The following is a 72,089-nucleotide window of genomic DNA, read 5'->3' on the forward strand; positions in this document are numbered from 1 at the left end:
CTGCTCAGAACACCCCTTCCCTTGTGTCTGCATGGCTTGTTCTATACTAGATTCAGGTCTCTGCGCATTTGTGCAGCTACTGGAGAGAACTTTCCTACCCACCACATCTCAAAAGCACCATCAGATTCAGCCTCCCCACCTCACCATTACTGTCACTCCTTCTCCCTTCTCCCTGCTTCGCTCTCCTTTGCAACACTTGCCACCCCTTAAATGTATATACTCATTTATACTTTGTTTTCTGCCTCCCTTGCTGGTATGTAAGTTCCACGAGAGCAGAAATTTTGCTTGTTTAGTTTCTGCTGTATCCTCAGTTAGTGCATTTGTGCTTGGTACTTAGTAGTATCAAGTACTACTAAGACTAAGTAGTACCAAGTACTATTAAGACTAAGTAGTGTTCAAGAAATATCTGCTCAATTAATAAAAGAACATTATTCCCCACATAACATTATGCTGAATCTTAAGGGCCCTTATAAACTATCTAGTTTCACCCTTTTGTTTTAAGGAGTTTAAATCTACTAAAGGGAAATAACTTGCCCAAAAGCCCACAACTAGTAAGTCTAACAACATAGAAGGCAAAAGTGGAGAAAAAAATGATTCTTGCCAAAAATGGAAAGAGAAAGAGAGCACACACACTTTTACTGGCTAAAGAAGAGATTCTATGGTCCAAACATGTTTCAGATACAGCCAAACTAATATTTAGTATCTATAAAGTACTTTGCAAAATCACATCTTTTGCAAGCAGACAAACCAAACTTAGGAACGGCCCCAAGACGTTCAGTTCTCCATTCATCATTGTGGTGCAGTGGGAATATTCCAACTGCTGAGGTTTATCTAAAGAGCTATTATTATTTTGGTTCAAATCTCCCACCTGCAGGCAAACTTCATTCATCCTAGACGGAGAAGGGAAAAGGAGAAGGAAACAGGTATTTGTTGAACTAGGCACTATGCCAAGGGCTTTCAAGTATCTCAGTTAATTTTCATAACATCCCTGTGACCACTTTACAGATGAGAAAACTAAGTCTCAATGGGGTTAAGTGAAAGGCTCCAAATCCCACAGCTAATCAGTGGCAAAGCCAGGAGGCTCACTTTGGTAAGCCAACTCCAAAGCTCATGTTTTTTCACTACATTAGGCTGTTCTCTTTAATTTTCAAAAGACATTCAGTGAAGAAAACTCCCCCATGCTTGTTTTGACCTAGGATTTTTCTACTCACTGAAGGGCAAAGTGGGATGGATGTATAGTCAGCAACGTGTCTTGTTTAGGTTCCTCAGGTTTACATAAAGACAGGACTCCACCACTCATCACGCTGGTAAAGCATTCAGATTTGACAACAGAGTGCCTGCATTGGCTCTGAGGGAGAAAGCCATCAGTTTCCCCCAAAGCCACCCCTATATAAATATGCAATCCAAGTCAAAACAGTGTGCTTGCTATGCAAATGTGGCTTTGAAACACCTGTCCTAGCACTAGGGTGACCAACTGTGTTAGTCCTTTTTTGCACTGCTATAAAGAATTACCTGAGACTGGGTAATTTATAAAGAAAAGAGGCTTAATTGGCTGATGGTTCTGCAGGCTGTACAGGAAGCAGGGCTGGGGAGGCCTCGTGAAACTTACAATCATGGCAGAAGGTAAAGAGGAAGCAGGCATGTTTTACATAGCTGGAGAAGAGGAAGAGAGTGAAGGGAGAAGTTCTACACACTTTTAAACAACCAGATCTCGGGAGAACTCACTCACTATCACAAGAACAGCAAGGGGGAAGTCTTCCCCCTATGATCCAATCACCTCCCACCAAGCCCCTCTTCCAACACTGGGGATTACAATTTGACATGAGATTTGGGTGGGAACACAAATCCAAACCATATCACCAACTGTCCCAGTTTCCCTGGGACTAAGATGGGCAGGGTAGCAGGGTGTGAGGATGCAGAATTTTTAGCCTCAAAACTGGGAAAGTTCTGGGCAAACTGGAAAACACTGGTCACCCACCCAGCACCCGTACTTGCCACAAAGCTTCCTCTCTTAAGCCTACCTTCATGAAGAAATTCTGAGGCCACATTTGTCCTTATATAACATCAAACTCACTTTTGTTCAACTTTTGTTTCAAGTTCTATTGATTAAAATGTTATTTATAGAGGATAAATAAAAAAATATGCATTTCATTTATTTTTTATTTTAGATTTTAATCCTGGATTCATTGAAGCTCTAGAAATATGTACCAAGGAACCATAATCTTGTAGTCCTTTTTCAGAATTCCTTTAAATGACTGCACTTTGGTATTTTGCCTTTATATAATATGGAGACACCATAAGAGTACTATTGAATTAAATGGAGGAGGAGGGATGATGAGGACAATAGTCACTACATAATTTATTGTCCTTTTCAATATTCTAAAGAAATTTATTTCAGATCTAAGTGACAGGGATATTTCCATGTCCCTTGAGAAACTACATTTTCTATAGCTTTTATCTGTATGAAAATTGGTTCTGTATACCTGATCTTGTTTCCATTTTTACTTAAACCAGATGGAAGCTCAGAGCCAAATTTCTTGCTCAACATTAAAAAATGTGTCAGATTTAGACCAATGGAACAGAACAGAGCCCTCAGAAATAATGCCGCATATCTGCAACTATCTGATCCTTGACAAACCTGACAAAAACAAGCAATGGGGAAAGGATTCCCTGTTTAATAAATGGTGCTGGGAAAACTGGCTAGCCATATGTAGAAAGCTGAAACTGGATCCCTTCCTTACACCTTATACAAAAATTAATTCAAGATGGATTAAAGACTTACATGTTACACCTAAAACCATAAAAATCCTAGAAGAAAACCTAAGCATTACCATTCAGGACATAGGTATGGGCAAGGACTTCATGTCTAAAACACCAAAAGCCATGGCAACAAAAGCCAAAATTGACAAATGGGATCTAACTAAACTAAAGAGCTTCTGCACAGCAAAAGAAACCACCATCAGAGTGAACAGGCAACCTACAGAATGGGAGAAAATTTTTGCAACTTACTTATCTGACAAAGGGCTAATATCCAGAATCTACAATGAACTCCAACAAATTTACAAGAAAAAAACAAACAACCCCATCAAAAAGTGGGTGAAGGACATGAACAGACATTTCTCAAAAGAAGACATTTATGCAGCCAAAAAACACATGAAAAAATGCTCATCATCACTGGCCATCAGAGAAATGCAAATCAAAACCACAATGAGATACCATCTCACACCAGTTAGAATGGCGATCATTTAAAAAGTCAGGAAACAACAGGTGCTGGAGAGGATGTGGAGAAATAAGAACACTTTTACACTGTTGGTGGGACTGTAAACTAGTTCAACCATTGTGGAATTCAGTGTGGAGATTCCTCAGGGATCTAGAACTAGAAATACCATTTGACCCAGCCATCCCATTACTGGGTATATACCCAAAGGATTATAAATCATGCTGCTATAAAGACACATGCACACGTATGTTTATTGCGGCACTATTCACAATAGCAAAGACTTGGAACCAACCCAAATGTCCAACAATGATAGACTGGATTAAGAAAATGTGGCACATATACACCATGAAATACTATGCAGCCATAAAAAATGATGAGTTCATGTCCTTTGTAGGGACATGGATGAAGCTGGAAACTATCATTCTCAGCAAACTATTGCAAGGACTAAAAACCAAACACCATATGTTCTCACTCATAGGTGGAAATTGAACAATGAGAACACATGGACACAGGAAGAGGAACATCACACTCCGGGGACTGTTGTGGGGTGGGGGGAGGGGGGAGGGATAGCATTGGGAGATATACCTAATGCTAAATGACGAGTTAATGGGTGCAGCACACCAACATGTCACATGTATACATATATAACAAATCTGCACGTTGTGCACATGTACCCTAAAACTTAAAGTATAATAATAAAAAAAGAAATTAACAAACAAAAAAAAATTGTGTCAGACTCTTTTGTCTGTATATGTATATTTCAACTTTCTGCATGTTACAGATCTTAACTTTTATGTAATGTAATGAGGTGATAGTGAGAATATGGTCATATGTGCATTTCATTATAAGTTTCCATTTCTCCTTACAACAACCCAGTGAAGTGGGTGTTATTTTGGGGATTTAAAGTACCCATTGAAATCTGAGAGACAAAGGAAAATGTTTAGTTCATCACTGGAATGGAAATTTAAGACGAGTAGCTGAACAAACAGCAATGATTGGTCAAAAGTTTTCTGATTTATTCTGACATTTGTCAACACCTTCTATATGTTTCCTAGGGAAGATGGAGAATGCCCAGCTGAAAGGCTCATAGATACAATCCCCAATTCACTCTTTGAAAGGTCTCAGGTGAGGTGGAGAAACAGCCTCACTCCTGTTACTAATGGGGCCAAATACCCAGCCTTAGGCCAAATGGCTCGAGTTATTTCCGAGGCAGCCTGGTGTGGGACAGGTAATGGGTCTGGAGCAGAATCTTAGTCCCAATATTTGCTACCTCTGTGACCTTGTGGCCCTGGATGTGTCACCTGAACCATTTAAGTCTTCATTTTCTCACTGGTAAAGCAGGAATAATAATATCCACCTTAGAGAGTTATGAAGATGACTAATTGAAATCATGCAAATGAAAGCATCTCCCTATCCTCATCCCTACCACCCAGCACAGTGCCTGGTATGCAGTGAAAACTTAAAAAGAAAAAGTCTTAGCTGTTACTACAGAAAAGTTAATCCTCAGACTGACAGGGTTCACACTGTCCCTGGCAGTGACTAGAGATTTTATCACAAACCTCTGGCAATGCTGCTTCATATAACTTTGGCCACTTTTGCTCATTTGTTAAAGGATCCTACACAGGCCCAAAGCAAAGGCCCCACATTAAAGTGGTTATTATAGTGGGTCACTGGGGTTCTTTTTCCCTAGGCAACAATGAAACTGCATTAACAAGCATTCACCAGGGCAAACCATAGGCCATGAACATTAGAACGTTGCAAAAAATAACAAACTCTTAAAGAAATAAGCTGCTGCACAGGCCATCCTTCAGGGATCCTTGCTTTTTGCACATGCTAAGCTGGCCAGAGCCAACAACATGCTATAGTAGAAGCGTGCTGAGCAACACTATGTATTCATCCTTGGGATTCCCCAAGATCCAGCCTTTGAGAAGTTGCAGAGACCTGCTCAGATCATGTTAGCTAGTGACAGGCTGCCTTGTGCTGTCTCTCTCTGCTTCCGCTCACCTCCTCCCGATCTCTATTCAGCATCCTACCCCGACTGAATCTGACACTCTGTGAGCTTCCCCACCAACACATCCTCTCCAAATTTGGGTGTTGGAATGGGCAGAATAAACAGAGCTGATTACAAATTTAGCCCCATTCTTTGGATCACAGACTCAAACCACAAGAAGCAGAAAGGACAACAAGAATGACCCACAGGGTCAAGACTCCTGAGTCTCAAGCTGGAAGTGTCAAATGCTTCCGGGATGCTCCATGGGTTGGGAAATCAAAAAGGAAAGTGATTGTGCCAGTGGAAAGAATGGAAGAGAGTCTCACAATAATTTAATGCCAGGGCATGATTTGAATGCATGGAGTATTCAGAGCACAGATTCTCAGAACTAACTTTTAGAAGTTATCTCAGCCAACACTTATCTGATGTATGAATCAATTTAGAATTCACTAACAGAGAAATGAAATCCACCCGAGGCAGCCCATACTCTTTTGGAGATAACTATAATGTATAAACTGGTCTTAATTTGTCATGCAATGTCTATATAATTCCTCTCTTATTTTGAAGCTCTTTATGTGTTTAATGAGCATTTGCTCTGGTGTCAGGCATTGGGCAGAAACTGGGGGTGCATTGGAAAACTGGGGAACAAGAGACACATTTCTTGCACTCATGGAGCTTATTGTATAGTTTGAGAGACAGACATTAATCAAACATGACTGATGGGTATGGGCTAAGTACTGTGAAAGAAAGAGAAAAGATAGTTCAATGACACAGCTCCACCTAGGCTGCAGGATAGGTGGCAGGGAAGTGGTTTGTTGGAAATGCTCCTCTGAAGAAGTCATAACAAGCTGAGAGCTGAAGGATGAACAGGAATTAACTCTTGGATGGTGTTAGGGGCCAATGATGTTCCAGAGAGAACAAGCTCAAGGCAAGAGGGATCCCAATGGATGCAAGGAACCAAAAGAAACCCAGAGTGACTCCAACCTAAAGTGAGTGGGCAAGAGGCATGCAAAGGATTTTTTCCTTATTCTAAAAGTAGTGGGAACAACTAAAGAAGTGTGTGTGTGTGTGTGTGTGTGTGTGTGTGTTGGACCCTATATATGTACCTTCAGATTCTATTCTCCTCAACCCTCTCCCAAACCCTTGGCTGCCTACTCCCGGAGCGCCCTGGATGATGCAGCCTCAGGAGCTGCTGCCTCACCCTAGCCCCACCTGCATGCACATAGGCCACCAATGTGGGCTCCAGCATGGCCCTGGGTGCCCAGACCCAACCTTGCCATCCCATGGAGGCTGTGCCTCTTCCTGCCACTAGAGTTTCGTCCTATCAGCTGTCAGAGGGATTGGGATCTGACTTCCTTAGGGAATGCATCCATAGGAAATGGGAAAGACTCAACAAATGGGTTCTTCCACCCTGTTCTTCCTCCCTTTAGTGGAGTATCAGAGGCTTAGTGGTTCCTCACGGCCTGTCTGGTAATATACTATTGACCAAGCCACCAACCATGTGTGTCTCTTTGTGGAGCTGTATCTGGCATCATAATCACACCATCACTTGATATTTTTTCCCTTTGTCCCATAACTTAATTCTCTTCTACCTGGCTCTTTGTCCCCAGACCTCTAACAAAGCATTATCTTTTGAGCTTTGCCCTTATGTTCTGAAGAAACTGTATGTAGAAGACCATATATGTAGGGGTGTGTGTGTGTGTGTGTCTGTGTGTGTGTGTGTGTGTATGTGGATCTGTGGCTGTGGATGTGGATGTGTTTGCACTGACAGTGTTTGCTAAGGGAAGAAGCATGGGGAACCACGATAATGAAGTCACATTTGTGTTTGGTAAAGGTCACCATGCACATGGTGAATGCAATGGCTGCTGTGGGCAGTCGTGATCATCCAGGAGAGAGGGGATTACAACTTGGCCTCCCTGTTGCCCTTTTTAGCACTTTAGGTGTCCTAAGACAGCCATCACTCCTTCTAGAGGCTTCTCTTCTTTGGGTTAAATACTTAGGCTCCTTCACTTTACAACTGCTATGAGTTTTCTCAGCATCTTGTTTGCTCTCATCTGGATGTAGTTTAGCTTGTCAATATTCCTCTTAAAACCTGTTGCCTAGAACTAAGTGTAATATTCCAGGTGTCCTTTGATCAGCTAGAGAAAAAACAATTGCCATTTTCTTTTTTTCCAGACAGCAGACTTCCACTAACATGGCCTGGTATCGAGCCACTTTTCCATATCAGCTGAGCTTTGAGTCTTCGATTCTCACCACTAGGCCTGTGGTCAGGGAGCACCTTGCTCTTGCTCTGCTTGTATCCTACTTACTATTATTTTTGTTGCTGTTGTTTTAACTGACACATTGAGCCATGCATTCCTTCCAGTGAAACTCCATCCTATTGTTTTTGACCCATCACCCTAGCCTGTTGCAAATTTGGAAGGAGATACAGTGTAGTGGTTAAGAGCATGGACTCTTCAGAAATAAGGCAGTCCTGGCTTGAATCCTGGCTCCCTCTCTTATTAGGTTGTGATCTGCGGATATTGTTTAATTTCTCCAAGCCTAAATTTACTCATTGAGGAAATTGATGTAAAAAGAGTACTGCTCTATTATTCTGTTTCTATCGAATAATAACAAACGTTCTGTCCAAATTTCAATAGCTTAAAGGTAACACAAGGGATTGTTGCATAAAGCTTTAAGGTTTAAGCAGCACATATTTATTTTACACTCATAGGTCTGCAGATTGGGGTGGGATTCTGGTGTTCTAGGCTGAACTCAGGCTTCGAGGTGCATTCAGGTCTGCTCTACCTGAAGATCCATGCTGATACCAAGGGTAAATGGCTACAACTACCTGGGGCTTGCTCTTCTTATAGAGATCATGGTAGTGAAAGAAGCCAAGTCAAATGCCCAGAACTCACATAAGCTGCTCCTGCAAAGTTGGCTGACAGTCCATTGCTTTCTAATTTCCCTTCACTGCCTTTAATGGGGCTATTGTGAAGAATACTTCAGTCATGTCAATGAAGGTCTTAGCACAGGGCCTGGCTCAAAGCAACTATGCAGCAAATGTCAGCAGTTGCCACTGTTAGTCCCAAACCTGTCATCCAACATACTAATGATCTTTCACATATTTGAGTCATTCATAGCCACATCTGTCCTCTTTAACAAGACAAATTCTTTGCAATTGACATGATTCATCACAGCCTAATGCAGAAAAAGGGTTAGATCTCTAATTCTGCCAGGAGTGATGAGTGATGAAAAACAACTACATAACCCAAATAGGCAAAGCCTAAATTAGGTAACTATGCCTCACTTAGGCTTCTGTGGTATTGGAGACCATTTCTTATAGGAGTGGGATGTGTGTATAGGGAAAGGAGTGAACTTTTGAAAGTTTAAGAGTAATTCAAGAGAATTTTGCCATTAATAGATTTTTTTAAAAAGCTTGCCAAACATCACCTAGATAATCTTTTTCTGACTGGAACAAAGGAGAAGGCTGGAAAACAAGCAGGGAAGAAAAAGGGATTTATCTCTAGACTAAAGTGAGCTTTCTCTCACCAGCTTATTTTTGAGGGATTCTCTGGATGTAAGCTCTCCTAGATGGCTCCGTAGAAATGTTTGTGACAGGAGAGCACTTTTTCAACACAACCTTACACTCTTGTATTTATATACAAAAAGCAATGCATAAACATATGAAAAAGTATGCTCTGTCATTAGTCATCAAGAAAATGTAAATTAAGACCCCAATGAGATACTGCTACACACCCACCAGAATGGTCAAAATAAGAAAAGGTTGACAATACCAAATAAAGACGAGGATGTGAAGCAACTGGAATTTTCAAACAGATAGCTGTGGGGGTGCAAATTCACACAGCCACTTTAGAAAACTGTTTGAAGTAACTCTTAAATCCAAACATACAAATACCCTATAATTTAGCAATTCTACTTTGAAGTATACATCTCACTAAAACACTTACATGTGTGTACCAAATAACATGTGCAAGAATTTTCCAAAAAGCATTATTCATAGTAACCCCAAACTTAGGTTTTTCCCATTTAGGAAAAGCCTAAATATCTATCAAAGTAGAGTGGTATTGGATACTATGCTCAGTACCTAGTGACGGGAATCATTCATACCCCAACCTCAGTATCATACAATATACCCAGGTAACAAACCTGCACATGTACCCTCTGAATCTAAAGTAAAAAAAAAGTAGAATAAATGAATAAAGTATGTGATATACCATGTATTATACTATGTATAAATAAAATTAAGAAACCACTACTACATGCAAAAACATAGGGACATTTCAAAAATACAATACGGAGCCAAATAAATTAGATGTAAAAGGCTGCATTGTATATTATTCTATTTATATAAAGCTTAAAAACAGGTAAGACAATTACTTGTGTTAAGAGGGATAGTAATAACCTATGGAGATGAGAGATGGATAAGGATTGTTAGAAGGGCATAAGGACATTCTATTTCTTGACCTAGATGGTAGCTGTGTAATTAAAGTGCACTGAATAGTGTCTACCCAGAATCTTGGAATGTGGGCTTATTTGGAAGAAAAGTCTTTGCAAATGTAATCAAGATGAGGTCATCCTGGATTAGGACAAGCCCTAAATCCAATGATGAATGTCTTAATAAGAGACAGAAAAGAAAAAGGCACAGGGAGATACAGAAAGGAGAAGTTCATGTGAAAACTCAAGTGAAAACTGAAGCAGAGACTAAAGTTATGCTTCCACAAGCCAAGGAACACCAGAAGCCACCAGAGAAGCTGGAAGTGGCAAGAAAGGGTTTTTCTCTTAGGCCTTCAGAAGTAGGCTAGCCCAGCCAAGATCTAGAGATTTTGGACTTCTGGTCTCCAGAATGTGAGATAATAAATTTCTGTTGTTTTAAGCCACTCCCTGTTTGAGGTAATTTGTTACAGCAGCTCTAGGAAACCAGTATAGGTTTTGGTCCTGGAAAATGGGGTATTGATGTAACAAAAACCTAAAAAATGTGAAAGTGGCCTTGGAATTGGCTAAAAGGCAGAAGCTAGAAGAATTTTGAGGCAACTGATAGGAAAGATGTAGTTTAACCTACACAGATGGTTGACAGAGATACAGACTTTAAAGGTCATTCTGGTGAGGAGTTAGAAAGAAGAGAAGGGCAGGAAAGAGAATGGTTCTATCATCTTAGAGAATACATATTTCATCAAAAATAGAATATTAAAAGAAATACAAATGGTAAAGGCACTTCTGGTGAGATCTCAGAAGGAAATGTGGAATGTGTTTTTGAAAACTGGTGGAAAAGCTCTGTCTGTTATAAAATGGGAAAACCTTGGCTGAATTTAGTTCTAACACTGAGTGTAAGGAAGAATGTCTAAGCCATGAACTTAAATATTTAGCTGAGGAGATTTCCAAGCAAAGTATGGAAGGTGCAGCCTGGCTTTTGCTTGCTGCTGCTTGTAGTAAAACACTAGAGGAAAGAGACAAACTGAGGAAAGAACTGCTAATCAACAAATAACTAGCACTTGATAATTTTAGAGATTCTTGGCCTATCCAGATTGCAAAAGATGCTAAAATTGGGAAACTAATACAGTGGTTTTGCTCACTTTGTGGTTATACATCAAGCTGGCACTTACAAGTTACATAATTTTTTATGTTATACTTAAAAGTTTTTTTCAAGCATTAAAGCTCATGGTTGAAAAACTAGAAAATATATATGCAAGAACAAGAAAATAAAAAAATTGTCCATATTTGCAATATTCAGAAACAACCCCTGTTAAAATTTTATTATATATGCATCTAGATTTTCTTCCATCTTTTAATATTTCCACGTGTATTTTCACCAAAATGGGATCTTATTATGCATTCTGATTTATAGGCTACTTTTTTCTCTTAACAATGTATTTGTTAACAGTTAGCTTTCTAATAAGTATACTCCTATAAGAGTATTCTTAAGATCTAGAAAACAGTAAGTGCTTTACAGGTTTACACAAGTTTCACAGTAGCACATTTTATTCTTTTTATTTTATTTGCATGTTCCTTTTAAAAGTTGTCAAGAAGTACATAAGTTAATAAATAAAGTCTTACTTATCAGCAGTAATTTGTTTAAATTTGCATTTACTTGATTAGAAGCAAGGTTAAAAACATATAAAAACATGTTTTTATATTTTATTGACCATTTATATTTCTTCTATGAATTGCCTATTTTTAGCCTTTGCCCCTTTGTTTCAATTGTAGTGTTTATTTTTTTCTTATAGGCGCGTAGTGGTTCTTTACATATTGAATATATTAATCTCTTGTTTGTTTCGTATGTTACAAATACTTTTCTCAGTTTTGCCATTTGCTTTTCAATTCTGTTTATGATAACTTTGATGCATAATTTCATATTTATGTAGTTACATATCCAAATGTGTTTTTCATGGTTTTTGCCTTCAGTTTATGGCTAAAAAGACCTCCCACATACCCAGATTATATAAATAGTTAACTAAGATTTATTTCTTCCAGTGCTTTTGTGGCGTATTTTATCTTTTCAATTTTTTATCTTCCCAGGATTTGTTTTATTGGTGAGAGGTAAAAGATTCTTGATTTTTTAAATCAAAATTACATTAGCTTCATTTAGTGGATAAACCATCATTTCACATTAAAAAACACTTTTTCACTACTAAAAAGAGATATATCCTTGCATTTAGGGTTGTCTTATTTCATTGTTCTATCTATTCTGATAAAATTTCTGCATATTTATTTGAATGTAACTTCACAATTTAATATTTAGTGTACATTTCCCTTCAATTTCTTCTTTTTTAATATTTTTTGCTATTCATGTTCATCTATTCCTACAGATAAATTTTAGAAGTTACAAAAATGAAACGATTTGCACCTCAATTTGCAACTCCATTAAATGTGTAGATTAATTTTCAGAACTGCCATCTTTACAATAAGTATAGGGTATTCAGGCAGAGAAACGGAGAAACAGTAAGAAACACAACTGTGTGACTAAAGAAAAGTATTCCTGTAGAATTCTGTAGAAGCAGAGATACAGATAACCCTGGATCACTAGGTTGTAGCCAAACTGCATTTAGATTATCTTGGAAGCAGTACAAAGAATTTTTAAGGAAAATTAGTCTCACAAACATACATGTCCTAATGAAACTGGCGAGGTACAGGAAGCCAGATACTGACGGGGGCTCCTGGAATAGTTTGGAGGCAAAAGAAATAAAAGATTACAGAAGTCAGGACCTGGTGCCTTTTCAGGCGTAGGGGACAAGACAGAGGAGGTTCTTATGATGTTGCTGTGGTGTCAGGATCAACAGACAGGGAGAAGCTGCTGCCAGCAACAGAGAGAAGGAAGTCAGGAAGTAACTCCCAAAAGGCAAGAGAGACAACCAGCTCAGGTTTAAACAGGCTAAGATGAAGACATGGCATGACTTCTAAGTGGAAATGTTCAGAAGGAGGTTGTAGGTTTGGAGCTTTCTGAGGGGTAGGAGAACAGCAAGCACAGAATTCGGCACCCAGGGGACCCCTCAATAACTGTTTGTGGCGTTGGACTAAGTGGTAGGTTCAATGGGTGTCAGAGCTGAAAACCATGTTGCAGAAGAACAAAGATTCAAGAAGTATGCTTTAAACCTTGTTGAATACTACATTTACAGGACAGAAAGAAAACTAGAGTTAGAGAAAGAAACAAATAAAAAATAAAGGTATGACTTGAATTTTTATACAGTCAGCAAGAAAGAACATGAATTTAAATAGTGTTGTCACAGGGATGGAAAGCCTGGTCACTGGAACATGTGGAGTGCCCACCCGAGTTTGTAGCAAGCCCATGGCCTTGTGGTTTATCAGTGTTGTAACAGGCTGTGTGGACGGACTTAGAAATGCAGAATGTGATGAGCAATTTAAGGGATTTTCAAGGTTAATTTTGGTTCTACATCATTTTCACCCCCCCAGCAATGACTTCTAGACTGTAATCCTTTCATGAGTTATGACTTCATGCTAACTTGGTCTTTTCACATGGTTTTTATCATGTCATGTTATTACACTCAAGTTGCTGCAAGCCCCTTATCTAAGCCAAAGCCAATAAATTCTCTAGGTAGAAATCTAGGTGAAAATGTCTAGGTAGAAATCTCATATGGATGGCATAGCTACAAAGGATGCTACTGGGCTCACACTCAGACCTGTGGCCCCTAGTCCTTGGTATCACTACTAACGGGAGACTAGTAAAGTGGCTAAAAGAATGGACTCTAGTCAAACTCTCTGTGTTCAGATTTTATCTCTACCACCTTCCATCTGTGTGACTTGGGCAAGACACTTAATCTCATGAACTTCAGCAGTCCCATCTGCAAAATGGGGCTAAGCATATTTCCTATCCCGTGGGATTGTACTTAAGTAATTGTTAAACGCGTTTGATATATGTGAAGAGTTTAGAACTGTGCCTGGCCACTCGTAAATTCTCATTAAATATTAGCTATTAGCTTGGTGCAAAAATAGTTGCAGGTTTGGCCATTTAAAGTAATGGCAAAAAACTGCAATTACTTTTGTATCAACCTACATTAATTAGTATCCATATACTTTTCCAGCTAACAAAGTAGTTAAATAATTTATCCAAATATATACAGATAGTAAGTGGCTGAACCTAGACTCATAAATATCTTGATGAGTTCAATATTTTTTCTATTACTTTATACTTGTTCAATCATGTGTATACTCAAAGTAATGAGCTATGTCCAATTTGGGCAACAATATAGTTTGACCAAAAAAATATGCTTAATTCAAATTAATTTACTTTCATTTTTGGGGAGTGTTTGGTAGGGCATGTTTGATATATTTACATGCACACAAATAAATATATTATGTATGACACATGCCATTGATCATACCACTAACGATTGTACTAGAACCCTTTGGAAGAATGAAAAGTCACTGAAACCAGACCAGTGGTGACACAGGCCCTCTTGCTTTGAGAAACCCTGTCACCACACACTTCTGAGTTTGAAAAATGAAACCAGTAATGAGGACCATGTATTGGGAGCCTGTGGGTGGTATGCTATACTATGATAAGCTCTTTGTAGATATTATCTCTAAAATAAGTCTCAGTATTTCTATTACATAGATGAGAAAACAGGGCTTAGAGAGGTTACATAACTTGTCTAAGGAATGGAGTAAGTACCCAAACCCAGGTCTGCCTAACACCAAAATCCTTGTTCTCCCCCACCTCCACCATGCAGCTCCAATCAAAGTTAATGGGAATTAAAGAAGAATTAAAATGGTCGGATGTATACATGATGAACCACTATGAAAGCCACTGTTGCGAACTTTAACAGCTGGAGAGTCACTAGCTCAACATTGGTTAAGAGAAGGCTTTTACAATGATTATGTTTTTCCCTTGTTTTTCATGTTGTTCCAAAAAAAAAAAGAACAAAGGGTCAGTCCAAGTTCACGGCAGGTAAATTTAGAAAAAGAAAAAAAAAAAGAAAATTGTTTTGCCCCCAGCATGGAGCCCCACTATAGAATTTCATATCACGAAACACTGCAGATCAAATATCAGGGCTGCAGTTTTTAAAGGCATTTTGGTTAATTTAATGATCAACAATAATGCTAGCTGTTGACTGGGCTAAGATTAGAGTAACCATATCCCATGCCTCAGGGCTTCAGCTGACTTCCACAGAGGCCAGAGAGGAGAGTTTTCTTTCTCTCCTGCTTTCACCATCTGCCACATAACCTTCTGGACAGAGGTCCTGCATGTCCTTCCACTGTCCCGTGAGGCTCTAGGTCTCCAGCACAACCAGCATGTCACTGACAACTCATCTGACTAAAGCAGCAAATGTCAGTCCCCACAGAAAAAGCTAATCCAGTCACTGAAGGGTTACCCAGTCCAATCCCCCACCACAAAGTGAAAACAGAGCAGGGTCTTTGTTTATTGATTTGCCTAGGACCCTCTGACTGACAAAGGAAGAAAAAAATAACCCAGCGCAAAATAAATGTTCGATTTTTTTATGTAAACAAGATCAAGACCAACTTGGCTGTACAAAGCAATTCTTTGCATGTAAAGCAAAAAATAGGTCCCCTGAGGAGGAAGGAACCCAAGCCCCGCTCCACTCCCCCTCCTCTCCAGGCTTCCCCCAGCCATTTTCAGTAACCACTGCTTTTCTGCCAATGAATGTCTTATTCAGGGTCCCTGTGCGGGAGTCACTGCAGGCAATGAGCTCACTCCCACCCCACCTTTCTATCCAAAATGTTTTCTGATCGAGATAAAGGATATGGAGTCTAGGCTGAAAGTCAGTATTATTGCCAATTATCTCCGTAAAAAAGAAAAACTTTTATCCAAAAATCTCAGTCTCCTGTTTCTTTCTGTGGGGCTCTGACCAGTCCCAAACTGCTTTTATGTGGGTTTAGAAGTGGACTAAGGGGAGACTTTTTTAAAAACCCAAATTCTTTTTGTCAAATACCCAGATGGTGGATGGCAATCTGGATGCAAGTCCTTTAAACAAGGGTCCCAAAAACTTAGTCCGCCTTTTGGGACCAAGGAAATTAATCCTAAATTCTTGTTCAATCCTTATTTACGCCAAACTCTTAGTGACTTCAGTGAAACATCTGCCAGTTTAGATCAAATGACTCGGCCTCATTAGCCAGGACATCTATGGATAGGAACATTTTAAGGAAAACAAGAACCTAAACGAACCTTCACCCCAAACTCAAAGCCAACACAAACGAAAACGCTGACATTTTAGATCTGATTTCCTGTGGAAAACGAGGCTACTTTCACTTTCATACAGGTCTCATTTTCTTAGTGCATTCAAAATGAAGCCCAAATAAATCTCTCTGGAAAACCTCATTCCCTTAGCGTCCAGTGATACAGAGAGAACTGGGCATTGGGTATTTGAAGTACAGGGTATGTATGATACCCTTCTAAAACTCCGTGTAGGGAAGCATTGGGCCTGATTGATGTTCCTACATTTATTGGGGTACTCAGGGAATGAAAGGAAAGTAGAAAAGGGGATTCTTATACTTTACTCGCTGATGCTTCTCTGACTGAGAACCCAAATCCTGGCAGGTAGGCCCTGAGAACATAAGAATGCCGACTGATTAATCACACAGATGTAAGAATGTTCTTCCTGGATTTACTCAATGAGCCCATGAACTGTCCTCCATGAGAACACTGGGAACACCCATAAGAACTAAGCGGAACCCATGGTGGTATCAGCACTGTCTTTCCTTCCTGATTGCTTATGGTTGCATCCCTTGATAAGGAATACCCCAGGAACTGAGTGGCCTGGACATACAGGGTGGGAGGGGACAGAGGCACACCTTCTCCTAACTAACCCTCCCTTTCCTCAACCATCCTGGTGCTCAGGAAAGAGGCAGGTGTGAGGAACAGAGGAGTTAGTCTTATAGGTTCACATGCAAATTCCTGGTACCCCAGCCTTTAGTAAACTCACAGCACCTCAACTCTTCTATCTAGTGATGAGATTCACCTAATAAAATGAGTGATACAAGGTAATCAACAGAAATATGTGTTGTTTACCTACTTGTTCACATAGGATATATTTATAGTCCACCTCATTCTACAAAGGATTTGAGGTGGAATGACTGTTCATTCTCAAAGGCTCAATGAAACTCTTCCAGAGGGTTATTATCTTGACTCAAACTAGAGGTTGCCAAAAACAAAGGACAAAATCAGGAAAGCAATCACCACCATTATGCCAACAAGCTCCACTAGCTACACGTCCCAGGGTGGAAAATGCTCCAGTGGTTCAAAGTATTCTGTTTTGGCACTCCTGTGCTAGAACAAACTGTATCTACCACAGACCAGTGCTCCTTTTCATTCACTGTGATGTCTGACTTAACCACAGGCAGCAAAATATCTGCAAGGCCAAGTACATTCAAGTTTTACCAAAGGAAAATGAGCTATGGTACACTGGGCATGGGAAGAGACAATTACTATCAAGGGACATATGATGTCTACCAATTTCCTACCAAAAAGCTACAAGTGTCTAAAATAATTCTTAGGATAGAGGGCAATTCTTAGAAAAAGTCTGAATTTTAGACTCTTTAAAAATAGGCTATTTTTAGAGCAGTTTTAGATTTATAGCAAAATTGAGCAGAATGTACAGAAAGTTTCTATATACCCCTTTCCCCCACAGATGCACAGCCCCCCCAAAATGGTACATCTGTTAAAAATGATGAACCTACATTGACACACCATCACCGAAAGTCCATAGTTTACATTAGGGTTCACTCTTAGTGCTATATGTGTTATGGGTTTTGACAAATGTGTAATGACATATATTTATCATTGTAGTATCATACAGAAAGTTTCAAAAAATTTTCTGTGCTCTGACTATTAATTCCTTTCTTCCCCTGACCCCTGGCAACTACTGATCTTTTCATTATCTCCACAGTTTTGCCTTTTTCAAAATATCATGTAGTTGGAACCATATGGCCTTTTTAGACTAGCTTCTCTCACTTAGTAATATGCATTTAAGTTTCCCCATATATTTTCCTGGCTTGATAGTTCATTTTAGAGCTGAATAATATTCCATTGTCTAGATGTATCACAGTTTGGTTATCCATTCATCTACTGTATTAGTCTGTTTTCACACTGCTATAAAGAAATACCCAAGACTGAGTAATTTATAATGGAAAGAGGTTTAATTGACTCACAGTTCCACATGGCTAGGGAGGCCTCAGGAAATTAAAATCATGGTGGAAGGGGAAGCACACACGTCCTTCTTCACAAGGCAGCAGGAGAGAGATGAGTGAGTAGCAAAGGGGGAAAAGCCCCTTATAAAACCATCATATCTAGTGAGAACTCACTCTCATGAGAACATCATGAGGGAAACCACCCTCATGATCCAATCACCTCCCACCAAGTATCCCCCTAGACATGTGGGGATTATGGAGACTACAATTCAAGATGAGATTTGGGTGGGAGCACAAAGCCTAACCATATCACCTAGTAAAGGATATCTTTGTTGTTTCCAAGTTTTAGCAATTACAAATAAAGCTGCTATAGACAACCATGTGCAAGTTTTTGTGTCAACATAAGTTTTTAATTCATTTGGGTTAACGCCAAGGATCATATGGTAAGAGTATGTTCAGTTTTGCAAGAAACTGCCAACTTTTTAACATAGTGGCTGTACCATTTTGCATTCCCACCAGCAGCGAATGAGACTTCCTGTTGCTCTACATCCTTGGCAGCATTTGGTGTTTCAAGCATTTGATATTTTTGCCATCCTTAAAAGTGCGCAGTGGTATCTCATTGTTGTCTGGAGACTTTTTTTTTTTTTTTTTTTGAGATGGAGTCTTGCTCTGTTGCTCAGGCTGGAGTGTAGTGGCACAATCTCGGCTCACTGCAAGCTCCGCCTCCCAGGTTCATGCCATTCTCCTGCCTCAGCCTCCCGAGTAGCTGGGACTACAGGCACCTGCCACCACGCCTGGCTAATTTTTTGTATTTTTAGTAGAGAGTCTGGAGACTTTTTAAGCATTCATTACATTTCTTAATTACAAAGCCATCCACTAATGCAAACTCAGTTAGCCAAAGGAAGTTGATATTTAATGAAGATAGATACCCTCTAAGCCCAGGAACAGCACTAGATATTCCTTATTCCTATTTTACAAACAAGAAAACAGAGATTCAAATATGTTTGTTCATTTCCCCGGTCACACAGGTCAGGAGGTGAGTCCCGGATTTGTACTCATGTCTATCTTTCTCCAAAGGCCATGCTTCTCCCACCATATTAATCAAAGCAGAAGGGAAGTAAGCTTACTTATGAGTGCCCATGTTGGGCAGGCCAGGGCTTATGAGTTTACAACCTTGAATACATTCTCTTATTTAATCCTCATAGTAAAGCTAACTGTGACATTATTGTCCCCATCTACAATGAATGAGAACAATGGAGCTCAGAAAGGTTAGATTCTTCCTGGGCTAGGAATTGACCATTTGGTTGTTAGACCATGAGGGAGGATAGAAGATGGGGGCTTGGTGGAAGGGACTGGAGTGCTGAGATGGGAGGATGAAGACCCTCAGGAGGTCCATGGAAGAGATGACTTACAAAATAGTCTGAGAGAATTTTCCCATGTTGACAATCTGTGTGACCACATCAGCCAATGCCAGCTCTGAGGGGACCTAACACAATTTGCTGATGGATTAGACGTGGTGAGGTGGTGGGCAAAAAAGAGAGGAATAATGTATAACATAGGCATTGGCTTTGGCAACTGGGTAGATAGTGATGCCATTTCTTGAAACAAGAAAGACTGCAGGAGATGTGTTTTGAGGGATAAAATCAGAGTTCCAAAGCTATGCCGTTAGTTAACAGTAGAGTACTGTTTATGCTCAGATTTCAGCACTAAGTCAGACAGAAAAGTTTGCAAAGAAGAATAAGGCATTATTCCTGGTCAGCTTTAATGCAGCAGTCATGCCCCTAATAAGCCATAATACAAGGCAGAACAAGAGAGGTGGCTAGAGAGAAGAACTTGAAGGCTATTCTAAATCCCTTAGTTTTCTATATACTCATTGGCCAATTAAGCAACCACAGAAATCAGTGCTTCACTATAAACCTTAAAATTGAAATCCTAACTTCAAGTCCAGGCCTAAGATATTGTAGAGGAAAAAATACAGTAAGAGCCCCAAAGAGGACAGCCTTCCATACTTGAGCATCTTGTTTGCTTAGCATAGCCTCAAATTGCATGAGAATCATTTATTTGTCTTTAGCCATCTGCTTCATGAGATTTTCTTAGTTTATGTGGTAGGAAGGGAGGGAATGTGGTCTTGTGTTTTGCATCATAGGTTTCTGGCTTTGCAGCAAACTCAGTGAGTGATCTTGGGTAAGATGTGGAGCGTCACTATAACGTGAATCTACGGTTATCTGCCTTGGTTCAGGTGTATTAAAAAGAATAAGAATATACTGCACCATTTTGCAAAATACCAACAACTTCAAACAGCACGGTAGAGAGTTATGCAGAAGCTGAAGTCCCATTTGAGAGAGAGCCTTGCCCTCATTTACAAATGACCTGAAAACTCCCCAAGATATGTTATGAAGAAACACTGAGACAAAAGCCATGTACCAGTCCTTAAGCCCAGAAATTTTGTCTCCAAGTACAGAGGTAGCAGTGGTAGGGAAAGAGTTTTTGCCAATTATTGGCTGCCTGCATAGAAAAGATGGTCTTGGCCGGGCGCAGTGGCTCACTTCTGCAATCCCAGCACTTTGGGAGGCCGAGGCAGGTGGATCACCTGAGGTTGGAAGTTCGAGACCAGCCTGACCAACATGGAGAAACCCTGTCTCTACTAAAAATACAAAATTAGCTGGGTGTGGTGGTGCATGCCTGTAATCCCAGCTACTCAGGAGGCTGAGGCAGTAGAATCGCTTGAACCCGGGAGGAGGAGGTTGTGATGAGCTAAGATTGCACCATTGCAATCCAGCCTGGGCAACAAGAGCAAAACTCCACCTCAAAAAAAAAAAAGAAAGAAAGAAAGAAAAGAAAAGATGGTCTTTATAGAGAATTTGATTATTTATTTAATCAGGGACAGGGAATAGCCTTGAAGACAGTTAGCAGAAAGCACTTTTTAATGATGACAATTGTGACTACTACATGGCCAGTGCAGTAAAAGGTGCTCTCTCTGCTAATTCACATTACAACCCCACAGGCAAAGTAAGACTGTACCCTTACTTTAGATATGAAGAGACTGGGTTAAGGAACTTGCCAGAGATCTTACAGCAAGTAGAAGAGCCAAGATGTGAGCATGAGTGCCAAGCTGCTCAACCCCCATATCCAGCCACGTTTCTACTGCCCCACACTGCAGAAGGCAGATCATGTTTTTCCTCAAGGATCAAGTTCACTTGCCCTCCAATGACCTCCTCTGTGAAGAGAAGGCTGCTTTAGGTGATCTCTGAGGACCCCATGAACTCTAGCACTGCCAAAGCTTATTGTGATTTATAAGCCAAGATGTGTTTCACAACACAGCATAGGAGGAGAAACCTGCCTTTATAGATCCTCCTTCCATGTAACTCTGAATTTACTGCTTTGATTTTCTCATTTCAAAAAATGGATCTGTACCAAGCACACCACTTACTTCTCTTCAAATACATACCATGTTGCTGACAGATACATTTATAACGTGTTTTAAAATAAAGATAAATAATAACGCCATGAGAAAAAGCAGGGGTAAACAATGTTGCCAAATTTAATAAGGGTTTCACTCTTCTTTTTTTTTTTTTTTTTTTTTTGAGATGGAGTTTCACTCTTGTCTCCCAGGCTGGAGTGCAATGACGCAGTCTCGGCTCACTGCAACCTCTGCCTCCCAGGTTCAAGCAATCCTCCTGTCTCAGCCTCCTGAGTAGCTGAGATTACAAGTATGCACCACCACACCCAGCAAATTTTTGTCTCTTTAATAGAGACAGGGTTTCACCATGTTGGCTAAGCTGATCTCGAACTCCTGACCTCAGGTGATCCACCCACTTCGGCCTCCCAAGGTGCTGGAATTACAGGCATGAGCCACCATGCCCAGCTGGGGTTTCACTTTTCTTTTAACGGATTATTTTTAAAAGGCTGGTCACTATGTACTAAGCAGAGAAATGTCATCTGAGTCAAGGGATAAGAAATGGGTTCTCGCAAAGGCAACACACAGTCGGCTCAAGGGTAGCCCCATGTCTCACAGCCTCACAAGCTGTGACATCCCACCTTTGAAGTATGGAAGCTAAAGTCTCACTAGATCCCCATAGGCAGAGTGGTGCCAGAAGTATTGATAGTGACAATTGAAATTCAATGTAGATTGACCATTTTATCTGTGTCAGGCAGCATGAAAAACTTTAGGAAGATGGCTAAGATATAATTCTTGCCCTAAAAGCTCATAGTTTTGTCTGGTGATCTTTGACTCTGTTTCCATGGCAACGCATTTGACTAATGACTTTCATATCCCTGGCACAGTAGGATAAAGTGCTCAGTTACAACTAATTCGCATTCTGGAGCTGTATCTCCACCACCTTCTCTCTCGCTCGGTCTAGCTCTCTCTCTTGTCTTTGTTTTCTTGCTCTCTTTCTCATTTATCTAATGTTTAAATATGAAAAACAAAGCCAGCATATCTCCCTCACAGTGAGAGTGATCTAGCAATGATCTTAGCTTCCCTTAACTTGTAATAAAGAAGGAATGTGTTTGAAAATGTTTGTACTTTATTTATTACTAGTAACCAGTGACCTGCAACCACCTCCTATTGTCTTGACATGCCAGTGTGTGGAGCATCACAGGAGGCTGAAAATCACTGGTCTTGTAGGAACTGAGCCTCAAGTTCAGGCTGCTGCCTCCTGCCAGGCATGTTGTGCACCGCATGACTCCAGAGGGCTCCACTCGCACAGTCTATTATGGGGAAGGACCGCCCCCCCATCCACTGGAGTTGTGTAATCAGGTGGTCTTACCCAAGTTGGACTTTGGGCCCAGCTTGAAAACCTCCTACACACCCGCTTTGAGCAGGCTAAGCTTCCATATCGCAACATTCCGTCTGGCCAAACTACATGGACTCTTTTCTGCAAGGGAGTTTCTAACCTGACCTGACTTTGTAGGGAAGACGAGAAAAGCAGGAAGGTTGGTTTCACTCTAATCAGCTTTTAAGACGACTTGGTTTCTCATGAATCTGGGATCTTTAATATGGAGGAAAATCAAGCTCTAGAGGGAGGAGAATGAATGGTGAGAAGCAGGTCTCCACTCTCTTGCTTTCTATTGTCAAAGGAAAACAGGTCCCCAAAACCTAAGACTTATCACATGGAAATGACCCTATGTCAGTGCATCTGCAGATGTTGGAGCCATGGGGACCCTGAAGTGGGGGCAGTGCCAGAAGCCCATTCCAGGAAAAGGAAGTAGTTGCATCCCTGCTCTAGTGACAGTGGGTGATGTGGACAATAGCTGGCTCCAGTAAGCTGGGAGGAATGAGGGATATCTTGACTTTGTCAGGGGCTCTCCTATCCATGAAGCCTCCTTTCCTGATAACATGTTAGAGGGTTTATCAGTGGGGTACATCGGGCTGTCCTGTGAGAATGTCTCCCATTCCCCCCATAAACGAGCCCAGATGTTTCGGGCCATCTCCTTGACATAGCTTCGTTGGAGTTTCCATACAGAAAAAGGCTACTCCCTGCCTGAGAAAATATCCCAGCTGTCATGGCTGCTTCCATGTTCCCGACAAGCTGCTCCAAAAGTTATTTCAAGATGGAAGCAGCAGAAAGATGGATTAGCTCTGTCAACGGGGAGTCCTGAAGTCTTGCCATTCACTGACCAAAGAAGCGTGTGCCTGCCATGGGCGGCTGATAAGGGAAGTGGACACAGGATAAACTTCAGCCCAGCCAGCTGACAAAGCTCAAATGCAGTCCGAAAGAAAACAGCTACTCCTGGGCCTCTGGTTTTTCAAAGCAAAGACTGTGGGCTTTGTTCGATTACCAGGTTGTTACCGTCAGCAGAAAGCTTGCCATTCTGAGCTGCTGCTGCCTTCTGCAGAGACAACAGGACCAAAAAGTATATCTTATAAGACAGTTTACTTGTAAGGAACCAGAAGCACAAGTTGCCACAAGAAATGCTCACTCATCTCCTATGCTTCACGTCTCTGCCCCTCACCCCTAAACCATAACCCCTCCACTCTTGTTCATTTTAAGGAGCAGAGCAGGGTTTTTACGTAATGGACTTCCTAATGCATATCTCAGAACTGTGTAACTGCTAACGCTTACTGGAGAGCTCAGTGTGTGCTTAATAAGAACAGTAAGAGCTTCACATGCATTCCCTCATTGAATCTTTACAACACACTGCTGTAATAACACAGCATTTTGCAGATGAGGAAGCCAAGATGCAGTGTGGTGAGGTGCCTTGCCTAAGCACAGCAGACAGGTGGTAGCTCTGGGAAGTGCTACCAGGCTGGTCCTCTTCTGTTAAGTGCACTCCTTCTCTTGCCTTTTCTTACCAAAAAAAAAAAAAAAATGTTGTATTTACAGCTTGCAAAGGCTTTAGAATCTCTTGCCTGCATCACAGGTTTGGAGAAGCACAAGTTGCATGTGCTTCCATGCAATAAAATAATAACCAGACTCTAATAATTACCATGATTCCTTTCAGAAATCCCTGTGTCTGTGTTTGTCCCTTTTGAAAGGATTGTCCAGTTTGCTTGTTCCTATCTTATCTTGGTTAATTGAGCCAGATTTTACTTTTTCCTGGCTCCTTGAAACTCTCCCTGGCTAGATAAGCCTCAAGGGTTCTCTCTCCTTGCCATTAGTCACAATTTCCTAATGTTGAGCTTCTGCCAGGAAGACAGAGGAGGCAGCTCCAAACGCAAATGATTAGTTTGTGTGTGGGACTTTGGCAAAGTGTTGGTCATTTACAAAGGCTACACACGATTGGCTCAAGGACAGCTCCATGTCATTTTCCATCACACCGGAAAAAAAAAAGTCTCTGTTAGAGTTGCTTCAGAACAGCTAGTTCCTTAACTTCTGTGGGGATAACTGGGCAGACATCTGAAGCCAGTGTACCGGGTCTCCGCAGACTTCTGGCTTATCCAGGGGCTTGCCCCATCAAGGCAATGAACGCAGCTGTTTCCTAAAAAGAACTGAGGGTCCATTAGGAAAAGTTGGCCAACCATACCAAGATTTGCAAATGAAACATGTTAATCTTGTGCCATTTCTTTAGCAAATATTCCCCACCTTGCAATGCAAGGTCCAGAACCAGAATACAAAACTGCACGGAAAACTGAACGAAAACTGTTATCGAAGACAGCAGTTTTGAATTATTTAAGTATGTTTCTCAAGTGACCATTATTTTTAACAGACATAGAAAGACAATAATTTTATTAATGCCTTTCTCCTTATCTCTCTAATAATCAATACCTTATTTCTGTATGCATTCATTCAACAAGTATGTCATTGAACCCTTACCAGGCACTTGCAAGACAATATGGACACTAAGATAATACACTGAGCCCATTGAGGAGTCCACTGTCCCATCCCATGGGAGTGACACACAATGTATCAGGAAAGACTGGCTAGAGTGTGCTACAGTAACAAACAATACCAACATCTATCTCCTTGGCCTAAATTAGCATAGGTTCTTGCTCATGTTATGCATGCACTGTGGATTGGGAGGTGCCAAGGCTGATGGAGCAGGGGCCACCTTTAACATTGCTAGTCACCACGCTAGAAGAAAAAAGATCTCTCAAGAGTCTTGTACAGGCAATTAAATGTGCCATCCTAGAAATGACACTCATCTCTTTTGCTCTCAATTTGTTGCCCAGTACTGGTTATTGGCCCATCCAACCACAAGAAGCCCAGAAAGAGCAATTCTACCTTACGATTAGATTGGGAAGATGCATCAACATTTGAAGAGCAGCCCTAATGAATACCACACACACACATTAGTTGGTAATCATGATACCATGTGAAAAGTGCTCTAATAGAAAGTTGGAAAAAAGAGGTAGCAACAAACTAACAAACTTCGCGGAGTCATGACAAAAGGTATCCAGAGGCGGTGGCATTGAGTTTACTCTTGGAGGATAAAAAGGTGTTTTTCTGAAAATGCATATGGGCATTCTGAGAGAAAGAGTGTTGCAAAGGCAGGGAACATGAAAACACCTTTCATCTGAAGGCAGTGGAAGGAAACCCAGGGTGGCCAAAGCACCGAAGGTGAGAGGAGCAGAGAAAAGAGGGGCCCGTTGTGAAAGGCATTTGTCTTCTCAAGGAGTTCCAGTTCATCCTACAGACAACAGAGAGATAACAGAAATTATCCTACAAGGGACAGTCACACAGAGGGGCACCAGGAATATGTTTATTTGTTTTTCAGGAAGATAACACAGAAGACACATGGACAAGGAACTAGAAGAGAGAGGAAGGCCCTTAAGAAGCTGTAGCTGTCATGGAGGTAAAGATAGTGAAGCCGGAGCCAGACACTGCCAGGGGGTCTGAGATGTGAGCGGCATATCTGAAGAAGAAGTGATAAAACTCTAATGTGGAAGCTGGTGACAAGGGAAACCTTCAAGACCACCGCAAGATGCTAGCTTAAGAAATGAGGTAAATGCTGAACACCATCCCCTCAGGCAGGGATTCCACTGGAGGATGCAGAGGTTTGAGGCAGGAAGATGATGAACTTAGGTTTGTACAGGTTGAATTTGAGGTGCCCCTGGAGATTCAGGTGGAGCTGTCCGCTGTCCCTGGGAACGCAGGACCCAGGAGTCTAAGTTCCTAAGGCAATATAATTTGGGGACTGATGTAATTTGGGATTAATGCATGTAGTTGGCAGCTGAGCCCTAGTCATAATGACAGTACCTCTTGGAGAAAACTGAAGGGACAGATGAAAACGCATAGAAACATTCTAAAGTGTAACTTAGTTAGTCACTACCTTTATGAAACTAAGTATAAGAAGCTCAGGCCAAATAATTTGGTAATATCTCATCCATTCAAATGCCCTGAGAAAATTACTTCTAAATTTTCCATTAACATCTACTCCCATCAGAGCAAAAATTTATACATCTGCTTCTTCTAAATTATCAACATTTCCACAGGCAACATTGTGGAAACATTGATAATTAGAAGAAGCAGATGTATAAATTTCAGTCAGAACTGATTTCTTGTTTAACCTGAGGAATTTTGAAACTGAACTTCCAATGACAATTATAAGTAATCAATGCTATTTTTAAAGGACTAATCAAGTTTTCAGGGTTTCAGCAAATTTGGGTGGCCATCCATAGGAATTTTCATTAAGCTAGAGTCTGTTCTTTTAATTTTTAATTAAATTGGCCTAAGTCAGCAATCAAGGTTTCCATGTTACTATGTAATGTATAGGGTAGCAAGTACAAGAGGCTCCCACCAGCTCCAAAAAAGATCATTCAGAAGGCTGGAGGGAGAAATCTGAACTCTCATTGTCAGCGATCCAAGAGATAAACAGCATTATAAGTCGTTCTGAGGCAACGGGATCAGGGTTTTTAAATAAATCATATTAATATGTGAATAAGACAAGCATTATTCTCTCTCAAAATTTAATAGAGCTTTTGTTTCTGCCAAGTAGGAAGGTGACTCTTGGGCTGTGCAGCTGGGGAATACGTCACAGGCTTTCTGGTCTTGCCTCTCACATGCACCCACTTTATAAGTTGCTAACCCTGACTCCCCAGGTCAGTCCACTTCTGCCAGGCTAACACAGACAGTTTCTACTTGCAAGATATCCCCCATGGAAGGGAAAAAAAAATTTCTTCTGGGATGCAGACAATCCAGGAATCGGTAATAATCCACTGACCTTTCTAGGAAGTAAGAGCAAAGAACAAACAGGTTAGATTCTGAGAGGCTGTTTCTAAGTTTGATGGGTTTTTTTCCTAAGCCTGAGGCACTGAGAAAGGTTCCAGCTTGTATTCTCCAGATGCAAGGTGAGTCTGTCTTTTTGCATTTTAAAAACTAGACATACTTTTCTCTTCTTTGGTAATCTATGTTCTGAAAAGCAGTGGCTTTCAAACTTTTGGCAACTGACTCACGTTAAGAAATACATACATATTTCATTGACGCAGAAGTTTCTGCAACAATATTTGACTTTGCAGCATGGAACATGGCCTGATATGTTCTAGTCTGTTCTATTTCATTTTAAAATGTTTGCTGGGTCCTAAATGATTCATGACCCCCTAATTGATTTTGCCCCACAGTTTGATAAATACTGTGATCTAGTATCTCTTCCCAAAACATACATTTAAACCTACATTGGGCCAGGCACGGTGGCTCATGCCTGTAATCCCAGCACTTTGGGATGCCAAGGTGGGTGAATCACCTCAGGTCGGGAGTTCAAAATCAGCCTGCCCAACATGGCCAAACCCCGTCTCTACTAAAAATACAAAAATCAGCCGGGCATGGTGGCGCGTGCCTATAACCCCAGCTACTAGTGGGGCTGAGGCAGAAGGATCACTTGAACCTGGGAGGCGGAGATTGCAATGAACCGAGATCATGCCACTGCAGTCTAGTCTGGGCAACAGAGCGAGACTCCATCTCAAAAAAACCCTAGATTGAAAAAAGCAAATAACAGTGGTAATACTTGATGCTCTTGATGTGCTGCATACTATTGACTCTGGGTCATCAATTCAGAACTGACTCTTTCCTCCCTCCCACTGATGTTGAGTAGATTCTGATGTGCCTCAACTCTGTGGAGCCCTCTGTTGCTTTTGACCAAAATTTTATCACCAGCATATTTGCCATATTTGGCCTTTACATTCTCTAAGAAACCCCCTCTGGTGACTTGAGGCTACAAGGCACTTGGCTTTGCTAATTCTAGACCAGCACTCTATCCAATAGAACTCTAAATAATAGAACTTCGAGACCACAGTGAAACCCCGTCTCTACTAAAAATACAAAAAATTAGCCGGGCGTGGTGGCAGGCGCCTGTAGTCCCAGCTACTCGGAGAGGCTGAGGCAGGAGAATGGCGTGAACCCGGGAGGCAGAGCTTGCAGTGAGCCGAGATTGCGCCATTGCACTCCAGCCTGGGCGATAGAGCAAGACTCTGTCTCAAAAAATAATAATAATAATAATAATAGAACTTCTTTTTTTTTTTTTTTTTTTGAGACAGAGTCTCATTCTGTTGCCCAAGCTAGAGCGCAATGGTGCGATCTTGGCTCACCGAAACCTCCGCCTCCCAGTTTCAAGCAATTCTCTTGCTTCAACCTCCCCAGTAGCTGGGATTACAGGCACGTGCCACCACACTGGGCTAATTTTTTGTATTTTTAGTAGAGACTGGGTTTCACTGTGTTAGCCAGGATGGTCTCGATATCCTGACCTCATGATCCGCCCACCTCTGCCTCCCAAAGTGCTGGGATTACAGGTGTGAGCCACCATGCCCAGCTAATAATAGAACTCTTAATAAGCATAATACCTGATACTTTTTCGATTCTTGCCCTTCTCCCTCCCTCCAACCTTAAGTAGGCCCTCACATCTGTTGTTCCCTTTTTTGTGTCCATATGTACTAAATGTTTAGCTCCCACTTTTACATGACAGCATGTGGTATTTGATTTTCTATTCCTATGTTAGCTTACTTAGGATAATGGCCTCCAGCTCCATTCATTTTGCTGTAAAGGATATGCTCTCATTCTTCTTTATGGTTACACAGTATTCCATGGTGTATATGTACCACATTTTCTTTATCCAGTCTACCTTTGAAGAGCATTTAAGTTGATTCCATCTCTTTGCTATTATGAATAGTGCTGCAATAAATATAATTTTTCACGATGATGGAAATGTTTGATATCTGCACTATCCAGTATGGTGGCCACTAGCTACAAGTAGCTAATGAGCACTTGAAATGTGACTACTGGGACCAAGGAATTGAATTTTAAATTTTATTTAATTTCCATTACTTAAAATAACTACATGCTGTTAGTAGTTCTTATATTGAACAGTGCTGCTTCTAAACAAATCCTTAAAATATTTTCTCATTTCCTCAGTATATACCTCCCCTCTTATTACTTGTGATTAATTGCACAGGCATCACATTGACATGGCACTCCTTACACTTGGTGTGGTTCATTCTTTAAAATCATGTCTGGCAGCAAAGATTCAATCTATGTATACAACACTCTCCATTTTCCTGTTCTTTTCATTTTTTAAATGAGTTTTTCTTAGTTTTATTTTCATCATGACTTCATCTTCCCAGGCCTTTCAATATCCTCTCAATTTCTACCTTTTTTTTGATGATTTGATGCTTTTTTCTTAATTTAAAAAAAGGCTAAAAGTGAATTATAGACTCAGTAAGCATGCTATAGACTACCTGTAAACAAGAGATGGTTGAGACTGAAGTAATCAATCCCAAACACCATTTGTCGGTGGTGAGTGAAGTGGACTTATTAAAGCTTTAGCGCTGGACTGTAGCTTGTTTGCATCTTATAAACTGGAAATGTGTATATTTTATATCTGAAATTAGAGAATACATAATAGAGGAACTTCTCTACTTGAACAGAGTAATAAGCTGAGGAATTAGTAAGTTGAGGAAGAAGAAAAATTGTTAAGAAAGATACCTTCACCCTTTAGAGAGCTTTGGATTGACAGAGATAGACAAACACAGGTAGAAGTAACTTCACTGTGAGGCAGACTTGCTATGAGATAAAACTGTCAGGGAGGTATACTCTTATTCAAGACGGTTTCAGAGAAGAGCTCTGAGTTGTGAATATGAGTATAGAGGGCTTCATAGAAGAGGCTAGGTCTTATAGATTAGCACGTATAAATATTTAAGGGCTAGGAAGAGCATTACAGGCTGGAAACTATAGTTAAGTGTGATTTATAGAACATGAATGTGTGCCATATTCAAATAAAGTTAAGTTTCTAGGGTCTCAATGTCCCTTGTGTCTAATTGGGCCTGGATTTTAGGAAGATATATTCCTCAACAAATATTTACTTTGGATGGTAAGATCAACAAAATAGTTTAGAGCAGGGAGATCAGCTTCTGGATTGATAAAATCCAGATGAGAGATAACAATGATCTAAAAGAGGAGGTGGCAAACTATGGCCCTGAATCAGACTGGAAGAGTGTTTTTATAAATAAAGATTTATTGGAACACAGACATGCCTATGCACTTACCTATTGCCTATGGCTGCTTTCATGCTATACGGATGGAGTTGAATAGATGCAACAAAGGGAGCGCGACTCACAAAGCCTAAAATATTTACTACCTGGACCTTTCAAGAAAAGGTTTGTTGGCTGGGCAGAGTGGGCTCACATCAGTAATCTCAACTCTTTGGAAGCCCAAAGCAGGAGGATCGCTTGAGCCTAGGAGTTTGAGATCAGACTGGGCAACACAGCAAGACCTTGTCTCTAAAAAGAAATTTTTTTAATTAAAAATTTTTAAAAAGAAAAAGAATGTTTGCTGACCTCTTGTCTCAACCGGAGCAATGGGAGTAGAAAGGGTGGAATACATATCAGGGAAACAGTGGCAGTGAAACCTACATGATTCAGAGGCAGATCATAGGATTGGTTTACAAGGAAGGTTGACATCAAGATATCTCTAGGGTCTCTAGCCTGGAAAACAATTCTGTTAACTGAAATGGGGACAAGGAGAAGACAGGCTAGGAAAACAGGTAAAAGTTTACATGTTAGACGTGTTGTGTTAGGCCCCTGTGGTACACCAACATGAAGATAAGATAAATGTGTCCAACACTACAGCAAACAAGAGAGGGCTCAACTGAAGATGCAGGCTTGGGGCTGTATGTCCAGAGTTGAGAGATGATGAGAAAGGAGAGGAGAAACAGGAACAGGCCAGAAACCTGGAGGAAACATCTCCATAAGCAGCTGACAGAGAAAAGGGAACCAGTGAAGAACTCAACGGACAGGCAGGAGAAAGACTACGGCATCATGGAAGTAACAGGAAGCAGCAAACATAAGGGACAGAGGATGGCTACCAGCATGGAAAGCTGTCCTAAGAATGAGGAAGACTGAGATCAGTTGACTCAACACATCAGAGCATCATTGCAGGCATGTAGGGACAGAATGCAAGGAATGAACAGAAGGAGAGCAAGTTGTAACAGCAAATAAAGATGAATCCTTTGAGGTCTTTTGCTATCAAAGAAAGATAAGGCCAGCAGGGAGCTAGAAGGGGAAGCAGGTCTAAGGGGGCTTTCTTGAAGAGAAGGGAGCTTTGCCGAAGCTGATTTCACACAACTGTCAGTAGACTCTGGCATGAGAACGTTTCCCAGACTCTGCCTGGTTTACAAATTGCGCAGATGCCTTTGTTTGCTCTTTTAACGCATACATCAGCGTGATCATCTGAAAGGTTGATGCTTCCAGAGCCCAGGGACAAATCAACTGATATGCTCCTTCTAACTCAGTGTAAAAAACTTCTTAAGTTTTCTAAAAGGGACCAATTCCCTTTTAAGATAAAAGTTTGTAAAAGAGCTTCATATCCTGAGTTCCAAAGGTGGAAAATGTGCTGATAAAATCTGAACATTGGAGGAGAAGTTAGTATCTGGAGTCTGTGGTCTCCCCAAGCAGCAAATCCCCTCCTCCTAAGCCCAGGAAGTTTCTGTCCAGACTCAACTTTTTGGTGCCCAGGGTTCCAGCCCTCAAGTATGTGCCTCTTCCTCTGTGCTGCCTTTGACTTCTCAATTTAACATTCAATTGCATATGGCGTTACTTTAGAGGCAGAGGAACAGAAATTTAAAACTTCCAGGTTTGGAGCCAAGTCCTAGATGTAAACCAGTGGTTTAAACCAATAGTTGAGATCTATTTTGTTCCCAGGGGACATTTGGCACTGTCTGGAGACATTTTTGGTTGTCAACAAATGTGTGTAGAGGTACTGGGAAACATCCTACCATACACAGGACAACAATTCCACAACAAAGAATTATCCAGCCTAAAATGTCAGTAGTTCCATCCAATCTGCTCTGAGCCACCTATCCTATTGGAAAAGGTGTCATACATTAATTTCCACTAAAATATTAAGGATTGATATTTTATTAATGTTTTTTTGGGGCTGGGGGGGGGGGGGGGGGTGGTAATCTTTACAGCTGCAGACACTTTTGGTCTCCTACCTGAAATGAATTTCCTATTTCCTCTTTCCTAACAAACACTATTTATAGTTCAGGAAATCGCCCATTGACGGCCACAAAAGATAACTAGTGCATGGTACTATGGGCTTAGGGGTAAGAGGTGAAGCCAGCTGGGCTTCTGGGTCAGATGGGGACTTGGAGAACTTTTCTGTCTAGCTAGAGGATTATAAACGTGCCAATCAGCACTCTGTGTCTAGCTAAAGGATTGTAAACCCACCAATCAGCACTCTGTAAAAATGCAACAATCAGCGCTCTGTGTCTAGCTAAAGGATTGTAAACATGCCAATCAGCACTCTGTAAAAACACACCAATCAGCGCTCTGTGTCTAGCTAAAGGATTGTAAATGCACCAATCAGCACTCTGTAAAATGGACCAATCAGCAGGATGTGGGTGGGGCCAAATAAGGGAATAAAAGCTGGCCACCCAAGCCAGCAGTGGCAACCCGCTCCGGTCTGCTTCCACAGTGTGGAAGCTTTGTTCTTTCACTCTTCACAATGAATCTTGCTGCTGCTCACTCTTTGGGTCCATGCCACCTTTAAGAGCTGTAACACTCACCACGAGGGTCTGCGGCTTCATTCCTGCAGTCAGCAAGACCACGAACCCACTGGGAAGAACAAACAACTCCGGATGCGCCACCTTTAAGAGCTGTAACACTCACTGCAAAGGTCTGAGGCTTCACTCCTGAAGTCAGCACCACCACGAACCCACCAGAAGGAATAAACTCTGAACACATCTGAACATCTGAAAGAACAAACTCTGGACACACCATCTTTAAGAGCTGTAATACTCACTGCGAGGGTCTGTGGCTTCATTCTTGAAGTCAGCAAGACCAAGAACCCACCGGAAGGAATAAATTCCGGACACAGGGGTAGACATATAAACTAGATTGGCCCAGTGAAATAAAAAGATTGAAGGAGTGGTGCTAATAAATGTTTAACAAAAGGTTGTCCAGGAAAAAATTATGTCCATATATTTACATACACACATACATACATTTATTATAAATTTTTACTGACATAGTGGATGTGTAGAACCCAATATACAAATAAAATAAAACATATAATGCTCTTTATTGTACCACACTGCCAATCAATTTTTTACAGAATACTTTCATTGACTTTTGCAATTCATGCACCTACAGCCAACCTATTGCGGCAACTGACAAATGAGTATAATACTGACACAAATGTGGGCTGCTTTTGTTTGTGTGTGAAGACATATGTCAGAACTCCACTCATCTGTCAATGATGTGAGTGACTTTGCTGAATCAAATAATACTAGAAGAATATTTCCTCTAATTTTTGGGCCATTCACAATGTGACAGTTTAGAGCCAAACCTTTGAAAGTTTAACCTGCGTTATTTACATTTCTCCATCACTTTCTTAAGTTGAGATGATAAAATAAAATCAAAATCTGATTTATAGCAATTGCCTACTTCCATGCTAGAAACACTACTACCATCATGGCTGATTTCAAGCCACCAATGTGGTATCACTATGTGTGGAGCTGGAAGAGACATACAGTAGCATACCATTGTATACTGTCACCGTCCTAAAAATATAGTAGACTTCATATTCATGTCATGTCAAAGGCATAATAATAGGAAAATAATTAACAAGTGATGCATATTGAGTATTATCTTTATTTTAATGTAACTCATTTCATTGTTAAGTTATATAATTTAATGTTTAAGAACAGCTGTGTTTAACAATCAGCTTGCAAAATTCCTGAAAATCTAACAGTCAGATCTCATCAGTCCGTACAAGCCAATTCTAGTACACCAGTGATTAAGACAGAGAGTTTTCTCTTTCTCTCCTGCAGGGTGCGAATAAAGCCCGATTTCCACTGGCAGCTATTAGAACAAGGAGATGATCCTGCCTTTGGCTAAGGCCAGCGGAAAGGAAGGCAAATGGAGAGACAGAAAGAGCCTGAATCTTTGAGCCATCACTCAGTTGCGATCAAACGGCCTGGAACCCCCCCCACCCCGATCTCCTGCTCGGACAAAAATAACTCAAGCTCCTATTGTTCAAACCAGCTTGTGTCATGGTTTCTGATGTTTATAACTAAGACCAATTCAAACAATACAATATTTTAAATCTTTATTATTTTTTAAGGAAAATAGCCTAATGGTAAAAACTCATCTCTAATTGTAAAAAAAAAAAAAATTATCTCTAATTGTAGGCTTTTGAAGTTAGAGTTGGTATTTTTAGATAGAATCTTTCAAAACTCAGGAGACTCAGCTTATTTCATCTGTATGATGAGGATGTCTCCTTTATTCTTTTTCCTGCTATCACACTTATGCCAGGCTTTCTTTCAGAACTTAACTCACCCAGCTCCTTGTCTTTGAAGGCTTCTTTTAATTCTTCTCCCACATTCCCCAAAACCAAGTCAATTCTCTCCCTCAGTGTCCTCATGTGTATAAATTGCATATAGTATGGCATTTTTTTCATGTCTGTAAGACTCCCAATTTCCCAAAGGCAAAGTTGCTGTCATTTTCTTCTGTATCTACAGTGACCATCACATGAAAAGTATTCCATAAAGGTGTTAAGGATGGAATTGTGTCCCCAATCCCAAAATTCATGTGTTGAAGCCCTCATCCTTGATGTGACCATATTTGGAGATAGATAGGGCCTTTAAAGAGATAATTAAGTTAAATGAAGTCACAATAGTGGGGCCTAATATCATATGACTGATGTCCTTATAGGAAGAGGAGACACCAGGGATGTGCACACACAGAGGGGAGTCCATGGGAGGACGGGGCAAGAAGGTGGCTGTCCTCGAGCCAAAGACAGAGGCCTCAGAAGAAAGCCAACCTGCTGGCACCTTGATCTTGAACTTTCAGCTTCCAGAACTGTGAGAAAATAAATTCCTGTTGTTTAAGCCATCCAGCCTGTGGTATTTTCTTATGGCAATCCAGGCAGACTAATCCAACAAGAGTGCTGAATGAATGAAAGTCCTTTAAGAAAGAGAGTTCACGCATATACATTAATCTGCTGCTATTAAGCACTTATTTCTCACTATCCCAAGAGTATGATTTTATGAAAACTCTGACAAATTAGTTTAATTTAATGTTTGTTAAGAAAAGGAAGAAAACATCAAAACAGCATATCTGTTTGCCATGGAAAACGTAAAGAGATTTTCTCCGTAAGTCCTTCTGTATCCCTAATTTATGATTTTTTTTTTTTTGGTTTGTTTTAAAGAGAGTATGATGAACCCAGTGGAGACCTGGGAACTATACCCAAAAAGGAAACAGGACCAAAGAAAGGGGTTGCTTTCATCTCCCATGAAAGCAAGGCTGTTTTTGTTGATACATATGGAAAAAATCAGGGCCAATTATGCATTGTGATTTGGCACCGAGGTTGCAGCTTCACCACAGGCCTTTTCTTTCTTTCCACAGATATACCGTTACAGCACACTGAAGTCCTGAGCCCTCTGCCACCCGCAAGGCCTTCCTCGGAGACAGGGACCTATCCAGAGATGTCTCTGTCACTGTCAGGATGCGCTGCAAGTGGACAAAGGGTTTCCTTCGTGTTGACCCTAAGAAGATCTCGACTTGCTCAAGGAAGAACTGAGCACGGCTTGCAGTAGAGACAGTCACACACAGCTTCCCATGAATAGGTGTGGGCCTGATCATCTTAGCACCTTCTCTAGCCTTCAGGAAGCTCTCAAAATCAGGGCCATCTTGGTATTTCACTAGCTGCTTCTTTCTTTTTTTGATATTTTAGAACAGGAACTTGCTATGTTGCCCAAGTTGGACTTGTATTCCTGGGCTCAAGCCATTATCCTGCCCCAGGGCTCCCAACTAGCTGGGACTACAGGCCTGTGCCACCTCATCCATCCTTGCTGTTTATTTCAATGAACTGCAGGTTGGTGATGATCAATCTTCTTTCCTAATCTCCTGGTTGAAATTAGGGATATTCAGATTTTTTTGAAGTGGAGACTATCAGGGTGTTAGAAGACCTAGTTCTGAACCTTCTCTCTGCTAACTTACCATATGACTTTATGCAAGTTGCTGCCCCACTAAGAACTTCAGTCTTATCTGTGAAATCAAGGGACTGGACTAAGTGGTCTCCAAGATCCCCTCCAGCTGAAACCATCTCCTGTACTGGCCACTATTATAGCAAATAACCACACATGGCTGATTAAATCTAAATTAATGAAATAAAATTAAGAATGTAGTTCCTCAATCTCACTAATCATATTTCAAGGGCTTTAATAGCCACGTGTGGCCAGTGACTGCCAGGTTGAACAGTGCAGTTCTCCTGCTCTCATTTTATTGATGATTATGGTTTCATAACAAAACCTGCCAGTTGAAGACCACTTTCACGTGTATGGTGCATTTTAATACACTCTTACATTTAACCACCCAAAATAGGCAAGAGAGATATTCTAATATCTGCTTTATCAGATGAGGACACTAACTCAAAGAGTAAATGACTTGCTTTAGGGTCATACTGCTAATGACTAAATGTAGTTTCCAAACCCAGGACTCTCTAACGCATGGTGCAAAGTCATGAGGAGAAGTCATGTGCCCCCTGGCCAAAACTATTCAACCCATGGTAGCACTAGAACTGAGATCCACTGATTAAGGGCTGATCTGGAGACCCTGTGCCTTGGTGTAGACCTTAGCTCAGCACATCCTAGCTGTGTGACCATGGGCAAGTTATTTAATATCTCTGGGCTCCTTTCCAGTCCTCTGTTAAATGGGAATGACAACAGGATCCACTGCTTATGAGAACTGCACAAGTAGATGCAAATAAAATGCTTTGCATGGGAGATCGGGCACATAACAATGGCTCACTTAGCATCGTCACTGCCTTTATTTTACTCCAGGCCCTTGCATGTCCTCACTGCCCCAAATAGACCGACAGCCCCTGCAGCCTTACTCCCAACTTGTCTAAAGAAAGATGCTACTCTTAGGCATGGACAACAGCTTGCTTTTTGAAACCAACTGAGTAGTTTGGCCTCATAGCCTTCTGGGCCTGTAAGCACTCTGTATTAATTACAAGTTGTACAGGAAGAGCGCTTTCTGAGGGATCGGATTAACCCACCTGGGCAGTGTGCCATGAGCAAATGGCTTTTCCCCCTATAATTTTTTGAAACTCTTCAGTGCCAGGAACCCACCGTGTACCTGCCCCCAAGGAAGATCTGACCCACAGTAGGTGCCACCAGTGCATATAGTGAGAGGGGTGAGGAGGTGTAGGGGCCAGCCCAAGAGCCTCCAGCACAGCACTCTGCCCTGGAGCAGTGTACAGCAGACTGCAAAGCTGGCTCTGCCCAGACTAAATTTTATCATCTGCAAAAGGCAAAGCAGACACACATATCCCCTGGTGATGGTTTTTTCTTCCCTGTCCCACCACAGTGGGCTGTTTGAAAGAACAATATTTACACTGATGTTGCAGCAGGAGTGGGGGCCGGGCTACAAAGCGGAAACTGGGCTCCACCAGAGCAGGAGGGAGGGTCTGGGCCCAGCACCGACTCCAGAGGTGTTTTCCTCAGCCCTCCTATCCTCTCAGGGGCCTGCCCTGGGGACTGAGGAAGCCAGGAAGGATCATCTGGCCCCATGTCACTTCTCCAGGGGCCAGGAATGGAACTACCATCAGAACCTAGGTCACTCTTGATGCAGGAAAATGAATAGCTACTGGATGCAGCTATTGGGCATCCATGGAATGCAAGATGCAGCGTGAACCATTAACAGTGGCTTCTATCTGCTGGTTTCCACATAACACAACCAAGGCCACAGGCACGCCAATGTAGAGGAGGCACTCAGTCACTCACATGCTTACTTATTTGTTCATTCATTCAACAATGACTTACTGAGCACTTGGTCTCAGGGATGATTTTGCGCTAAGTAAAACATGGTTCCTTTAGCAAGAAATTCAATAACCAGTGGGGAACACAGAAGGACAAAAATCAAATTATAGTATATTAAGTGCTAAAACTGAGACACAAAGAGTTAAGGGGTACACAGAGATCCAGGGCCCTCTTCCAGGAGATGTATGGGATCTGGGTCTCAGTACGCAAATGAGAATTTGGGTTGGGCTGGGGGGTAGGGGGTATCAGGGGAGCAATCTTGTGCAGCCTTATAGACCACTGTAGAGACTTCTACTCCGAGAGACGTGGAGAGCCCTTGGAGGGTGTGGGGCAGAGGTGTGATATGATCCGAATGTGCATTTTCATGAGATCACTCTAGCTGTTCTGTTGATAACAGATTGGGATTGGGAGGGGGAGAATGGAAGCAAGGAGACCAGTTAGGGGATTATGGCAAAATTCAAGTGAAACTTGATGGGGGCTTGTTGACTCAAGCCCCTAAAAAAAAATCATCACTGTCTTCATTTTAGCAGAGCCTGCTATATAGCAGATGTACAATCAGTGTTAAATTATACCAGCCATTCGTGATATTTTTTAACCACCTGGCCAGAGCAAACCTTCTCCCTCCTTTGGCAGCTGTCAGAATCTCTGTCTTCCCATTTATTGTGCTCATTTTCCTCTAAGTCTTCAAATAACCACCAGGCCTGTCGAGTTTCCCTTCATAGTACCCTCTCTGGATCTAAGTGCTTTGCAGAGTGCCTGCCCCATCTCTGGGGTAGTTGGAAATCAAGTAAGGGGATCCTGCTTTGGAGAATCATACCAGTTCAAGCCAAGTTCAATCATGAGGGTACCCTAAAAGTTCCCACAGACCCAGTTATTGCTCTTACAGTTCAGTACTAGAGATATGGAAAGACAGATATCAAAATGTGAGTACAATAGACACCATTCTTCCCGGAGTTCCTAGGAGATACCTTGGCTGTCTTACAGAAGACCCTCTTTTGTTTCATTTCTCTCCCTTCCAGGGTGAGCAGTGTCCTTAAAGGAAGCACTTAGAGGAAAATGTCTCCACAAGCCTGATCCCTTTCTCTGAAAGCATAATAACGCTCAAGAATGACAACAATGTAAATCGCCAGGATTATTAGCGGAATCTCGATGAATTAAAATGGCTCACATCAGGGTAAGATTAGGTCAGCTGCATTGAAGGGAGCCAGAGTGCTGGGGTTTGCTGACTTCCAAGCATTTCAAAAGCAAATATTGTCAGAGCCCCACAGTCTCAGTCTCAGCAGCATGGATAGTCAACCCCTGATAAGATCATCCTTGTCTGGAAAGGACCAAATTACTGTGCTGTTCAGTCTCCGAGACCCCTTCATTACCCATCCCACAAAGACAAATTACCCTGGAAATGCTGAAAGGAGTGAGCCTCTAAAAAGGCTCCATCTGCTCCATGGAGAAAGGGCTACTTCTGCTCACAACACAGGTGGAGGTGAAGGGCTAAGCAGAAAGTCCAAGAGTTCGCCTCAAGAGAAAAATGGCATTGAAATCATCAAGCAAGCCCAGGAAATTCTGAATGCCCCAAGAGGTGAAAATCCTAAAAGCAAAATAGAGCCATTATGTCTCAAGCTGAGGGAAAGCCTGAGAGATTCTGGTGCCTGAAACAAATAACAGGAAAACTATGTCAGATGTGTGGTCATGGCATAAATCATGAACAAAAACACAATTATAAGACTCCACAGAAGCAGGAGGAGCGACTGCTTGAGCACAAATCTTGATAACTATTGAATACAATTTTCACCACGGAGAGGCAGGCAGTTTGTAACCGAGTTTATTTTAGAATGTCAGGAGTGACTTGTCCCGAGGAGCTATGGTGGGTTTAAATTTTTTGTTGTTGTTTATTTGAAATAAAGTAAAATTTATATTGGAGAAATTGGGAGTCGATTCCTTCTGAGAGTAGAGTGCATTCCAGTCTCAATGACCATGAGAACGAAGCAGGGAACAGGCCTGGATTAATTGCAGCAGCAAGTTCCCCAGTTGAGTCTGAACAGCACGTTGCATTTCCTGTTCCGCTCTCACCATTTACGACTAAGTCATTTGGTTTGTCTGATGTGAGCCTCACAATTTTGGCCCTTATTTGTGCAATTTCTCCTAATGGGGTAAAGGAACACCTGGTACGTAAAGGCTTAGTTCTTAATGCTCTGGAATCCAACTGCCTGGGTTCAAATCCTACCTCCACCACTTATGAGCTGGATTAGCTCAGAAAAGTTACTTAGTAACTCTGTGTCCTCTTTCTTTCTCAGTAACAAAGGAATAACAATAAAGTAGTCAAGAAAATTAAATTAGCTCATCCATATAAACTGCTTAGCTATCATTAAATATTTGCAGAATTGAATTAAGAACAGACTAGAGATGAGTAGAAGGCAAGGAAGGCACAAGGGTCTGTGTCACACATAAAACATAAGCCTTCAGCCCTAGTCCATGGGTAATCGAGAGAGGACCTAAGCAATGCATTTTCAGCTGGGGAAACATATTTTCATATTTTAAAAATTAAGAGAAAATAGTGAATGAGGGAGGGATGAAGAGGGCCAGTTATCACAGTTGCCAAAATAGAAGCGCATGACCCAAAGTGGCCTCAGGAGAATACAAAAATATCTAGAAAAGGCTTGACGGCAGCCTCTGAGTGTGGCTGTTCCCTACTATATGCCAAGGAATCCTCTTGGTCCATTATAGAGAGTTGAAAATTGAGGATACGGGAACCATAGAGACCTTCTCAGGAGACAAGAGTCCCAGAAGAGAAAGGGATGGCCCGTGATTCCCATTTATTATGTTACTATGCTGTGAGATTCTCAAATATTGTTCATATTATAGCAGCCCAATAACATAGGTTTCACCATTTTACAGATGAGGAGAGTGAGTCTCCAGGAGGAGCCAAAAGTCATGCTACCAGCTGAGTGGAAAAGCTGAGATTACAACCCAAGTATGTCTCACTTCCAACCAAAGCATCCAAGCATCTGTGGCCACCAGCAGCACACATTTGGTGGGGAATATCAGTTAATCTACTACGCTCCTCAACAAGCCCGTCTTTCATTAATGACAGATGGGAGTGACGGTGAAGGGACCTTTATTCTTTCCCTGACTGAATCTTCCCTCTCCACATAATGCACAGTTATCCTCGAGCACATTTCTTGGAGGCAATTTGAGGTTTCAGTGTCCCCTAATGTCACACTGCCAAGCAGGAAAGGAAAGCCAATGTTAACAATGCATCTCATTTTTCACCTAATGAGCACCAACACGCTTAGGGATGTGAAGGGTGAAGTCTGACCTGTCAGCTGCTGGAGAACACAGACCCATCAGTGTAAATCCCCTCCTGGGTGGGGGAGTGGGGTATTTCCCAGTTGAAGGGTGTTGTTCTTGGCTGAATAATTGACAAAACATTGACATTGTTCCTCCTCTTGTACATCTATGGTTCTGGAACAGTCTGGCACTGCCATGCACAGGCTGACCTCCCTCCCAGTCCAGGAGTTTCTTGGGATTCTTTGCACCCACAAAGCCTGCTCTGGGGGAGTGAAGCGACAGGGCCACCCCTTCTTTTGCCAGGAATAGAAGCTGCCTTCTATCAACTGTCCACCGCTGTGGATTCTCCCTCCTCTCCAGTTACAAAATGGAAACAGATGAATTCAATCAAACATAAGCCCCCGAATTATGGCTTCCTTTATACCTTGTGGTAAAGGAGTTTAGACATAATTGGCACATGATTTTCTCCAGCGGTTTCGAGTTGTTCCCAAACGTAAAAAGGAACCTTTCAGTTTGGGAACGAGATGGTTTTGTTTCAAACCAATCCATCATGCCTTTCTGAAGGCAAAGAGGGTGGGTCTGCTGAATGGAACCAGGAAAGTGGTGGGTGGGTCACAGCCTCCATGGCTCTAATTGGGCAGATATAGGCAGGCCGCGGGTCAGTGAGAAAAGAGGCACAGAACTTCCTTTTGACAGTTGTGGGGGCTCTGGGGAGTGAGACTGTTAGAGTTGGGGTGGAGAGCCACTGATTATTCTATTTCACCAGCAACACACACTTGGAGAGGGATATCAATTAACCCGCTATTAATCCCCCCATGTAATTGAGCACTGCAGTCTGTTATTGGACCATAAAATATAGAGGTAAGTCCTTCCCTTTTACAAATCAAGGTCAACAGACACCCAAAACTCCACCTTTTACAGACCCTGCAGATAAAAATCAACCTCCACCAACAAACACTGCTGGCCCCAAAAAGCAACATAGTCACCACTCAGCCATGTTTACACAAATCTGCAATGAAAGTCAACATAGAAAACAAGGGTACACTTGGCTTTAAAAAGCTAGGTTTGGAGCCTGAAACGTTTTCCTAAATTACTATTAACAAAGTCAACAGGTTAATATGTTTTCAAGGCTTCATCCAAATGGGGCACCTAGATAATGATCCTATTACATTAAGGTAAACAAAAGGGTGGTTGTGCACACCCTAGGATTAGGAGGCATCTTAAAACCTCTTTCATATTTATTTTCCACAATTTAGCAAGCCCAAAAGGGAAATGTTCAACTTTGTTAGACAGGAGTGCTTACATGTTGTAGAAACAACAGGTCACTCTAGATTCTCCAGGCATTAAAGATTCATTTAGAAATCTTACCGAGGACATCGTAGGCCCCATATGGCTCAGCCTTTAGCAAGTTTTCCTAGGAGATAATGGATAAAAATTTGGGATGATAGAACCATCAGCCAAGGATAGAGAATTTCTGCCATAACCTGTGATTTACTTTTGGCTGGGGGCAAAGGGGCCTTTGTTTTCAAGAAAGTCTGGATCGATTGTGAACCAATAGTCTGCCAAGCTTAGGAAACCGAAATGTGACTCTTCTGGGTGCTGCCCTGAGTTTGGCTCCTATCCTATCTCCCTCTCAGACAAGCAGGAGCTGGGAGCTCTGGTCCACAGAGAAGAGTCACGTGGCGGGAACCAGATCAGTTGCATCAATCCTGGTCAACATAGAGAGAGAAATTCTGAATGCAGATGACTCTCACATGTGTGCCTCAGAGCAGAGGCTAGCTCCAGTTCTGCAGATGAGGACACTAAAACTTGCAAAGCTAGTTCAAGGTAGCAAAGCCAGGACATGGTTCAAGTGGAAATTGGGACCAGGTCTTAGATCATACTCAGTGCTTTTCTGCATCCCAAGTCGAGTTGTTGACTATTTAGCATGCAGGTCCAACTTCAGACCTCATCCCAGGCTGCCCAGGCAACTTTCTCCAGGCCTCAGCAGGAAGCAAATGATCAAGACTCTAAGAATATTAGCAAAGGCACTTCATATTTGGAATCATCTCAGACCTTTTAATACAAAAGATCAACATGGACAGGCATACCCCTCATTTCCAGTCTAGCTCTAGCTGAAGTAATTGTTCTCTCTCTTCTCCATTCCTCACATCCACTCAATCCCCCATCATGATTTGTTCTTAGACATATGAAGCAAATTTGTTTCTTCCCTCCATCACCACTGGCACTGCCTTAGTGCAGGTGACAGCTTCTCTTACCTTGCCTGCTTCAGAACTGGCCTCCTTGTATCTGGGGTTGTGCCTAGAGATGGGCTGTGTCTTTTTCAGAGTGAACTTGTCAAAACCCAGATCTGGCCCCAACATGTGTTTCAAACCCCACCATGTCACCCATTATACTACAGGATATATCTCATTTCTTCAATAGTATACAAGGTTTTACAAGGCTGGCCTGACCTCCATCCATCTCAGCAGCCTGAGCTCTCACCACTCTCCGCCCCTTACTTCATGTTCCAGCCACTGCTGGAACTGCTTCTGCTTCCTTAGATAGATCGTGCTGCCTCACTTTCCAGACCTTGTCTCATGCCGTCCCCTTCACACAAAGTGCCTGCTTTTTCTCCTACATGTGACTTAATCCTACCCCATTTCTAAGGCCCAGACACCCCCTCCTCCTCTCTTCTCCTGCTCCTCCTTCCCCTCTCCAATGCAGTCCCTCATTCCTCTGTGGTCCCATTGCATCCTGGCATGCATCTCTCTGCCACCACTGACATCATATTGTAGCATCATTATCCATGTGGGCACCTACCTTCCACACCAACTTGGGACAGAAGACTGAGAGTAGGCATGCTGTCCACGCTCAAATGGCCAGACGAGTACTCACACTCACAATGAAAACACAAGCAAAACAGTGGATTTACATGCCCACCCGCTTTGGATACAGATTCAGGTTTGCTCACTCTCTCTCTTCACACAGCAAAATGGCCACACAACCATATCGAAGTGGCAGAAAGAAAAAGAAAGAAAGCTTCCTTCCAGGTTCAATTCAGACACATCTACTGAGGATGTTTCAGGCAGATGTGGAAGAACATCAGGCTGGCATTTGAGGGGCAAATGGCTTTGTGAGGAGCCTACTATTATTATCTCCTTTTGGAAATAAAGGGATTTGCAGGTCAAACAGATTTAGGAAATACTGCATAGTGTTATATTGAAAGCTCCAAGAGGTCCTGCAGTAAATTAAAAGTATATATGTATATATTTTACAGATAGGGTCTTGTTATAACACAAGACTGGTCTCAAACTCCTGTCTTCAAGTGATCCTTCCACCTCAGCCTCCTGAGTATGTCTTTAATCTAACATTTTTGGCATGCATTTGATCACAGTCCCTCCTTCCCCTTCCCTTTCCTGCACATCATCCAGAGGACTTCATTCTAAGCACACATGGGTAAATGCCGGCTTAATGGAAATGTGTGTAAGCCACAGAATCAAGCAGACCCTGCTTTCAGTATCTGCTTCGCCATCTCTAACAATGAAGGCAATTCATTTAAATTATCTGAACTGAAGTTCCCTCACCTCTGCAAAACATGGACAGTAATATCAGCCTGATAGGTCGTCGTGAAAATTAAAAGAGATACCTTAAGTAAACCACTTGGCGCTTATTAAATACTTAATCATTGCTAGTTTTGCTTGCTTTCCTCGGTGTCACCCTAGATGTCTACACTAGAGCCATGTCTACATGGCCTTAAAACCTCCGGCAAAGAAGCAAATGCCAGCGGCACGACAACTCGCTTTCTAGGGCACCAAACAAACATTACACTTTACTGAAATGTTTGACAAAATTGACCTGAAACAATACCTACTACGGGCACACCATCAAACCCTCCTTTTCAAGCTGGCTGATCACTATTTCCAAATAAGGACTCCTTTTGTGCCATGGATATCACAGATGTCATGTACCATGACACAAACATGAAAGTATCCTGTCCTGGCGCCCATGAGACGCGCAGTGGGAAATTAGCCCCCAGCGTAGAGGAATGGGGCCACCAGGGTATCATTCAGAACACACAGCAGACACAACTTTCATTTTATTTCTCTTCCTTTGAATAAAAATGTGTCTGATGCTTCACCTACAATGAAAATATTCTACAAGTTGTAAAAAACAAAAGTATTAACACACTTCATAGACATGCATAACCATGAGATAATTGTGCTTCTCAGTTCGTTGATATCACCCAACCCCCAAACCAGGGGTTATAATGTGCGCCTTGTTGTGTGGTAGTTCCCCAAAATATTATTCGTGGGAGGTTTATAATAACAAAGCATTACCATAATAAATAGTGGTCACAAGAGTCTTCTATCGAGAAGAAACCTGCGAACCTTGCTCATATTCCCTACCCTTGATTCAAGATTAAATTTCACTCTTTAAATCATGGATTCTAAATCCTAAGAACTCTAAACCTTGAAATTGATACCCTTTTTTGAAAGAAAAATTAGATTGGAACTGTCAGAAGGAGTGATCAAAATGACATGAAGCAAATCAGATGACGTGTGTCTAAGAGGTTTTCTTTAGTTCAGCTGTCAGGAAAACGCTGAAGTGTCTTATCTCTCCCAAAGCCCCAAAGCCAGTGTCCCAGGCCAAGCAAGCCAAAATTGTTTTAAGAAAAAACAAAGGCACAAAAGGCTTCTTAGGAAACTCAAATTTAAAGTGTTACTTAAGCTCACAGCTTGGACCTGTCAGAAATGGGAAATCCAGGATGGTGGTAGGCAAATGAAAGAAGAAATTATTTATACTAAAGATCAAATCCTGTTAAAAAGAACTCTAAAGAGACCAGAGTTGTTTAATTATTCTACCCTATTACTCTATCAAATATTCCTTGAAGTAACTGGGTCAGGATTTAGACCTTAGAAATTTAATTACTATACATAATTTTGTTGGAAGAGCATTTGTTAGAATGCTTTGATGGAAAAGACAGCCTACTTTTTAAAAATCCCTTTATAATGAAATACAGTATTGGCAACTTCTCTTGAGGTGTCACTCAGATCACTTAAAATGGGTAGTGCAGGCCGGGGACAGTGGCTCACTCCTGTAATCCCAGCACTTTGGGAGGCTGAGGTGGGCGGATCACGAGGTCAGGAGATCGAGACCATCCTGGCTAACACGGTGAAACCCCGTCTCTACTAAAAACACAAAAAATTAGCCAGGTGCGGTGGGGGCCGCCTGTAGTCCCAGCTACTCAGGAGGCTGAGGTAGGAGAATGGCATGAACCCGGAGACGGAGTTTGCAGTGAGCCGAGATCACGCCACTGCACTCCAGCCTGGGAGATAGAGCAAGACTCCATCTCAAAAAAAAAAAAAAAAAGGCAGTGCAGCAGAGGTAAATCTGTAGTTAACCAATGTGGGAGTTATTGATTATTAGACCTGCTGTGTTCCGAAAGTGAATTGGAAACCCATTTGCCTTAAACCTTACAAAAAATATTCAGCAAGGGTTTGTATGTGCGTGCCTGTCATTGTAAGGACAATGTCATAATCACAGTAGAGAGAAATACTGGTTCCCATCATTCACTGCTCCCTTGCTCTAGCCCCACTGTGGCTGGGTGCACCTCCCTGCCTGCACTGGTAGGGTTCAATCAGAGAAGCAGAATCATGGTGAGGGGCATTCTGGATTTCTTACAGAGATCAGACCTTATGTAATCTTGGGAGTGGGGTAAGCAGCGCATTTCAGGATGTTGTCCTTGCATCTGGTGCTAGACCTGTTCCAAGCCTCCAACATTCACACAGAATGACAGAAAAGCTCATGCATTTCTCCATGGAGCGGCCCTTGAAAAACACCCATGATTTGAGGAAGCTGAAGGAGACCAGGTGGGAGCTAAAGGAGGTTGTGAGCTGGCTGCTGCCTGCACGCCAACAAGACGAGCCAGCAGGTCCTCGCCAGTGATCGCAACTGCATAGATATGACCATGGCTTCACTTCCACCTTCCAGATCTTTTGCAAATTTCTCTTTCAGCAAACCCTACTTCACACCCATAAAGAGAGGGGCATTCTTGGAAGCACAGTTTCAGCTTAGCTAAAGCCACCACAATTCCCCATGGCTTTGAGTTCAGCCATGTGACTTACAGAGGTGACTGTGTACCAAATCTATGTCCAGAACTTAAGAGACTCTAAGTTCCACCTGACCACTTGTATTATCTTGCATAGAACTGAAGTGAGAAGTACAGCAAGCCCATTGCAACCTCAGTGGCCACAGCTTAAAGCAGAAGACGGCAGCCAAGCCCAGACTAGATGAGCTGAACTGGGGCCAAGCTGCAGATGTATGCTCAACAATAAATGATTGTTGAAGGCACTGAGTTTTGGGGAGTACCTGATACAGACTTACCTTGACTTTGATGATTAAGGACCCTCTAACTACTGATCCCTCTCATGATCCCCAATTCCTACAAGGTACCAGGCCCCTATTGCCCATAAGCACACAGCCATGAAGACTGAAACTCTGAAGCAAGAATTTAGTCTATCCTCCTAATTTTGGGAATCCCCTTTTTAAAAGCAGTTGGGGTGTACATGTATAAATTCAACATTAATCCCAACTACAGCCACAATAATACAAAACCTTGAGAAAAATAGTTAAAGAAACAAAGTCCTGCATGGAGACAAACATAAAATCTGACTTAGGAACATGAATAAATGGAAAGGCACGCAATGTTCTTACGTGGGAAGACACAGTGTTGACAAGAGGCCAGTTCTCCAAATTAAATTATGAATGTAACGTAACTCCACTTAAAATCCCAGTGGGATTTTGGGGTGGAGAAAGCTTGGTAACATCATGAGAAAAGTGAAATGTGTTAGAATAGCCAAGAAATACCTTTCAGAGGTAAGGTCTTTTGAATCTTCGAAACTGTTTCTGATGGCGAGGGTCCTTCTAGCCCCAGGACCCCATGAATCCTTGCCTCAAAGACCTTCACTTCTTTGCCAAGGAAGCCTGCATAAAGAAAGTCAATAAAAGTTGATGAGATAAACACATAGTCACACACACACACCCACACACACACACACACACAAATAAAAATCTTTTTTAAAAAACATTTGTTTGAATTTCTTTTTTTAGGCACAATTTCCATTCTTTAAGTTACTTCAAAAGTCTGGGAGTTAGGGCTTGTCCCTGGGCAAGAGGGAACAGAAAGAGGCAACCAGTGGCTTCCAAATGCACTGGTTGTGCAGAAGCTGTGTCAGCTGCTTGATTGTGATTTTGACCTAACACAGAGCTGCCCAGACCAGGGGTGAACAAGTGATGTCAGAAGTTTCAAGCCTTGTGTTGCATAGCACTGATGTTATTTAGGTTTAGTCTTTAAGAAAAAGGCTTTGCTGGCACTCAAAAGCCCCTGTTTTCAACCACAAAAGCCTTGAGTGTCAAGGAAATCATGTGCTAGCCACTAACACTCAACTGTGGATTTTCCTGACTGCTAGACTATTTTTATGCATGTAGTATTGGCTACAGTCTTTGGAGCCAAAGCTTTTACCACCATACAATTTCATAAGAAAGCTCAAGCACTGAGTTGACGTTAGTTAACAGATCATCCCCAGCTCCCTCTATGAGGTGAGGCCAAGGGGGACTCAGAGGACAATCTTGGGGGGATTCTACTCCCAAGAGGCTGCAGCTGAGGGTGGGGGCTGCAGATGGAGTTAGATAGGTGGATAATCCACAGAGCTGGAGGTGGTTAAGGCAGTTTAGCCGGGAGAAGGGAGAAGGCTCAACGGTAAAGCACCCTGGGTTGAAATCCTTCCTCTACAGATCCTATCACTCTAAGCAAACTACTGGGCCTCTCAGAGACCCTATTTCCTGCTTGTAGAAGGGGGGTGATGGTGGCTGTTGAGAGATCCTGGTGAGGATTATCCTAAAAAGTTATGTAAAGCCCTTACCACTGTGCCTGGCACACACAGTAGTGCTCCATAGATACTTGTATGTATGTAATGAATGTTAAAAGCAGTATTAGAAGTGCTAGACTAGAGACACATTCAGTTCAGTAGGTACCAGGGGTGGGATGGGGCTATTAATTTAGCCTGTTTTGGCTTAGGCTTCTCATAGTAAGTAATGTTTGAGCTGTAACTTCAAGAATGAATCAGGGCTGGGGACAGTGGCAAATGCCTATAATCCCAGCACTTTGGGAGTCCAAGGCAGGAGGATCACTTGAGCCCAGGAGGTTGAGGCTGCAATGAGCTATGATTGCACCACAGCACTCCAGCCTGGGTGACAGAGCAAGACCCTGCCTTAAAAAAAAAAAAAAAAAAAATGAATGGGATTTCAGCAGCTAATGATGAGGGAGGCTCTCCAGGATAGAGAAAGAGCATGTGCAAAACAGAGGAGATGGAAAGAGGTGTGAAGGGAATCGAGGGGAGGGCAGTGAGGCACCAGGGCAGCTGGGTCCAGGTTGGGGGCACCCTGTGTGCCACAGGGAGGATCAGTGAGCAACCACAGAGGGTTGTGAACTAGGGGTGATCCTCAGTCGGATAACGTCACCTTCTTATGCCCCCTTTCCATTCTCAACCTGAAACCTTCACAATTACAGAAAAGTAAGCACAGGGTGGCCAAGAAGCAGGTGGCCCAGAATTCCCTTGGTCACTGCTCTGTGTGACGTGATCTTCCCACCGTAGCCTGGCCAGGCCATGCCCGGTTGCCAGGCTGTTCCATCAAGGACTCTCATCATCCATTTTCCCAGAGCCCCTTCAGCTATCATAAGAAAATATTTTTCCACTGGGAGTCTACTAAATGTCATGTCTAATTTAATCCTAAATACATTTCCATAGAAAAAGGAGTCAAATGAGTAAACCTCTTCTATGTTCCTGATTTCTTGTTTCTCTAGGCCTTCACCCGCATCTCCGTTCTGTCTCTCTCTCTTTTTTTTTTCTCCTGGTGAAGTAGAAGTGGACGGGGAGGAGAGAAGGAGGATCCTATCACTTACTAATTCGTTTTCCATGCTCAGCCCTGGATTTCATTCTCTCTGAGTGGGACAGAACAGATGGAATAGTGCCAAAGGGAGACTAACTTATTTATCCCGAAAGCGTAAATTACCCCAATTATCAGAATCCCAATTACATCCAAGTAAGCCCCTCTGCCTCTCCTGAAACATTTTGGTTTTCTCAGCTGTTCATTTAAGTTTTAATGGGGAAGCGAGAGGTTAGAAAGTCGGGGAGAAATTGAGTTTTGCTGTAGATCTAAGCCCCCTCCCCCTTCCCGCTACACCAAGCTCTTCCCTGCTCTTCCTCATGGGGGACCTGAAATGATTCTGATTAGCAGCAGATGGTGGGAAGACCCCTGGTGGGGAGAGGAGACCTGGGCTTAGCGTCAGCTTGCCGCTGAGTTCCCACGTGGCACCCAAGTCTCACACGCCCCAAGACTCAGCTTCCGCATCTGCAGGATGAGGGATTCAAAGGATTCTCACCAATACCTCTTCACACCCTGACTGCTATAATTTCAAGATTCCAGCCAAATTTACCTTTTGTTTCTGAATCATCTCCAGTTTGATTTAAAATTATTTACGGAAACCTCCTGTGACGTGTGCATTAGTGCAATGCCACTCAGAGTGTGGCCACAGCCCCAGGCCTGTCTGCACGTTGTTCCCGGTCTGTGTTAAGATAACTAGGAAAGTTGACAGTAAGCATTTAGAAACTCTATGGCAATTTGACATGGCCAAAACCTCCAAGCAAGTGACTAGTGACCTCGTTTGTTTGAGCTTGCATGGTGAGTTGTTCGTGGCATCAACTATGTTGTACACAATTGGACCTTATGTAAAATGGAAATAAAAAAGAAACAGATACTCCAGCCAGATGATCAAGGTCAACACCAACAGTCATGCTGATAGTTTGTGACCTTAAATACGATGTAATAAAAATGTCACTTTACCTCTGTAGTGTTCCTGCTAATAACCCTTAATTCCAATTTTTTTAATGTTAGAGACAGGGTCTTGCTCTGTTGCCCAGGCTGGAGTACAGTGGCACAATTATAGCTCACTGCAACCTCAAGCTCCTGGGCTCAGGCAATCCTCCCACCTCAGTCTCCTAAGTAGCCGGGAATACAGGTGCACACCAGCAAGCCTGGCTAATTTTTAAAATTTATTTTTGTTGAGACAGGCCCTTATATGTTGCCCAGGCTTTTCTTGAACTCTTGGCCTCAAGCAACCCTCCCGCCTCAGCCTCCCAGAGCACTGGATTTACAGGTGTGAGCCATTATGCCTGCACCCAGCCAATTCCATTCGTATGAAAAAAAAATCACACAAACTCCAACAATGGAGCATTCTACAAAATGCTTGACCAGTACTCTTCAAAACTGTCAAGGTCATCAAAAAAGAGGCAAGTCTGAGAAACACTCACAGCCAAGAGGAGCTACAGATACATGATGAGAAAATGCAACATGGTGTCCTGGAGGGAATACTGGAACAGACAAAGGACATTTGGTAAAAACCTAAAGAAATAGAAATAACTACAGACTTTAATTTATTTTTTTTAAAAAGAAAAGAAAAAAACTAGTCCTTCCCACAGATAATTTAAGAATTGCTCCAACATAAATTAATTTATTAAATATTCAAAAAAGCCCTGGGACGTATGGAAAGTAAGTGGTCTGTTTCCCATTTTATAGATTTTATGAATGAAGTAGCCCAGTCTAGTGTTTAGTGAGTTATAAAAGAATAAAGTCTGAGCCCTCTTCTCCTGGCTTCTGTTCTCTCTCTTTGGCTTTTCCAAGTAGATGGACATTTATCTAAGTTTATGTTCTTTTTCTGATTATGAAACAACCCATGGTTGGTGTAAAAAAATTAAAAAGTATATAGCTGGGAATGGTGGCACATCCCTGCAATCCCAGCTACTAGGGAGGCTGAGGCAGGAGAATCGCTTGAACCCGGGAGGCGGAGGTTGCAGTGAGCCGAGATTGCGCCATTGCACTCCAGCATGGGCAACAAGAGCAAAACTCCATCTCAAAAAAATAAAAAAATTAAGAAGTATGTACAAGAATAAATAAACATTTTTTAAAAATCATTCACAATTTCCAAAGTCAGAGCAAGCAGCTGCTAACTTTTAGATTTCCTGTGTGTGTGTGTGTGTGTGTGTGTGTGTGTGTGTGTGTGTGTGTGTTGTGTGTGTGTGTGTGTGTGTGTGTGTGTGTGTGTGTGTGTGTGTGTGTGTGTTTGTTGTTTCCTGGGCACTTACCACTCCTAAGTGTGAGAGGGAGGGAGTGGGTACTAGAACCTAAAGAGGGAGAGAGAGAGAGAGCTCGTGTATGCTGTGTGAGAGAAGGCCATCCCACAGGAGATCAAGAGATGGCCCTTGGGTACAGGGATGCAGCCACCTGCTGGAAAAAAGAGGGAGGGAGAGAATAAGCAGGAGCTTAGGGACAGCAGGACAGAGAGAAACTTCATCTAGACCACAGTAGCCATGGTCTGTAGGCAGATAAGAAGGCACTCGTTGAAATGAAGGGACTGAACATGCAAGAAAGAAAGGGCTAGATGGTGACAGAAGGCACTAAGGAAGTAAGAGGGATGGCATCAGGGATGGTGTAAAGAGCTACGGGAAGAGCCCAGCAACGGAACAAAGAAGGGACTAGATTTCTCAAAATCAAAATGAAACAAGAAAAAGGGTGAAAATATAGTGATTTCTGGGGTACAAGGGACATAGCTCAAGTCAAATAACCTCATCTTTTTAAATTTTTTTGTAAAGTAAGATTTGAGGTCACCTATGACTGAGAAGGGGGCAAGAATACAGTCAGAGTTCTGGAAGGTAGAGTAAGTTTTAAACATCTGCTGTAGGGTTTTAGCCAGAGAACTCATAAGAAATTAATGAGTAGTTCCTAGCACAACCGAGGTGAGAAGTGCGTCACATCTTAGCTGTGTCAGTAGAACAATGGCTACACGTGAACAAACTGTGACCTCAGCACTGGTGCACCTTTGACCTTATGACAGCAAAACCTTTAAGGAACCCCAGCAGTCACCAATCAGTTCTCCCAAGCCTGGCACCATCTGCTTCATCAGCAAAGGCCTGAATTCAGCAATGTGACCCAGGCTGAGCTGCACTTGTAAGCACGGTTAGCCAGAGAAGAGATGCGCCTGTTACCTAAACTTGCATGGGATGGTATTCCAGTGAGGAACCTGAGGTCACAAAAGAAAGCAGAACCTGTTGACTGGGCGCAGTGGCTCACGCCTGTAATCCCAGCACTTTGGGAGGCCGAGGCAGGTGGATCATGAGGTCAGGAGCTCGAGACCAGCCTGACCAACATAGTGAAATCCTGTCTCTGCTAAAACTACAAAAAAATTAGCCAAGCGTGGTGGTGTGTGCCTGAAGAAAGAGCGAGACTCCATCTCAATAAGGAAAGAAAGAAGGAAAGAAGAAAGAAAGAAAGAAAGAAAGAAAGAAAGAAAGAAAGAAAGAAAGAAAGAAAGAGAAAGAAAGAAAGAAAGAAAGAAAGAAAGCAGAATCTGTTACAAAAAAAAAGCAAAAGAAAACCACAGCAAGAGCTGAGTATAGTAATTTAAAGAGTGGAATAGAGCAGGCCAGGAGGTAGTATGGATGTATCCCCAGGAGCCAGGAGAGACTTTTCTGATAGGTCTGGCAGGCACTGCTGGTTGTCAAACTGTTATGCTCTCTCCCCTTCTTCCTTAGAAATGAGTCCTACTTTTGTTGGGGACAACACCATGCCCAGCTAGAAGGCAATACATGCATTCCTCCTGTGCAGATGGAATAGCGTGTGATATAGTTCTAGCGAAGTTATATAAGCTGAAGTCATTGGATGAAGTTTTCAGAAAATCTCCTTAAAATGTGGGGACAGGAGTAGAGGAAGAAGGCGGAGCACAGACTCAGCTGTCTCCAGCTGTTTCATGCTTCATCTGCCCCCTTTGCTTGCCTAGAACATGGGGAAGATGCCAGAGGAGAAGTGGGAATAACTTGGTCAGTGGTAAACAAAGCCAAGAGAACTCCAGGAACCTGGATCTCAATGTCCCTGAGGACAACTCCATGATCACAGCTGCATGCTACAGACTGCTTCTTACCTAAGAAAAATAGAACCAGTCATCTGTGTAGGGCTCTGCCTTGGGGGCCTCGGTTTCTCCCAGCCAAATATAATCCCCAATTCATACCTTAAGCAACTTTTCATTTCAATCATTAATTTAGAAATAGTGTGTCAGATATTTGATGTACTAGAGTTTCATGTAGCCACTGTTCCTTGAAAGAACCCAGCCATCATTCTTCGGGGACTTAGAAATCCTTTTGCACAACTGAGATTTTGTTTTGGGGTGTCTGTGTTTGCTGTAAAGCCAGTTGATCTACATACATGCACAACGTATGATAAGCCTGAAGCAGCCCAACTGGTTTTATTAGTTTTCCTTGGGCTTTGGTCTAAAAAGATTTCTTGCTGAGTTGATTTCACCCCCGATAACTTCCTTTACACTCTACTTCCTAATCGAAAAAGGCCCACATCAGGGGTAAAGAAACAGAGACCGATCTTTTCCCAGTCCTCTCCTGGGACTCCTCAGCTCTTTACTACACCACTGAGCTGGCTTAGCGAAAGCAATTTGATGTCCAGAATTTCCTGGCAGCCTTCCACAACTCTGTCTGCCTCGTCAGAAAACTCCAATCAGTGAGTCTGTGGCTAAACGCAGTCTGATCTCACTGGTGGTGTTGCCACACTTTGTTCTTTTTCTAATGTGCTCTGTGTTCACAATGGTTTTGTTCTTTTTTAGTCATGAAAGCTGACATGATTTTGGAAAGTGAAACATGCTTCGCTAAATCTTTGCTCATACCCCCTCAGGTGAAACTCTCCAAGTCATTAACCTCAAGGCAATTCTCGTTGTGGGAGGGCTTTTTGTATTGGATTCCAAGAGCTACCATTCCCATAGCCTAGATTTAAAAATTGGTGTTAGTTGCAATGTAACTGCTTCAAACTAAAGCAAATAGAGAAAGTCAATACATAAAAGCAATAAAAGTGGAGGTGTTCTGATTAAAGTGGAGGCCTGCAAGGGTGAAGAGTATGAGGGAAAGACTATTGACAGCCCCTCCAGGTTAACCATACCCTTCCTCCAAAAGGATCTCCATGGAGAATCCTCCAAGGAACCATAGGATTCCTGGGAATACAGCCTGAAAACCACTTTGCCAGTAGCCCTAGAGTGGCAAGAAGATGTTTCATCATCATCTTTAAGATAAGCAAGCTAAAACCACATTGAATCTAGGTGTATTAGTCCATTCTCATGCTGCTATGAAGAAATACCCAAGACTGAGTAATTTATAAAGGAAAGAGGGTTAATTGACTCAAAGTTCTGCATGGCTGGGTAGGCCTCCAGAAACTTACAATCATGGCGGAAGGGGAAGCAACACATCCTTCTTCACATGGAGGCAAGAAAGAGACGAACAAGAAATGCTGAGCAAAAGGGGAAAAATCCCTTATAAAACCATCTGATCTTGTGAGAACTCACTCACTGTGACAAGAACAGCATGGAGGTAACCACCCCCATGATTCAATTACCTCCCACTGGGTCCCTCCCATGGCATGTGGGGATTATGGGAACTACAGTCCAAGATGGTCACACAGCCAAACCATATCACTAGGACACTGGGGACTCTTGGTGAAAAGAGTCTATTTCAAAACCTTCCCTTCATTTCCAAATTATATTGACCATTTTCAAGCCTCTTGCATTTTGTTTTCTGTCTTTATTCCCTCAGCTGTATTGAGATATACAAAAAGTATTCTGTACTTACAGTGTTCAACATGATGCTTTGATATATGTAGATGTTGTGAAAGTAGTATCACAATCAAGCTAATTAGTATATCTACCACCTCATATAGTTACTTTCGTGTGTGCATGTGTATAGTGAGAACATCTCCTCTTTTAGCAAATTTCAAGTATATAATACAGTACCATTTACTATAGCCACCATACTGTACATTAGTTCTTCAGAACTTCACAGAAACTTTCTGCTCTTTGATCAACATCTCCCAGAAACTACTATTCTACTGTCTGCTTCTATGAGTTTGACTGTTTTAGATGCCACAGATAAGTGAGATCATGTAATATTTGTCTTACCATGTGTGGTTTATTTCACTTAGCATAATGTCCTCCAGATTCATCTGTGTTGTTGCACGTGACAGGATTTCCTTCTTTTCTCCTTCTTTTTAAAAGCTGAATAGTACTCCATTGTGTATACACACCACATTTTCTTTATCCAATCATCTGTTGATGGACACTTAGGTTGATTCCATATCTTGGCTATTGTGAATAGTGCTGCTATCAACATAGGAATGCAGATATCTTTTTGAGAAACTGATTTCATTTTCTTTGAATATATACCCAGCAGAGGAATTTCCAGATCATATGGTAGTTCTAGTTTTAATTTTTTGAGGAACCTACTGTATTCCATAATGGCTGTATCAATTTATATTCCTACCAACCGTGTACAAGGTTTCTTTTTCTCCATATCCTTGTCAACACTTGTTATCTTTTGTTGTTTGGGTTTGTTTTCAATGGGCTTGAAAGTTTACACACTTGCCAAACCTAAATGGATTTGGATCATTACCATGGCTCCCTAACATTTTCTAAGTTGAAAAATAATGAGCTTGCTATATAGGCAAATGACCAAATCACACAGTGACTCAGAATTAGGGACTGGATTAGGGGACACAACCTCTGTGGTGTCATGCTTAGTCATAAACAATAGATACTCCCTCACTCCCAATGACAAATTATGTTTCCTTTATGTGTTTAATGTTTTGTTTTGCTTTTCTCCTGTATCTATGTATGGCTCCAAATGAATCATTTTCTCAGATCTTTTATTCTAACCCTCCTCAACATACTGTAGTCATTCACAAACAGACACACCTAACAAGAGAAAAAGCACAGAGCCAATGGAAACTCAGTTTCCTTACCAGCAAAATGGGAAGAATAATACACTGTATTTTCTGGAGTAGTCCTGGGAACCAAGTGAAATAAGGTCAAGTGAAAGCATAGTGTCCAGTACATCCTGAAAATTCGATTTAAGATGTTATTTTCTCCTCTGTCCTTCCACATACCTTCCAGGGAAACATGAAAGGCTGTGTGAGTCCATTCTTGCACTGCTATAAATAAATACCTGAGACAGGGTAATTTGTAAAGAAAAGAGGTTTAATTGGCACACAGTTCTGCAGGCTGTACAGGAAGCATGATACTGGCACCTGCTCAGCTTCTGGGGAGGCTTCAAGAAACTTACAGTCATGGCGGAAAACGAAGGGGAAGCCAGCACATCTTACATGGCCAGAGCAGGAGGAAGGGTGGAGGGAGGCACTACATACTTTTAAACAGACAGATTTCATGATAACTCACTGACTCACTGTCTTGACCAAGGGAGATGGTGCTAAATCATTCATGAGAAACTACCCCCATGATCCAATCACCTCCCACCAGCCCCCACCTCCAACATTGGGGATTACAATTTGACAAGAGATTTGGGTGCGGACATAGATCCAAACCATATTAGAGGCCATGGGTAAAAATGCTCTGAATGATTTAGAAAACTAAAAGCAGGCAAGTGCTTAGCACTCTCAGGTTCAAGACCATGGGTAAAGCTCTACACTGGAGCCCTCTGAGCTCAACCTATTTGTGTCTCTCATCTGCAGACACACCAGCATTCACTAGCTCTTCCTCAATTGTCAGTCCTGAGTGAGGGACCTTCCACACCTGCAATGATGTGTCTTTGTTCTGACTCTAACAATACAGACTTCCATTTTATTCCGGAAAAGGTGACTCCTCAGAAAGGGTTTCCTTTGACCAACAGTGGAGTTGAATGTTAGAGCAAGGAAAATGTTTCCCGTTTCCTCCTCTGATTTGGATCCATTTTTGACCAGGACCTCAAGTGGCATCACATTTAACATGGGACAAAAGAAGCCATTTCCACTCAGGCCTCATGCTGCCCACTGTAAAATTCTACTGCAAAGCTGTTTTCAAATTAATCCAATAGTTAGAAGCTATAATGCATTCCGTTTTCTATTTTAAAATTCAAATGTATGCATGTATGCACACACACACTTATGTGAGTACACGTAGATTTTGGTAGCATTTGGTAGAAGAAAACTCCAATTGCTGTCTGCCCTCTAATTCCATCTCACCTTTCAATGCCTCTAGGAAGGTTCGCCATCTGCCTCCTGCCAAAAACTGGAGGTAGCAGTGGGGAGAGAATGAATATATTTTTATTTTCTCCTTTAAGCTTGGCTCAGTGCTAGACACTTAACCCGACTTGAACCCATGCAATAGCCCTTAAGCTCAAGTATCATTATTGCCATTTTAAGGTGAAGACAATGAGGCCAAGTATTGCAAAGTTCTTGCTTAACTCTTGGCAAGTTGAACTGTGTTTTGCTTACTTTTGTACCCGGGTCACAGTCCCTCACGCATCGTGGTGATTCTTTCCAGAAGGTCCAGCTAAGTGTAGACACAACTATGATACGTAAGATTAGAAACTCAGGCCAAATTTAAGGTGAGTGGTCCCACGCAGAAGACAGAGGGGTTCCAAAGAAAGGCCTTCACTGTGGGGTGGAAAGTGCATCTCCTGTGTTTCCTCAACGATTGGTTGCATGGTTTCAAAGAAAAATGGGCTTTAGAGCATTGAAGACCTGGGCTTGGATCCCCACTCTGACACAAATTGTGTCACTTTTGACATCTTCTATGGTCTCTTTGAGCCTCCATTTTGCACTTAAAAGGAGATAACAATACTTATCTTAGACAGTCATGAGAATTAAATGAGAGAACAACAGATGTGAAACTTCCTAGCCCACATCATGACATGAGATGGATGTGCCATAAATGTTTGTTTCTTCCTGTGCTTTCCCCAAAGTCCAAAGCATTCAGACTCTTTACAAGGTGGTAGGAGGCTTGTATTAAGTATCACCGTGACCCCTGATGTTCACAGTCTCAACAACTTTAAAGCAGTATCTAGAAAATGGTGATTTTTTTCAAAATTCAGAATTAATGAAACAAGAATCTGATACAGTGGAATTACTGTCTTTGTTTCACGTTTTTTTCTTCTTGTAATTGAAACCATTTTCAAGTTTTATTTAGTACAAAATTAATTTCACATTTTCATCAAGGAACTCGTGTGGGTCTCAAGATGATTCAGATTTTCCGATACAGAAATTCATAGCATTCATGACTGAGTGTTTTCTAAGACAAAAGAGTTTATGCCGCAGGAGACCATTTCAGTCCTGTTATATGAGCAAAATAAAAAACCTTTTATATGGCACTTCCGAATTCAGGTCTAACACTAACATTTTGTAAGAGGGCTTGATTTTTAAAAATCTACGTGAGTTACTCATCCCCAACTTTCTAGTTCCCCAAGTAAAAAAAGCAACTTGATTAACTTTAAGAATAAACCAGTTTCCTCTTGAACTGAACTCAGAAGTCACATTGAGCTCACTTGTCAAGGCGAAGTGCATACTGAATCAGTTTGTGTGGGATAAGGCTCTGGCCACAAGAAATCGGGAAAGTTGTCACCTCGAGCTTCACAAGGCACAGACTATCAGGTTGATCCCAAAGCTTTTTCATAGACACACGAGCAACACCACTCGGGTCAGGACTAGGACCCCTCTAGCCTGTATTCTCTACCAGGCAAAGAAAAACAGAAGATGTGCTTTGAGACATCTCACCTAAGCATTTGAGGGAGCAGTCACTGCTATTAGTCTCCAGAACCTCACTGAGAGTCAGAAAAGCCAGCCAAACTGGGGCAAGTGAGCAGGAGGCAGTGGTCAAGGAAAGGTAAATGGGTGCTTTCCAGAACACACCTGTGTGTACACTGCATGAGCGCATTCCCACCAGACCTGACCCTGACATTATTCACCTCCCTCTCTCCAACGCTGGAATCAAACCACACTCCTCTCTGGCCCTGCTGCTGCCCCAGGCCTCAGGAGGCCCTCTTAGCAATCTCCAGGATGCAGGTGGCATCCCCCCAACCCCATCCCCACCATTCCCTAGCACTTGAGAGAGCCGACATTTGTCCATGGTTCAATGCTCTTAGTTCATCTTACCTCTTTTTTCTTGGATTGAGGAAAAAGTTACAAAATATGAAACTTGCCATTTTAACCATTTTGAAGCATACCATTCAGGGGCTTTTAGTACATTCACAATGTTGTGCAACTATCACCACAATCTAATTGCAGAATATTTTCATCACCCTAAAAAGCAATCCTATACCCATTAAGTAGTCCCTCCACATTCTCTGCTGCCCCCGGCCCCCAGAAGCCACTACTCCACTTCTGTCTATGGATCTGCCAATCCTGGACAAGTGGATTCCCTTAAGGAGTACTTTTGCCCTTGGACAATACCATGAGAAAGGATGGCCAAAAGATGACCCAAGCTATTTTAAGATATCAATGTCTCTTCAGCAAAATGTTAAATTGCCCTCATGGTAGAGTTAGTATGTTTTGTTTTGTTCTATTATCTTATTCCCTAAAATCTATCTGTGGCATTGCAATAAACCTGGACTCTTACTCAATGAGAACATGCATGCATGGATGGCTACATGTGGCTAAGTATGCACCTGTGTACGAATGCATATGTTACTGTACATAGATGTTCTGTTTTCACAGAAGGGCCACACTCCATGGTCTCTGCCCTGAAAGGCCTTGCTACTGTCAAATGAGAGGAAGTGCATGGTGCAAGTTTCCAGGGAGAAAGAAGGGCTCTTGATGACAGCCTGTCACAGTGGGAAAGGCAGCGCCACTTGATTTTGGCCACGTCACCCTTGCCCTGGGTCTCATGGAATTTGTTCCCCTCTGGATCTAATATCTGTGCCTACAGAAGTGCAGGAAGTGGGGTTGTCATCCATCGATCTCTCCGAGGCCTCCTGGCAACACTTGGGAAGCACATTGCAGTTTTGTAGAATTATGTTCAAAGGTCAACTCTACTTGTTAAGATTCTTAAGGTGTCTGTTTCATTTAAACCAAGTTTTGTGTTTGTACGTGCGTGTTTTTTAAGGGAGAATGGAATCTACTGAGAGAACAATCCCACACAAATTAGAAACACATGCAGGCATTCAGTAGGTCAGCTCAGTGAAGATGTGTTATTATATCTTGTGTATAGGAACTGTATTCACAGACAAGGCCAACATATGAATTTCATGATTCTCTGGTGCCCAGGTTAGCTGGTCCCCCAGATCCTGGTACACACAGTTGTTCAGATGCAAAAATTATTTTCCACTCCTTCAAATAGAGATAAGGAGGAAAAACATCATATTACGATGTAAAGAGTTGGAGCTTAGTTGAAGAATGGATGCACTCATGAAACGTGGCATCATATTTAATACCAAAAAGCCAAAGAGACACAAGGTCTGTGTGGACCACACTGCTTTAAAGCATCCTTGATCTCTTTTGCTTTGCAAAACAGCCCATGTAGAGCCAATTTAGTATCTAAATATGAGAGAGATTTACAGACAAGATTAATATTGTTACTAGGACTTTCTGCATTGAAAATTAAATACTCAAAAATATATTTCATGGCTGTTTACCATGACCACTTCCTCTCTCTACCTTTCAAAACTTACTAAGTCAGTAATGCCAATATAATGGAAGAGGGAAGCAAAAATAAGAAGGAAAGGAAAACACACTTATTGACGATCTTGTCCTCTCTATTAGATTGTAATCTATTTAGTCTTATTTTAAGTTCTTACAACCACCATGTGAGGCCGATATTATTATATCCATTTTACAGGTGGGAAAATGAAGATTCAGAGAGATTTAATAACTCATCTGAAGGCACATAACAGAGCTGGAATTTGAAGCCAGGTTGGTCTGACCTTAAGAATCATATAACTCTGTTAAGATGTTAGACTAGAAGCTGCCAGGTACAGTGGGAAGAGCCCTAGGGAGGGGCAGAGAGTTCTGTTTCTATTACAAGCTTTGCCACTCTCTTGCTAATGTTGTGGAAGAGCCAAGAATTATCTGGGCTTCTCTTTTCCCATTGGTGCAATGAGAATAACACTGCCTGCCTTCTTGCCTCTCAGGAATATCATGAACATCAAATAAGAAAAGATGCCAGATGTGGTGGCTCATGCCTGTATTCCTAGCATTTTGGGAGGCCAAGGTGGGCAGATCGCCTGAGATCAGGCGTTCGAGACCAGCCTGGCCAACATGGTGAAATCCCTGTCTCTACTACAAATACAAACATTAGCTGGGTGTGGTGGCAGACGCCTGTAATCCCAGCTATTGGGAGGCTGAGGCAGGAGAATTGCTTGAACCCCGTGGGGGCGGAGGTTGCAGTGAGCCAAGATCACACCACTTCACTCCAGAAAATAAATGCCAGGGGTTGGGGAGAGACTTTGAAATAGAAAAGTAAATTATTTGCATAATATGATTTAGTTATCTATAGATATCCCCAAAGTGGAATGCACAAGATAATCCACTGAAGTATAAGAAGAAATTATTCAAACTTCTATTTGTATTTCATTTTACCTTAAAACAAAGAAAAATATATAGATATATTGATAAGGGTAGATGTACACAAATTCACAGATATTAGGAGTGGATGCCCTAAATTTTTTCTCTGATTGGGTGCATGATTAGAAAAATTTGAAGAGCACAAATTTATACAATAGACAATATAAATCCAAAATATTGTGTTAGGGTTATGGGTATATGAGTAGTGGTGGCTATTGTCACACAATGAAGCTACCAACTGAATAGCTCAGAGCTGTGCTAATAAATTATCAGATAGTTATTTTTACTGCTTAAGCATCAGAGCATAATACAAAGACTTATAAGTCATTTTTTTCTTTTTTTCTTTTAATGGGCTTCAATTGCAGAGCTGAATCATTCATTATTTTCAGTTCATAATACATTGTCATCATTGGTCCAGGTAGGTTGAATTTTTATTTCATTCATTCATTACTCATTCATTTATTCTTTCAATTACAGTGCCATCAATGTCCATACACCCACTGCTCTACTCAAGAACTTAAACGTTATTTACCTATATGTTCCTCTATTATCCTACCTCCTGCCTCCCCACACAGTAGCAATCAGTATCCAGAAGTTTATGGTTATCACTCCTTTGCTTTAAACAGTTTGATTACATGTATATATATGCCTAAATTATATAGTTTTGTGGGGTTTTTGTGAACTGTAGAAGAAGAGTGAAATGTTCTAAGTCTTGTGGGACTTGTTTTCATTTAATATCATATTGAATGACATTCATATTATTGTGGGTAGCTGTAGTTCACTCCACTTCACAGTTGTGTAATACTCTATCATGTGATTTTACCATAAGCTCTCCACACATTTTCCTGAGGATAGCTATTTGGATAATTTCCAGTTCTTTATTAAGAACAATACTATCTTGAACATCCTTATATGTGTATTTCCTAGTACTCCTTCATAAAAATTTCCTTTGGAAATATACCAAGAATTGGAAATTTGGGGTTGTAAGGGCATGCGAATATTCAATGTAACAGAATAAAACCATAATTTTTCAAAGTAGTTGCACTAATTGGTCATTTTCTTAGCCAATTTATTCAGTTTTCTCACACACAAAGCCTGGCTACAATGACTAACTTATAGATAGTTATGAAGATTAAAGAAGTTTAACAGGAAAGTATCCAGCAACCTTTCTAGAAAATGGAAGATTATCAATAAGTAAGCACTTAAATCTTTCTCCTAGTTCCCTTAACACCATGCTTTATACAGATCCCTTGCCCTGTCTATCAAATCAGGGGGGTAAGATTAGGGGAGTTCCAGGCCCCTGCAGCTCTGACCCGTTGCGAGTTAGTGCCACAAATACTGAAGAAGTAGCCCCTCACTGAAGACTCCAGGGCCTTACGCTCACAGCAGAATGTGCTTTTCTGCCACCTTGATATTTATTCCCTAATCCTTGGAGTGTATTCCTTAGAATTTCTGCAAAACTGGATGACAGCCAGCAGGTTCTTGGTGCTAGATGCTTGTTGCAATTATGATGGAGAGGGAAGAAAATCAATGATGAAATGGTACTTAGAATAAAATTCAAACTCTCTACCAAGGTCACGTGAGATCCATCCTGCTGATCTCTCCCACCTCATCTCTAGATCTTTGCTTCTTTGCTGTCCAGGTTCATCCCTAGTGGTTCACCTTTTGCAACCATTCATCTGCTCAGTTCCTGGAACATTCCAAGCCATTTCCTGCCTCAGGGCTGCTGCACATGCAATCCCTTTTGCTTAGAATGCTTTACCCCCAATTTTTTTCAACTGGCTCTTTCTCATGCTTTAGGTCTCTGCTTAAAGTCATCTGCCCAGAAAGGCATTCCCTGTCCTACCCTATGTGAAGTCATTTCACTTTTACCCCAAATATTCTCCATCTCAGCCTTTACTCCCTTTATGACATTTGGCTACATTTATCATGATTATATATATTTGTTTACTTTTATTTTTCATCTCCCTTTCTTACTAAACTGTTAAATCTACAAGGACACAGACCGCTTTAATCGTTCTCGTATTCCCCAGCCTCTAGCACAATGCCAAATAGTTGTTGAATGAATGGATATATTAGTGACTACTAGGCACCGAGTTTTGTGTTAGTCACTCTACACAAGTAACTGTTTTCATTCTCTCAACAATCCTCTGACATGGCTATTAGTAACTTCACTTAGAAGATAAGAAAACAGGCTTGTGGAGGTTAAGTAACATCTCCAAATCCCCACTTCTAGAAAATGATAGAGCTAAGATTTAAACACAGATCTGACTTCAAAGTCCATGCTCTTTCCACTGAATCATGAAAACCAGAGGAAGAGGAATTGAAGGACTCCAACTGATGGTGGATGGTCTTTCCAAACTGCCAACCCAGAGTTTCCCTGGGAATTTCTCATTTTCTATGCTAAATCTTGGAGCTGTTAGTTTTGCAGCATTGCACAACACACCGATGGAAAATGTCACCTGACTTCTTTATCTGTTAAACAAACATTACGAATAGCGATTTGGCCAAATTCATGCTATTGTTCCCTCATCTATCACACTACGGTATTACTTATCAATGGAAAAGCATGTTCCCAAATGTCACAGCAGGACTTTAAAAGCTAAGTAGAACCGTAAATCATTCTTCTAAAAGCAACAAAGCTGACCTCTTCCTTAACACTCAGATATTTAATCTGTAAATTATTTAGCTTGCAGTATTTCTTTTTCCCAAAGCCAATAGTAAAGCAGCCACTTTCGTTTCCTTTTGTATTTCTCCAAGTGATTAGAAAGTAACACTCTTCAGAAACATGAGCCACTTTTATATTTTCTGGTTTTTTCCCATCTACTCAGGAGGTTTTTGATGGAGTTTCACTCTTGTCACCGAGGCTAGAGTGCAATGGCATGATCTCAGCTCACTGCAACCTCCGCCTCCCAGGTTCAAGTGATTCTCCTGCCTCAGCCTCCTGAGTAGTTGGGATTACAGGCCCCCACCACCACGCCAAGCTAACTTTTGTATTTTTAGTAGAGACAGGGTTTCACCATGTTGGCTAGGCTGGTCTCAAACTCCTGACCTCAGGTGATCTGCCTGCCTCAGCCTCCAAAAGTGCTGGGATTACAGACTTGAGCCACTGTGCCTGGCCCCACTTTTATATTTTCGATAAATGGACTAAAAGAATAGATTTCCTTGGCCTACTAGGTGAACTGTGCTCTCACTCCAGAAATGCAAACACCAAAGGAAAATTGCTGGAATATAAGAAATTTCCAGTTTTCAAGTAATAGTGACACAGATACTTTTCTGTAGTCTATCATTTTGGAAAAGACCACAGACAGCCATACACTTCTCTGTCAACCACAAACATCGTTTCTCTCAACATTTAACTAAATACTGTTTCTTCCAGGAGCTCTCACCTGACTAGTCTTGATTTATGCTGCTCAATCCCAGCACTGGCATATGACACACACCACATTATTAACTTCGGGTGTAAGTATTTCCTTATGTTTTTGTTAGTTGTTCCAAAAACTTGCCACAGGAATAAGTGCCTGGTCTTCCCATGTTTAGATGGCAAGCATTTCAAGGGCAGGGACAATTTCTTCTAACTCTTTGGTGCCCCCATACAAGCCTATGGACACATGCGTTCATCCTTCTCTCCCTCTATCCATTCCACAGACCTCCTCAGAGCAACTTCAAGACTCCAGATACTGTGCTGCGTGCTCCTGGGGAAACAAAACTGAAAGATACATACACAACTTATACTCGATCAAAATGAAAAGTTGCTGATTCAACACGCTTAGGGAAAAGCACAGCACAATATCGATAGTGATTGTCTTAAAGGGACAGAGTTCTTTCTATTTCTCTTACTGTTTTTCTGTATTTTTATTAAGAATACTTGTTCATTTTATATCAGGGAAAAGCTATTTTAAACAAAACCTAATCACTAAGTTGAAAGACCAAAGTCAAATTTACAGAACAAAGAGGTAAATAAGAATATAGTAAACAAGCACTCAAATAGGACTTAGCAGCTTAGGTCTGAGTTGAGACTTTGCTCCTGACAAACTGTGTGATCTTTTCAAGGTTTGGTGTCCTTAATCTATAAATTGAAGATGAAAATATCTCCTTAATAGAGTTGTTCTAAGGATTCTGTGAGATAATGCCACTGAAAATGCCTTACAGGCATTGAATAAAGAAAGGTATCATTACTGACGTTGTGGATTGGGTCTGATTTCAAATGATAAGCTCTGGAAGTCAGGTCTGTTGCATATACCACTAAGCATATTATGATATTATGAAGGTCAAGGCCAATTATACCAAAAAGTAGTTTAAATGCTTGGTTCTCCCCACCCCATGGATGTCACAATTTGCTCAAGATGAATGAATACTAAAAAAGTCTTGCCAATTCAAGCGCCCTTCCTACTTGCAATTAAAACCCAGGCATTGCAGACCACAGAGAGAGTGGGTTAACAAATTCCTCAGGCTCGTGTTTCTTTCATGGTCTTCTGGGCTGGATGAAATCACAAATATATGTTCAGATTTTATTTTCACAAGTCAGGGAAACAATAGGGAGCATGTTGATTTGTTTTTCCTACTCATAAAAAGAAAAAAAGCAGTGGCATTCCATTTTTATCTACTAAGAAGAGATGGTAAACTTTGGTTGAGAGGAGAACAAATTGCATCGCTCCCCTGATCAGGCCTCGATGTCCTAATGTCCTGTACTATCCTGCTTCTAAAATTCCTTCAATTGCTTTGGGATTTACTGTGCCCCCTACAGCTCTAAGGGGAATATTCACTCCACAAGTCACTTGCCTAACGACGGAAGCAAACTTCTTACAGCATGTACTAATGCATTATTTCCCCTTGTTCTAAATTTCTCTGCACCAAGCAAAAGAAGGAAGACATGCTCTTTCAAAATTACTGGACGAAGGTTGGCTAAAGTCAAAACTGGCCTAGTAATTGCCCAGTAAATCACAAGTCATAAGGCACCCTCACCTCCTCTGAACCTCAAGCCTTCAAGTTCTCTCTCTCTCTCTTTCTCTCTCTCTCTCTCTCTCTCTCATTAAATGGAAAGATAACGGCTGCTAGGGTCAGACTACCTTGGGCTGAAATCCTGGCTTCTCCATTTTCAAGGTTGATGGGCTTAGGCAAGTTATTTAGCTTCTTGAAACCCCATTCTCTTCACATGAGTAAGAACATCTAACTTGCAAGACTGTTATGAGGATTAAACGAGATGATTGTAAAGCGTCGAACACAATGCCTGGCACATGATCAGTCTCAATAAATACTAGTTTCCAGATTCCCCTCCTTGGCCTCTTTTGCTAGTTTGAGCACAGCATATGTCTTCATTGTACATTCATCACAAATTCCTGGACCTCTGGCACATCAGATGTTCCAAGCATTCAGAGGTAATAAATTGGAGGGAACCCCCAGGGCTGTGGGAAGCCTGGTTTCCCAGCCCCTTACGCAGACCACCTACTGCTGCCTGCAGCAACCACCCTGTGAGGAGAGCAGCTGCCAGACAAAGGGACAAGGGACAGGCCTCCATCTGTACCTCCTCCCGTTTGCCTCCAGCACAGAGGGCAGCCATCATCCCCCAGGAGACGCCTAGGAGAGGTTTCAGTGTTTCGGATGACAGATCAGCCCATGCTCTCTGACCCAGATTAGACCAGACCCAGAACAAGTCCACCCCCCTATGTCACCAGCAAAGGATTTTAATTCACTCCCAGGAGACTGTAAGGAACACTTGGACCAGTGACGCATGTAATCGGTTGCGCTCTGCAGTGAGCCTTCGGAAGGCCGTAGGTTTCACATGTTGCACTAATATTTCACCAGCCTGTCAGCCTTAGCCTGTCCATAGGAGCCAGGCTGCAAATTCAGCACTCTTCATGTCCCCAGACAGTTGGGGGAGGAGAAGCAAAAAGGAGGCAGGAGAAGACTCAGAAAAGAAAAAGAAAGAAAACACATTTGAGACTTAACTCAGTGGTTGTCAGTGTGGCCCTGGTCCAGCAGCATCAGCATCCCCCAGGAGCTTGATAGAAAAGCAAATTCACGGGCCCCACCAGGGCCCCATCAGAAATTCTATGGTGAAGCCTAGCAATCTGCTTCCACAAGTCCTCCTGCAAATCCGATGCATGTTATCACTTGAGAACCACCGAGCAAGCTAAACAATGTTTAGGTAAACTAAAAGTCTAAATTTGATGAGAAAAACAATAGCCCAGGGATCGTTGTGATAAAGGAGAAAATCTCTACTTTGGGATCAGGAGTCCTTAGTATCATTTCCAGCTCCAATGATTGCTAACCATGTGATCTTGAGGAAGTGACTTATCTTTTCTGAGCTTCAGTTTCCTATGTGCTAAAGGTGGTAATCAGACCTCCCCTGCAGAGTTGGGGGATGAGATACACACTCTATCGATGATCTAACATTTATAAGCCTGTTGTTTACTACACTACACCACAGAGCTTCCCCTGTATACTATCAGGGCAGAGTTCTCAACCTGTGACAACTAAAAATGTCTCCAGACATTTCCGCAGGCCCCCATTCTGAAGCTCCAAGCCTAGTCAATACTGGAGTATCTTTATGCCATTCACATGAACGAGGCAGATGGGAGGCAGTGAAGAAAAGGGAGTGGTAAGAGCTTGGGGTTCTCACAGATCTGAGTTCAAATCCTAGCTCTGCACATGTTGCTTTTGTGAGCTTGGCCAAACAATTTAAGCTTTCTGAGTCTCAATTTTCTTATTGGTAAAATAGGTAGACAAATAGTAGCTACTTCTTAGGGTCTCAGTGAAAAGTTACATGATATCACATGTATGTAACATTTAGCATAGTGCTAGAAAATTATCACCTTGCTGTATTATGGTCTTTGTATATGGCCATATTTGGCTGGACTCACAACAAACGTGCATGATGAAACTGAAGACATTGTCTCCTAACCAGAATCCCAAAAATGATACATTTCAGTATAATGAGAAACTGGTTCCCCATTTCAGTCTCCATCCTTCAGTCCTTTACGGCCATTATGAACTTAGGGGTTGTCCAAACAGAGAGGCTCTTTCACCAAGCCCTAAGAGATTAACCACAATACAGCTTTAAAGGAACACTTTGTTTAATACCCCCCAGGGTGTGTGTGTGTGTGTGTGTGTGTGTGTGTACAGAGAGAGAGAGAGAGAGAACAAGAGAAAGAGACTCTTCTTGAACTCAATAACAGTTGGCTAGAATGTTTCACCCCTAGGATAGAAAGGGAGTCCCCCTTTACATTATTGGTTACTGACCACTTACAACAACGTAGCACAGTACATTACCTGCACTACTCACTTCATCTGCACAACCACCATTGTGAAGATTATATAGGTACCACTATAATCCCCGTTTTATATGTAAAGAAACAGGCTTGTAAGGCTAAGTAACATCCATACCACCTTAGGCAGACAGAACTGATCCAATTCATTTCTTAGAGAGATTTTACAACTGATCTTTGTCATCTATTTAGCTAATATTTTCCACAGTCAGAAGAATTATCTTCCTCTGCATTAAGCTCCAAGTTGCTCTGAGACCTGATTTAGGGGGGTCAGAGGAACTGGACTAAAGCCAGGGTCATGGGCTGGATTTGTCATCTTCTCCAAACATCTTTACATTCAGGCCAGACACAGCTCTGGGGAAGGACAGCCACAGAACTATAGATGTGTTCCTACGTTCTGTACCAAGATGGGCCTCCCACCTGGATTATGCCTGGATGGCAGCTGGCAGACACCTAGCTACATTCCTGCCACATTCAGCACCATTATGGGGGAGCTGAGGGCCTCCCTTCCTTTTTGAAGACCACCAAACCTCACTGATTCACGCACTTTTCACCTTGTGGGTCGCAGTTGATCATAAATATAATACGTCTGAAATCTGTGAATTTATATTGGGTTTTTATCAATCGAGCCATCTACCTCTGGACCACTTGGGTGATACATCAGATATAGTTGCACTTTGCTCTCTTCCTGAATTCACTAGAAACAGTTTGGGGCACATGATTAGGAAGATGTTTATTCAAAGGTAGAGTTCAGGGAGGAAAATATTATTAGGTGACTGCTGGGATTGGCTCATTATGCAAAGACTGGCTTAGAATTGCTTTTATCATAAAACTTTCACTTCTTCTAAGTTTAGTCCAATAACGAAAGTCTTCCCATGGCAGTGGAAGGAGCCAAACAATAGCATGCTTTGTCTTTGGACTCACGAATTTTATTTCTAAGGTGTTGGATGCCATTGGTCCTTGAGCTACAGTGCTCACTAGGCAGTGGGCAATTATGTAGACGAATTGAAGGACATAGCCTATAAAAATTCCTAATCTAGTAAAACTTTGGCTCATGCTAGAACCAAACTTGTCTCCAAAGTTTTGAGCAACATGTGGTCTACCATCTCTTCCTCTCTCAGGCACATCTGGACTGCTGGGTTCTAGGCTAACTGGAAATGAAACAAAAGCTAAAATCCTACAGCCAGAAAACCTGTTTATATTTAATTGATGGTCTTAAAACTTGTATCCGGGAGGAAGTGTGGTCTAATTGTTACAACTGTGGGCGATCCCTAATTTCATGAGTCTAGTCTCTTTTACTATTACCAACTAATCATACAAGAACCTAGAATTAAAGATGCTATTCGGGTGTAAGTGTTATTCAGGATTAAATTCTCTGAAATGGAGAATTAAATCCTGGGCAAGGAGTTCGAATTTGTGAGCAAACTTGACCAAGAAAGAGAACCAGTAGGTATTGCTTTTGGAGAGGCAGCCTCACCATCCTGATATTTACAAAATTTCTACCCAGGGACCCAGGAATGAATTTGGTTCTCAAAAAGAGTTTAAAGACACCCCTCCCAGAAGTCTTTAAAGGCAGTAATGAGTATTGGTGAGCAATTTCCATTACTTGAAAAAAACCAGTAGG

This window comes from Hylobates moloch, unplaced genomic scaffold, assembly GCF_009828535.3.
Source record: "Hylobates moloch isolate HMO894 unplaced genomic scaffold, HMol_V3 SCAFFOLD_1, whole genome shotgun sequence".
Classification (NCBI taxonomy): domain Eukaryota; kingdom Metazoa; phylum Chordata; class Mammalia; order Primates; family Hylobatidae; genus Hylobates; species Hylobates moloch.